Source organism: Palaemon carinicauda, chromosome 3 (genome assembly GCF_036898095.1).
Source record: "Palaemon carinicauda isolate YSFRI2023 chromosome 3, ASM3689809v2, whole genome shotgun sequence".
Lineage (NCBI taxonomy): Eukaryota > Metazoa > Arthropoda > Malacostraca > Decapoda > Palaemonidae > Palaemon > Palaemon carinicauda.
Window position 1 is genome coordinate 93,022,392 of NC_090727.1, and position 72,089 is coordinate 93,094,480.

Here is a 72,089-nt window from a genome sequence, read left to right on the forward strand (position 1 = left end):
AGGTTAAGATTCTTCATCAAAATATCTATTGTCTAAACTATAAAAATTTTTCATATAAAATATATATTTTAGAGAATATTACTAGAAAATACCTTTATATCATAGAGAAATATGTATTAGATGAAATTAATGTTTAATTTGGCTGTAAAATTAAAAATCATGAAGGAGTTTTACTCATCTTGTTTGGTAATACAAGTGGTAAAGCATTTTCCAATGGTGATGGTGACGTGTCAAAAATAGAATTTGGTGTTATGGCTTATAAAACATTAATAAGCCTTTATAAAGGCGATGGTAAGTCTTAAAATATAATATGATTAGTCATTTAAGGATATTCCAATCTAGAGACAGCTATATCTACTTGAAAACATTATAGAAATAGAGTTTTATTGTTAGCAGACGAATTTATTTTGGGAAACGAAACTAAATTATTAAGATAAAATATGACTAATTCTCTAATTGCATTTTTTAAACTTAATTTTAAAATTTTTAGATATTGTTCATCTATTCTAATAAATGGTTTATCGATATTTATTATTCATAATAGGCTTGTGATCTCAAAAAAATTCATGGACACAGTGATGGTATGGCCACCTGTTGACTGTAAAAGTAACTAAAATATTGCAAAAAAATTTAATACTAGTTGCAACTTTGTATATCAAAGAGGCTATTTTATGCAAGGCATACACTATTTAATTATTGCAATGTAAGACGATTATATTAAGAAATAATATTACTTTTCTTTGGAGTAATAATGTATGCAATTACTGAGAGGAAAAGCATTTAAAAATTTAATTTAAAAAAACTATTAGTAACTTTTGTTTCTGAGAGTATTCATTAAAATACCTATTGTCTGCTCTATAAATTTCTTCATATAAAATATATTTTATGTATAATAATAATACAAAATATATTTATTTCACGTAATAAATGTCTTTAGATACTAATAATGATCTATTGGATTGTAAAATTAGAAATCTTAAAGGTGTTTTGCTAATCATATTTGGTAAAATAGATAGCAGAGGGAATTCTGAAACAGAGTCAGCAACTTGTGTTACCAGAAGAAATGAGCGAAATACCTTAAAGATTTCTAATTTTACAATCAAATAGGACTTTAATGATATGTAAAAGAATTAGTAACTTTATATAAATATTTTTTATATTATTTCTGTACATAAAATATATTTTATCTATAAGAATTTTAAAACTTGAACAATAGCTATTTTGATGACTAAAATGGGCAAGGTTGAAGTTGCTAGAAGTGGCTAGTAAATTTTTTTATTTTAGTTCTCTTTTCAGTATTTGCCTTCAAAATTGGATATATTATAACTCCAAATAAAAGTAATTTTATTTACTAATGTATTTGTCTTATATTGCAATGATAGGATAGTCCATATCTTGCACAAAATACCTTCTTTTGGATATACAAAGTTGCCATATAGTATCAAATATGTGTCTACATAAATAGTTACTTCTACTGCCAATAGGTGTCCATACCATCGCTGTGTCCATGAATTTCTTGAGATTATGAACCTATAATGAATAATAAATATCGATAAATCATTAAATGGAATACAGGAACCGTAGTATCAAAATTAAAGCCAAAATTTACATGGTAGAATGGGCCAATTTATAAGATATTGTTTTCTTAATTTAGTTTTGTTTCCCTAAATAAATTCGTCTGCTAATGATAAATCTCTATTTTTAAGGTTTTCATCTCTATATACCTATCTCTAGGATGGAATATTCCTTAATCATCATCTCTATTAAATCCTAAGACTTAAAATTGCCTTTAAAATTGTATATTAATGTTTTATAAGCCATAACACCAAATTCTTTTTTGCCACGTTACCAAACTAGATGACTAAAAACCCTTCAAGATTTCTAATTTTACAGTCAAAGAAAACATGAATTGGATCTAATGCACTTTATTTCTTAAATATAATTGTATTTTGTAGCATTATTTTATAAAATATATATTTTATATGGAAGAATTTTAAAGCTCAGACAATAGTTCTTTTTTTAATGAAGGATCCTTGCCAAGAGAAAATTTGGCATCAGTCTCTTCTAATATATTTGTATTATCAATTTATATATATATATATATATATATATATATATATATATATATATATATATATATATATATATATATATATATATGTATATATATATATATATATATATATATATATATATATATATACATATATATTAAGAATTGAATATATTACTCCAAATAAAAATAATTTACTTATTTTAATATATTCGTCCCGTATTATTATTATTATTATTATTATTATTATTAGCTAAGCTACAACCCTAGTTGGAAAAGCAGGATGCTATAAGGCATATATGGGCTCCAACAGGGATAAAAGCCAAGTGAGTAAAGGAAATAAGGAAATAGATAGCATAGTATGCTCGTGTGTACCTTCAAGCAAGGGAACCCCGTCTTGGATTAGAGTTCTCTTGCTTGAGGATACACTCGAACACACTATTCTACATTATTTCTTTTCCTCTTATTTTTTCTTAAGTTTTTAGTTTATACAAGAAATATCTTTTCTATTTTTTTTTTACTGTTCTTGATGTATTTTATTTCAATTGTCCATTACTTCTCTTTTAGTTTATTCATTTCCTTTATTCACTGGGCTATTTTTTCCTGTTGGAGCCCCTGGGCTTATAGCATCCTGCTTTTCCAACTACGGTTGTAGCTTAGCCAATAATAATAATAATAATAATAATAATAATAATAATAATAATAATAATAATAATAATCTGGTTAGTCAAAGTCCCAGTAGCACTCTAGTAGTAGTATCTCGACGGGTGGCAGGTACCTTGGCCAACCTACTACCTGCTGTGAAATAATGCCAGATTTAGATTTTTATCTAGACAGCATTTTGCATTACTGAATATTCGTTGGTTATTAATTATATTAAATTTGAAGGCCATGCCATTCATTTACAATTGAAATCCAGTGTTTTATACGTCAGAATGAAAGGCTAATATTGAAGCTGTAACGACAAATTTGATATTAATTGGATGAAATATGACATATTAAAGATATTTGTAATATATAATTGTGATTTACGAAAGTATATGATAGATAAATGGTTTAAAACAAGGTCTATAGACCTTGGTTTAAAATAGTTCCCTTCGTGGCTCGCAAGTCTGTTGGAACGGTTTAAAATAGCGTTCCCTTCGTGGCTCGCAAGTCTGTTGGAACGTTGACAAAAAATGTAAACAAAGTCACGTGACCTAACATGTGTGTTGTGATAGTGCGCGGCAAGTTTCGTTCAAGAAAACCGTGTCTCTCCTGCTACAATTAGCTTATTGTAAGTATTTTCACGCAATTAATTATGTTTTTAAACACCCAAATGATAAACTAACATCTCGGTGTACTGTCTAAGACGTACTATTTGGTATTTGCTGGCAAAGACAAGACTAATCGAGAATCAGTCTCTTGGTAAGTAGGTACATGATTGTCTACAATTGTGTAACAAAGTTGGCTGTTGTGTTTCTACCGATGACTGGTATAAGCTAAGGCCATCCCAGAAGATTGCCATTGTAAATTAAATTACTGGGCTGATTATAAATAATTACTTTTCTTTATGAATATGACGTAACAAGACTAGCCAACAAGGCCTCTTGTCATCTGTCTGCCAACCCTACCGTAGATTTAAACTGCTCATGCTATGGCCTCGATTGTATTTCTAAAGCAGAAGAAACCATTTTAAAGTAGATTTATTCAACCTACGTTATTTTCATATCTAAAATAACCTTAGTGACTTATTTTTCGTAATTGTAGTAGCAGTATACTGTAGACTTGGTATTAGCATTACTTAAGGTTTCCAAATTGTGATGAATGGGTTATGCACAATTAAGGTTTAAAGGCTGCTCATGAATGGCAGAGGCAAGGGACAGTGACATTGTCCTAGCAAGCTGGACAATGCCCTAGACTAAAGACTGACCATATATACTTATGAACTCCGCCTAAGGTAGGACGAAGGAGGGCCAGGCAATGGTTGCTGATAACTCAGCAGTTAAACCTATAGGCTCCCCCAAACCACCCCATCCTTAGCTCACAAGGATGGCGAGGTTGCAGCGACCAAAGGAACTAACGAGTTTGAGCGGGACGCAAACCCCAGTCTGGCATTCACCAGTCAGCGACGTTACTCCATCGCCCATCACAACCCTAAGCCTGTGCTAATTACTTAAATAGTTTTTTGATGAATTTTACCTTTAGTATTTACCTTTATTGTGGTCAGATGGTACCTGAATATGTTAATTTGACTAATACTAAAGCTTAACTTGGTATAGGTGGGCAAAGCTTACCCAGGAAATAAGTTGGGATTACCCTATACTGGTTAGGTGGTTTGGGTTATAATAGGTTTTGCTTCCCTGTACTTTACTGGTTATTGTGGATTCCACACCATTTCTTTATCACGAAACCAGCCAGAGTTTAAGCTGCAAATTTACCCTCATTCCTTATCTGCTCCTACTTTGAAGTCTTCTGCCGTATCCCTGGTCCTATTTCCTTCATTCTTGCTCTCAATTCTCTTCGGGTTCAGGGACGAGGCATAGCCTCTACAATAGCTCGTACTATAAATCTAACTATTTTGAGTTTACTTTCTTTTATGCTGCTTTGTCATTTTCTCTACATCAGGTATAATATTCATTTTGTATTTTCTAAATTTATTTCACTTAATAAAAATGAACCTATTATTTTTTTTAGGTCTTCCTCTTAGGGTTGCGGAAGCTCGGTTATTTCATTCCTTTTATATATTCCTGGCAAAAAACAAATAATGGTTTAAATGACGTTCAATTCTCATTGCTAGACTATAGAGGCCAAATTTTATGAATACGACGGCAATGGGTAATCCCCTATCCCCAGTACTCAGTAACCTTTACATGGAATTTTTCGAAGTTAAACTGTTACCAGCGATTTTGCCTAAAGGGTTTTTTTGGTTTCGTTGTGTTGACGATAATTTTTGTGTTTGGCCTACATATGAGAATCTAAATATTTTTTTGGAAAAGTTAAATAGTTTAGTATACTCCATAAAATTCACTATTGAAGAAGAGAATAATTGTAAATTGCCATTTTTAGATGTTTTAGTGCATAGAAATAATAGAAGATTTGTTTTTGATATTTACAGGAAAGCAAGTACTAAAATTATGGCACTCCCCAAGTGAAATTAATTCACTGAAATTTCAAGTGGGCTCCACAAGGCACTAGAAGAGTGGGAAGACCCAGGCCTACATGGCTGAGGACTATGAAGCATGAAGTGGGATGGGAGGTGATGAATGGGTAAGTACAGTGATGCCTCAGGATACGAAAGTAATCCGTTCAGGATACGGTTTCGTATCCCGATTTTTTCGTATCCTGAGTCGCGTTTTACATGTAAATAGCCTAATCCGTTCCAAGCCTTACGAAAAGACACCTTTTCTTTCATAAACACGCTAAACTGTAGTAATAAACATGCAATGCAGCCATTTCTATCATTCAACAATTAAGCCAACCGTTAAAAACAGCCTAATCCATTCCAGAAACCACCATGAGATTATTCAATAATGTAATTATAGCCTAGTTATTCCCTCCAAGCCCTAAGAAAAGGGTCCATTTTCTTTACTACTGTATAAAAGTTACGGTACTGTATGTAAAGCATTTGGATCAGTGAAGGTGTATTGTTACCTGTACACCTAAATTAAGGGTTGATACCCTGAAAAAAAAGGTACTGTACTCTCGGTGAATGGTTGGGATCTCGTAAGCTTTTCGTATCCTGAAAATTTTTTCGTATACTGGGGCATAAAAATCTTTGTATTGCTTTTCGTATCCTGAACTTTTCGTGAGCAGAAACTTTTGTATCCCGAGGTATCACTGTATTGATTTAAAAGGTCAAAATAGAGACGACTGGCGAAATCTAACTGAGGCCCTTTGTGTCAATAGGCGAGAAGGAGATGATGATGACTATATTCTGGGGCCATTATGTATATACTTGTACAAATTTGATACATATATTACACGAGTTCTGTGTTAGCAGTCCTATGAGTGGCCATCAATGCTTTTAATGTATAATCTTATTATTGGTGAATAACCTTCCAGTGTAGTCATTGGAAAAGACTGGCTTACTGCACTGACTTTTTTTTTTCTTATCATTGCTTTCTTTTTTTTCAATTCAATAGATTTTACTTGTTTTCAGAAGTGTTTCATGACATGCTTATCCATGAATTATCTTCTTTTCAGATCATGAAAGTTTGCTGAAGTAAGTCGAGCTACTGAACAGCAAGTACACTAATAGAGAACGCACCAAGAAACCGCATGAATTAAATGCAAAAAACCAAGTTCTCCAGGATTACTGTACAATAATCAATTCCAAGGTAAGAGACGAGGATTATTTTTTATATAATTTTAAAAAACGCCCCTTTTAAAAAGTAACGAAGGAGGAAGCTATAGTCCATTTCTTTTAGCGATGCATATTTGCACCGAATCGCAACGGTGCCCTTTTAGCGCGGAAAAGTTCCCTGATCGCTGATTGGTTGGACAAGATAATTCTAACCAATCATCGACCAGGAAACTTTTCCGAGCTAAAAGGGCACCGCCGCGAGTCGGTGCAAATATGCATCGCTAAAAGAGATGGACTATAGCACCTGGGTTAGAGGTCTGATCATGGAAAATTATCCACATCGTTAATGCACAGTAAATCATATTTGAACTAATTAGAAAAAAAAGATTGTATCTCTCTCTCTCTCTCTCTCTCTCTCTCTCTCTCTCTCTCCTCCTCCTCCTCCTCCTCCTCCTCCTCCTCCTCCTCCTCCTCCTCCTCCTCCTCCTCCTCCTCCTCCTCCATCAATCAATCAATCATAAACCCTAAATGAGGTACAAAAAACTAAATCAAATTTAAATTCAACATTATTATGTTATTTTCATTAGTAAAATAAATTTTTGAATATACTTACCCGATAATCATGTAGCTGTCAACTCTCTGTTGCCCGACAGAATTCTATGGAGGGATACGCCAGCTATCACAATACTAGAAGGGGGTGTTCTTACCAGCGCCACCTGTGGCCAGGTACTCAAGTACTTCTTGTTGACACCTCCTCAATTATTCCTCGGTCCCACTGGTTCTCTATGGGGAGGAAGGGAGGGTCAATTAAATCATGATTATCGGGTAAGTATATTCAAAAATTTATTTTACTAATGAAAATAACATTTTTCAATATTAAACTTACCCGATAATCATGTAGCTGATTCACACCCAGGGGGGTGGGTGAAAACCAGTGTACAAGATTAAAGGATAGCTAAGTATCCCATATTTCATATAACAGTTATCTCAAATAACAATGAAATAATAAGTACCTGGTAAGGAAGTCGAATTGAACCGTTACTCTGTCTCTTTTTTAAGTTCGACTTCCTTACTGAGCGCAGCGTTCCTCTTGGAGGCTGAATCAACCCAAAGGTGCTAAAGTATACAGGGCTGCAACCCATACTAAAGGACCTCATCACAACCTTTAACCTCGGCGCTTCTCAAGAAAGAATTGACCACCCGCCAAATCAACAAGGATGTGGAAGGCTTCTTAGCCGACCGAACAACCCATAAAAAGTATTCAAGAGAAAGGTTAAAAAGTTATGGAATTATGGGAATGTAGTGGCTGAGCCCTCGCCTACTACTGCATTCGTTGCTACGAATGGACCCAGGGTGTAGCAGTACTCGTAAAGAGACTGGACATCTTTGAGATAGAATGATGCGAACACTGACTTGCTTCTCCAATAGGTTGCATCCATAACACTCTGCAGAGAACGGTTCTGTTTGAAGGCCACTGAAGTAGCCACAGCTCTCACTTCATGTGTCCTTACCTTCAGCAAAGCAAGGTCTTCTTCCTTCAGATGAGAATTTGCTTCTCTAATCAGAAGCCTGATGTAGTAAGAAACTGAGTTCTTAGACATTGGTAGAGAAGGCTTCTTGATAGCACACCATAAGGCTTCTGATTGTCCTCGTAATGGTATTGACCTTCTTAAATAGTACTTAAGAGCTCTAACAGGGCAAAGTACTCTCTCTAGTTCGTTCCCCACCATGTTGGACAGGTTTGGGATCTCGAACGACTTAGGGCAAGGACGGGAAGGAAGCTCGTTTTAGCCAAAAAAAAACGAGCCGCAAGGAACATGTAGCCGTTTCAGATGTGAAACCTATGTTCCTGCTGAAGGCGTGGATCTCACTTACTCTTTTACCTGTTGCTAAGCACACGAGGAAAAGAGTTTCTAATGTGAGGTCCTTAAAAGAGGCTGATTGGAACGGTTCAAATCCTGATGACATTAGGAACCTTAGGACCACGTCTAGATTCCAGCCTGGAGTGGACAACCGACGTTCCTTTGAGGTCTCAAAAGACCTAAGGAGGTCCTGTAGATCTTTGTTGGAGGAAAGATCCAAGCCTCTGTGGCGGAAAACCGCTGCCAACATACTTCTGTAACCCTTGATCGTAGGAGCTGATAGGGATTTTACGTTCCTTAGATGTAACAGGAAGTCAGCAATCTGGGTTACAGTGGTACTGGTTGAGGAAAACTGCATTGGCCTTGCACCAGCTTCGGAAGACTTCCCATTAAGACTGATAGACTCTGAGAGTGGATGTCGTCCTTGCTCTGGCAATCGTTCTGGCTGCCTCCTTCGAAAAGCCTCTAGTTCTTGAGAGACTTTCGATAGTCTGAAGGCAGTCAGACGAAGAGCGTGGAGGTTTGGGTGTACCTTCTTTACGTGAGGTTGACGCAGAAGGTCCACTCTAGGAGGAAGAGTCCTGGGAAACGTCGACCAGCCATTGCAGTACCTCGGTGAACCCTTCTCTCGCGGGTCAGAGGGGAGCAACCAACGTCAACCGTGTCCCTTTGTGAGAGGCGAACTTCTGAAGTACCCTGTTGACAATCTTGAACGGCGGGAATGCATACAGGTTGAGATGGGACCAATCCAGCAGAAAGGCATCCACGCGAACTGCTGTTGGGTCTGGAATCGGAGAACAATACAAGAGGAGCTTCTTGGTCATCGAGGTAGCGAATAGAACTATGGTTGGCAGACCCCACAGGGCCCAAAGTCTGCTGCAAACATTCTTGTGAAGGGTCCACTCTGTGGGGAAGACCTGACCCTTACGGCTGAGGCGATCTGCCATGACATTCATATCGCCCTGAATGAGCCTCGTTACCAGCGTGAGCTTTCGATCTTTGACCAAATGAGGAGGTCCCTTGCGATCTTGAACAACTTCCTCGAATGAGTCCCTCTCTGCTTGGAGATGTAAGCCAAGGCTGTGGTGTAGTCGGAGTTCACCTCCACCACCTTGTAAGCTGGAGGGACTTGAAGTTTATCAAGGCCAGATGAACTGCCAACAACTCCTTGCAATAGATGTGAAGTGTCCTTTGCTCCTGATTCCATGTTCCCGAGCATTCCTGTCCGTCTAGTGTCGCACCCCAGCCCGTGTCCGATGCGTCCGAGAAGAGACGGTGGTCGGGGGTCTGAACAGCCAAAGGTAGACCTTCCTTGAGAAGAATGCTGTTCTTCCACCACGTTAGAGTAGACCTCATCTCTTCGGAAACAGGAACTGAGCCCGTCTCTAGCGTCATGTCCTTTATCCAGTGAGCAGCTAGATGATACTGAAGGGGGCGTAGGTGGAGTCTCCCTAACTCGATGAACAGGGCCAGCGATGAAAGTGTCCCTGTTAGACTCATCCCCTGCCTGACTAAGCATCGGTTCCTTCTCAGCATGCTCTGGATGCATTCTAGGGCTTGGAAGATCCTTGGGGCCGACGGACAAGTCCAAAAAGCTCGACTCTGAAGATCCATACCCAAGGAAACAATGGTCTGGGATGGAACGAGCTGAGACTCCTCAAAATTGACCAGGAGGCCCAGTTCCTTGGTCAGATCCATAGTCCATTTGAAAATCTCCAGACAGCGACGACTTGTGGGAGCTCTTAAAAGCCAGTCGTCTGACGGAGCCGGACACAAGATCATGATACTGCTGCACAGTCTGTAAACTGACAATCATGGGCAAGCGAGGAAGTACAGTGACAACCCGAATCTGTCTAGACTATCTGGGTCGTACAGACAACTCCTTAACGGGTTGCTGAGGTTGCCGCACTGCGTCACAACAAGTCCCTTCTGTTGGTTGTTGAACGTCTTCCCCGTGACACATTGACTTCGTAAACAAAAATCCTCTAACAAGGACTAAGCTTGGACTGCATGTCATGCAACACAGCTCAAGGTCTATGGGAGCAGGTGTGGTAACAGACGGGATTAGCGGCTGAAGTGAAACCATTACCTTCCCTGTAAGCATGTTATGCTTAAATAAAAGTCCATAAGAGGTTATGCAGCTAAAGGCTCCCTCCAAATGACAAAGTCCTCAAGGGAATATCAGAAGGAGGGAGAAAAGAACTTTCTCATCTACAGGGACCTTATCCTAGAAAAGCTAAGTTCTCTGAGTGAGGGTTCACTGGTGCAAAAGCAGCAGACTAGAAGGCAATGTTATGAAACTGCTTGACAGTCTAGTGAGTTGGCAACAACCCAAGATATGTTGAGAAGCATGCGGTAAGGTATGCAGAGCATGATGAATGCAGAGTATGCTGTATGCAGAGCATGCTGTATGTAGAGCATGTTGTATGCATAGCATGCTGAAAGCAGAGCATGCTGTATGCAGAGCATGTTGTATGCAGAGCATGTTGTATGCAGAGCATGCTGAATGCAGAGCATGCTGAATGCTGAGCATGTAGTAAGCAGAGCCTGCTGTAAGCAGAGCCTGCTGTAAGGAAAGCAGAGCGTGTGCATGGCGTTTAACATTTCTCAGAAATTCCATGACCAGTGCTAGAGTGCTTTATGCATGCTTGCATGGGATTTAAAAATCAACATAATGTTTACCTTACATTCATAACTCATGATTCATATTGTTGCCATGGTTAGAAAATGGAGGTAAGGAATGCTGAACAGCAGAGTCAGAACGAGCTGGAACAACAACAGTGGAAGGTGCAGAATCAGGGTGCACGGGTTGAGCTCGGTGCAGCAGCTGAGGAGACTGACTCACAGGTGGAAGAGGTTGTACCTCCACCGAGAGTTGCACCACCGGTGGAGCAGCCAGGGGAGGAGGAGGAAGAGTGGGGTAATCCTCCTGATCCCAAACCGAAGGTTGCCTTAAAGAAGGCTGAGGCTGAACAACACTGGGAACAGCGAACACAGAAAGAGGTTCAACATCGTACGCCTGGCAGATGGTGCTGCGACTGGGTGCAGCGAGTGCAGGCGGGTTGAGCACAGGCTGAAAGGGTGCAGGGGAGGTGCAACACTCTCAGCCCGACACTCACACAACAGGTCCGAAAGCTGTGCTTGCATGGACTGTAGTAGAGTCTACAACATCGTACGCCTGGCAGATGGTGCTGCGACTGGGTGCAGCGAGTGCAGGCGGGTTGAGCACAGGCTGAACGGGTGCAGGGGAGGTGCAACACTCTCAGCCCGACACTCACACAACAGGTCCGAAAGCTGTGCTTGCATGGACTGTAGTAGAGACTACAACATCGTACGCCTGGCAGATGGTGCTGCGACTGGGTGCAGCGAGTGCAGGCGGGTGCAGCACAGGCTGAACGGGTGCAGCCGGTTGGTGCACCACCGGTGCAGGCGGGTGCAGCACAGGCTGAACGGGTGCAGGCGGTTGGTGCACCACCGGTGCAGGAGGAGGAGGAGGTGCAACACTCTCAGCACGACACTCACGCATCAGGTCCGAAAGCTGTGCTTGCATGGACTGTAGTAGAGTCCACAACATCGTACGCCTGGCAGGTGGTACTGCGATCAGGCGGAGCGAGCATAGGGGGGGGGAGTGTAGGCGCACTCTCAGCCCGACAAACTGATGACTGAGGAGAGACAGAGCTAACCCAATGACTGCATCCGGGTTGTTGAACTTTACTTCGTACGTCTGGCATAGGTCTGGACTTTACGTTTAAGAGGTCTTGAGACCTGAGACCAGCGTAACTCTGCCTTTATTTTCTCCTCTAAATCTCTTCTGCAGACGAGCAAAATAAGGGCTCAATCGTCTGCGGGTGGGAGTGACGGTCTCGGTAAGACACGCCCACAACCACCGAGGATACTTCTGTGCGCCGATCAAGGCCTGCCGAACCCTTATGCCCTTCGACATTGCTTCTCCCCTGGGCTTGGGAGCTTGCAAGAGGTCCCGGACTGGGAGGACGACTGGCGCGCACAAAAGTACCCTCACGCATAACACTGACATACTTTGCACTAATCACTTATCACTTTGATTTCTGTTTGCACTTATTTCACTGAACTCGAAACTTTAAGTGGTTTGTACCTGAAACACGCAATTCTATCCTTCTCAAAAGTTAGTAATTGCGAAAACAGAATTACAATGTAACAGAAAAATCTAATGAAAGAAAATTCAGTGGCTGGAAAGAGACTAAACACTAGATCACTCTAGAAACGTTTAGTTTCTTCCCCTAAAGAGACTAGGGATAAGAGCAAAACGATAACGACGTTACTCGTACGCCTGGCAGGCTTGAGGGAAACGTTTATCCTCTTTCTCCCTCCGTCTCTATCTCTCTCTCTCTCTCTCTCTCTCTCTCTCTCTCTCTCTCTCTCTCTTGACTTAGAACCTGAGAGAAGAGCCCAATCATATATATCGTTAAAACATATTATTGTTAAAGGAAAAAACTGAAATATTTCCCAAAAAGAAAAGTTCCTTATTAGGATCAAAACCATTAAGTTAAGAAAGAATGAACAAAACGCTAGAAACGGTTACTCTTTACTGCAATGTGAAACCGTGAACATTCTTTCTCTATCGTAACGATAGAGTGCAAGTTGAAACGTTCTGAACGTCAACAACTGCCGAGACAAACAAAACGTTAGTTCAACTTTGAAAAAATACGAGACTATCAAAGAAATTCTTTCAAAGACATTAAAATAGCATAATATGTTAACAGGTAAAACCGAAATGACGGGCTCACGATAATTAACTTCGGTACCAAGAAAAGACCGCCTACTATTAGGAAGGTCGAATATAAACAAATATAAAAATTAATTTTAATAAGTTTATAATAAAAGGAAGTTAATCGAAGAGGCCTATAAGAGGCGGAGAGATATAAAATAAATCTATAACTTTTGTTAAGCAAAATTAAGAAAGAGAGTCTATACTCTCTTAGACACCAACACTTCCGTCTAAGGGAAGGGTCGGCCATTTAAAGGTGAACGAGAGTTCATACTCTCTTCGTCACCATAATTAATCAAATTAATTCCAAAAGCTAACTAAGCTAATATAGAAGTTTCCAGTAAAGCGACAGCCGAAATCAAAGAGAAATACTTCACCAAAGTCGTGAAAATACTCCAAGAACATAAGCGTATCCCAGAACGTCTTGTCAGAAGCACGACAGAGGAATAATTGAGGAGGTGTCAACAAGAAGTACTTGAGTACCTGGCCACAGGTGGCGCTGGTAAGAACACCCCCTTCTAGTATTGTGATAGCTGGCGTATCCCTCCATAGAATTCTGTCGGGCAACAGAGAGTTGACAGCTACATGATTATCGGGTAAGTTTAATATTGAAAATAGATTCTTCCAATTTCTTTTAATTTGTCCAAAAGAATCCTATTTTTTTCTGTTGTTTTTTCCATTAACCCTTTTACCCCCAGGCTATTTGGAAATATCCAACCCTTAACCCCCAAGGGTTATTTTTTTTCAAACACATTTTGCAGTATATATTTTTTTAAAATTGCTCTAACAGCCTTAATTTTTGTCATAGAGAGGTCAGGTTGGTCTCATTCTCTTGGAAAATGCCTGAAGTTTCTAAAAAAATTATCAAAAATATGCTAAAAAAAAATTTAAATAGCATTTTTCAATATTAAACTTACCCGATAATCATGTAGCTGTCAACTCCGTTGCCCGACAGAATTCTATGGAGGGATACGCCAGCTATCACAATACTAGAAGGGGGTGTATTTACCAGCGCCACCTGTGGCCAGGTACTCAAGTACTTCTTGTTGACACCTCCTCAATTATTCCTCTGTCGTGCTTCCGGCAAGACGTTCTGGGATACGCTTATGTTCTTGGAGTATTTTCACGACTTTGGTGAAGTATTTCTCTTTGATTTCGGCTGTCGCTTTACTGGAAACTTCTATATTAGCTTAGTTAGCTTTTGGAATTAATTTGATTAATTATGGTGACGAGAGAGTATGAACTCTCGTTCACCTTTCAATGGCCGACCCTTCCCTCAGACGGAAGTGTTGGTGTCTAAGAGAGTATAGACTCTCTTTCTTAATTTTGCATAACAAAAGTTATAGATTTATTTTATATCTCTCCGCCTCTTATAGGCCTCTTCGATTAACTTCCTTTTATTATAAACTCATTAAAATTAATTTTTATATTTGTTTATATTCGACCTTCCTAATAGTAGGCGGTCTTTTACCGAAGTTAATAACTTTGAGCCCGTCATTTCGGTTTTACCTGTTAACATATTATGCTATTTCCGCCACAGAGTTTGAAAGATTTTCTTTGACAGTCTCGTACTGTTTTCAAAGTTGAACTAACGTTTTGTTTTGTCTCTGCAGTTGTTGACGTTCAGAACGTTCAACTTGCACTCTATCGTTACGATAGAGAAAGAATGTTCACGGTTTCACGTTGCAGTAAGAGTTACCGTGTCTAGCGTTTTGTTCATTCTTTCTTAACTTAATGGTTTTGATCCTAATAAAGGAACTTTTCAGTTTTTTCCTTTAACAATAATATGTTTTAACGATATATATGATTGGGCTCTTCTCTCAGGTTCTAAGTCAAGAGAGAGAGAGAGAGAGAGAGTTAGAGACGGAGGGAGAGAGAGGATAAACGTTTCATTCAAGCCTGCCAGGCGTACGAGTAACGTCGTTATCGTTTTTTGCTCTTCTCCCTAGTCTCTTTAGGGGAAGAAACTAAACGTTTCTAGAGTGATCTAGTGTTTAGTCTCTTTCCAACCACTGAATTATCTTTCATTAGATTTTTCTGTTACATTGTAATTCTGTTTTCGCAATTACTAACTTTGAGAAAGGATAGAATTGCGTATTTCAGGTACAAACCACTTAAAGTTTCGAGTTCAGTGAAATAAGTGCAAACAGAAATCAAAGTGATAAGTGATTAGTGCGTGAGGGTACTTTTGTGCGCGCCAGTCGTCCTCCCAGTCCGGGACCTCTTGCAAGCTCCCAAGCCCAGGGGAGAAGCAATGTCGAAGGGCATAAGGGTTCAGCAGGCCTTGATCGGCGCACAGAAGTATTCTCGGTGGTTGTGGGCGTGTCTTACCGAGACCGTCACTCCCACCCGCAGACGATTGAGCCCTTATTTTGCTCGTCTGCAGAAGAGATTAGGGGAGAAAATAAAGGCAGAGTAACGCTGGTCTCAGGTCTCAAGACCTCTTAAACGTTAAGTCCAGACCTATGCCAGACGTACGAAGTTAAAGTTCACAACCCGAATGCAGTCATTGGGTTAGCTCTGACTCTCCTCAGTCATCAGTTGATTACACTCCGCCTAAGAGGAGTAAGGTTCTGCCACAACAGATCTCTGCTGTTAAGGCTTTACCTCAGCAGAACTTAGTGTCTGCCGACCCCAAGTTAACTCTACTGCAGTCCATTCAGTCACAACTTTCGGTCTTGATGCGTGAGTGTCGGGCTGAGAGTGTTGCGCCTCCGCCTCCGCCTACACTCCCCCCCCCCCCCCCCCCCCCCCCCCCCCCCGCCTATGATCGCTCCGCCTGATCACAGTTCCACCTGCCAGGCGTACGATGTTGTGAACTCTACTACAGTCCATGCAAGCACAGCTTTCGGACTTGATGCGTGAGTGTCGGGCTGAGAGTGTTGCTCCTCCGCCTCCGCCTACACTCCCTCCACCTACACTCGCTCCGCCTGATCACAGTACCATCTGCCAGGCGTACGATGTTGTGGACTCTACTACAGTCCATGCAAGCACAGCTTTCGGACTTGATGCGTGAGTGTCGGGCTGAGAGTGTTGCTCCTCCGCCTCCGCCTACACTCCCTCCACCTACACTCGCTCCGCCTGATCGCAGTACCACCTGCCAGCAGTTCCACCTGCCAGGCGTATGATGTTGAGCCACGTGCTGAGTTTGCTGTTCCCTGTGGTGTTCAGCCTCCGCCTTCCTTAAGGCAACCTTTACATTGGGATCAGGAGGATTATACCTCTCTTCCTCCGCCTCCACTTGCTGCTCCACCAGTGATGCAACACTCGGTTGAGGTACAACAACCTCTCCCGTCCATGAGTCAGTCTCCTCAGCTCTCGCTGCAGCGAGCTCAACCCTCTACAAGGCAAGCACCACAACACCTTAGCCTTGCGCCTCAGGAGCCTCAGCTTGCGAGACATTTACCTTGTTCTGCGCAGCCTCTTCCTCATCGCGCTCCGCTCACACCACAGGAACTGGAACTTGCTACTCCGCTTCCGCCAACCGCTCAGCAAGCGCAACCCTTGGGTTCAACCACTCATGCTAGGAGTCAGCCTCCTCCACCCATGCGCCTTCCTTCTGCTTGTCTTTTATTCAGCCTTTGCAGACTGAGCCTCAGGTGTTCCCTCATCGGAGTCTTGAAGAGGAAACCACAACTATTGTTGTTCCAGCTCGTTCTGACTCTGCTGTTCAGCATACCTTACCTCCATTTTCATACCATGGTTTAAACCCCATGCAAGCATGCATAAAGCACTCTAGCACTGGTCATGGAATTTCTGAGAAATGTTAAACGCCATGCACCCGCTCTGCTTTCCTTACAGCAGGCTCTGCTTACTACATGCTCAGCATACAGCATGCTCTGCTTTCAGCATGCTCTGCATACAACATGCTCTGCATACAGCATGCTCTGCATTCAGCATGCTCTGCATACAACATGCTCTACATACAGCATGCTCTGCATACAGCATACTCTGCATACATCATGCTCTGCATACCTTACCGCATGCTTCTCAACACATCTTGGGTTGTTGCCAACTCACTAGACTGTCAAGCAGTTTCATTACGTTGCCTTCTAGTCTGCTGCTTTTGCACCAGTGAACCCTCACTCAGAGAACTTAGCTTTTCTAGGATAAGGTCCCTGTAGATGAGAAAGTTCTTTTCTCCCTCCTTCTGATATTCCCTTGAGGACTCTGTCATTTGGAGGGAGCCTTTAGCTGCATAACCTCTTATGGACTTTTATTTAAGCATAACATGCTTACAGGGAAGGTAATGGTTCCACTTCAGCCGCTAATCCCGTCTGTTACCACACCTGCTCCCATAGACCTTGAGCTGTGTTGCATGACATGCAGTCCAAGCTTAGTCCTTGTTAGAGAATTTTTTGTTTACGGAGTCAATGTGTCACGGGGAAGACGTTCAACAACCAACAGAAGGGACTTGTTGTGACGCAGTGCGGCAACCTCAGCAACCCGTTAAGGAGTTGTCTGTACGACCCAGACAGTCTAGACAGATTCGGGTTGTCACTGTACTTCCTCGCTTGCCCATGATTGACAGTTTACAGACTGTGCAGCAGTATCATGATCTTGTGTCCGGCTCCGTCAGACGACTGGCTTTTAAGAGCTCCCACAAGTCGTCGCTGTCTGGAGATTTTCAAATGGACTATGGATCTGACCAAGGAACTGGGCCTCCTGGTCAATTTTGAGGAGTCTCAGCTCGTTCCATCCCAGACCATTGTCTCCTTGGGTATGGATCTTCAGAGTCGAGCTTTTCGGACTTGTCCGTCGGCCCCAAGGATCTTCCAAGCCCTAGAATGCATCCAGAGCATGCTGAGAAGGAACCGATGCTTAGTCAGGCAGTGGATGAGTCTAACAGGGACACTTTCATCGCTGGCCCTGTTCATCGAGTTAGGGAGACTCCACCTCCGCCCCCTTCAGTATCATCTAGCTGCTCACTGGATAAAGGACATGACGCTAGAGACGGGTTCAGTTCCTGTTTCCGAAGAGATGTGGTCTACTCTAACGTGGTGGAAGAACAGCATTCTTCTCAAGGAAGGTCTACCATTGGCTGTTCAGACCCCCGACCACCGTCTCTTCTCGGACGCATCGGACACGGGCTGGGGTGCGACACTGGACGGACAGGAATGCTCGGGAACATGGAATCAGGAGCAAAGGACACTTCACATCTATTGCAAGGAGTTGTTGGCAGTTCATCTGGCCTTGATAAACTTCAAGTCCCTCCAGCTTAACAAGGTGGTGGAGGTGAACTCCGACTACACCACAGCCTTGGCTTACATCTCCAAGCAGGGAGGGACTCATTCGAGGAAGTTGTTCGAGATCGCAAGGGACCTCCTCATTTGGTCAAAAGATCGAAAGCTCACGCTGGTACGAGGCTCATTCAGGGCGATATGAATGTCATGGCAGATCGCCTCAGCCGGAAGGGTCAGGTCTTCCCCACAGAGTGGACCCTTCACAAGAATGTTTGCAGCAGACTTTGGGCCCTGTGGGGTCAGCCAACCATAGATCTATTCGCTACCTCGATGACCAAGAGGCTCCTCTTGTTTTGTTCTCCGATTCCAGACCCAGCAGCAGTTCGCGTGGATGCCTTTCTGCTGGATTGGTCCCATCTCGACCTGTATGCATTCCCGCCGTTCAAGATTGTCAACAGGGTACTTCAGAAGTTCGCCTCTCACAAAGGGACACGGCTGACGTTGGTTGCTCCCCTCTGGCCCGCGAGAGAATGGTTCACCGAGGTACTGCAATGGCTGGTCGACGTTCCCAGGACTCTTCCTCCTAGAGTGGACCTTCTGCGTCAACCTCACGTAAAGAAGGTACACCCAAACCTCCACGCTCTTCGTCTGACTGCCTTCAGTCTATCGAAAGACTCTCAAGAGCTAGAGGCTTTTCGAAGGAGGCAGCCAGAGCGATTGCCAGAGCAAGGACGACATCCACTCTCAGAGTCTATCAGTCTTAATGGGAAGTCTTACGAAGCTGGTGCAAGGCCAATGCAGTTTCCTCAACCAGTACCACTGTAACCCAGATTGCTGACTTCCTGTTACATCTAAGGAACGTAAGATCCCTATCAGCTCCTACGATCAAGGGTTACAGAAGTATGTTGGCAGCGGTTTTCCGCCACAGAGGCTTGGATCTTTCCTCCAACAAAGATCTACAGGACCTCCTTAGGTCTTTTGAGACCTCAAAGGAACGTCGGTTGTCCACTCCAGGCTGGAATCTAGACGTGGTCCTAAGGTTCCTAATGTCATCAGGATTTGAACCGCTCCAATCAGCCTCTTTTAAGGACCTCACATTAAAAACTCTTTTCCTCGTGTGCTTAGCAACAGGTAAAAGAGTAAGTGAGATCCACGCCTTCAGCAGGAACATAGGTTTCACATCTGAAACGGCTACATGTTCCTTGCAGCTCGGTTTTTTGGCTAAAAACGAGCTTCCTTCCCGTCCTTTGCCTAAGTCGTTCGAGATCCCAAGCCTGTCCAACATGGTGGGGAACGAACTGGAGAGAGTACTTTGCCCAGTTAGAGCTCTTAAGTACTATCTAAGAAGGTCAAAACCATTACGAGGACAATCAGAAGCCTTATGGTGTGCTATCAAGAAGCCTTCTCTACCAATGTCTAAGAACTCAGTTTCTTACTACATCAGGCTTCTGATTAGAGAAGCAAATTCTCATCTGAAGGAAGAAGACCTTGCTTTGCTGAAGGTAAGGACACATGAAGTGAGAGCTGTGGCTACTTCAGTGGCCTTCAAACAGAACCGTTCTCTGCAGAGTGTTATGGATGCAACCTATTGGAGAAGCAAGTCAGTGTTCGCATCATGCTATCTCAAAGATGTCCAGTCTCTTTACGAGTACTGCTACACCCTGGGTCCATTCGTAGCAACGAATGCAGTAGTAGGCGAGGGCTCAGCCACTACATTCCCATAATCCCATAACTTTTTAACCTTTCTCTTGAATACTTTTTATGGGTTGTACGGTCGGCTAAGAAGCCTTCCACATCCTTGTTGATTTGGCGGGTGGTCAATTCTTTCTTGAGAAGCGCCAAGGTTAAAGGTTGTGATGAGGTCCTTTAGTATGGGTTGCAGCCCTGTATACTTTAGCACCTTTGAGTTGATTCAGCCTCCCAAGAGGAACGCTGCGCTCAGTAAGGAAGACGATCTTATTAAAGGCAGAGTAACGGTTCAAGTCGACTTCCTTACCAGGTACTTATTATTTCATTGTTATTGTGGATAACTGATTATATGAAATACGGGATACTTAGCTATCCTTTAGTCTTGTACACTGGTTTTTCACCCACCCCCCTGGGTGTGAATCAGCTACATGATTATCGGGTAAGTTTAATATTGAAAAATGTTATTTTTATTAATAAAATAAATTTTTGAATATACTTACCCGATAATCATGATTTAATCGACCCTCCCTTCCTCCCCATAGAGAACCAGTGGACCGAGGAATAATTGAGGAGGTGTCAACAAGAAGTACTTGAGTACCTGGCCACAGGTGGCGCTGGTAAATACACCCCCTTCTAGTATTGTGATAGCTGGCGTATCCCTCCATAGAATTCTGTCGGGCAACGGAGTTGACAGCTACATGATTATCGGGTAAGTATATTCAAAAATTTATTTTATTAATAAAAATAACATTTTTTTGCAAGGACGTACCGGTACGTCCGTGGGGGTAAAGGGATGAGTTTTGTGAAACGTACCAGTACGTCCTTTGGGGGTAAAAGGGTTGAATGACCTGATTGCCTTACTTTTTGCCTGTGCACTTTATAACTATCAATATTAGAATAGAGTAATTTCAACTAGTTAAACATCATAGTGTTCTTAAATGTGAATAGTTCACCAAATGACCGGCGTCAATGACCTTAGAAGTCAGGATGCCTGAAAACTTGAAATCAGTCAATCAATCACCAAATGAACTCTTTAGATCAGATATTTGAACACTACTGGCATACTTCGGAATTTGATGCTTGTAACAACAGTAAGGCGTTGAAATCACAGATCAGAACTCTATCAAAGTGAGCTCAAATTATGTCGGCTTAAACCGTAGTAAATGTTTCAAAGAAATGTTTTATGTATTAAAGGTTTACTGTGAATAGGAGACTGAAAAATCGAAATATTTTTACATGACACATCCGTGTCCCCAATGTTAAATTTACTAATCGTGTATATATGATAAATGTCAAATTATTTGTCTTCACACGAACATTTATTTTTACCAGACCAGTTGAATACTGTTAGAAATTGTCTTGACAGTCCTGTATTTATCATAGGGTCTTGATTAAAAACAATTAAAGTTCTAAAGGCTACTTATAAGTGGCAGAGGCCATGGTCAGTGACAATGCCATAGAGACGGACCATATATGAATGTGATCAGCATCCAAGCCCCCTCTCCTCCCAAGCTAGGACCAGGCAGGGCCAGGGAATGGCGAGGTTGCAGATACTAAAAGAAACTGTCAAGTTTGAGTGGGACTTGAAACCCAGGCTGGCAATCACTAGGATTTGACGGTTCCAAAAGGCTAAATAAGAGTTAATGTAATCACCCTTTTCCTTTTCAAGCAAGAAGATTATCAATAATAAAAATGGCTACCACATTAAAACAATTGATTGATTATCATTAATGCATGTGGCAGTGTCCCAGGGAACATGCTACTACATCAACACTGATACTATTCGTATTCATAGCTGCTGCTCTTTAATTCTTAGGTTGTTTGGTTAGTGAACAAATCACCAATTTATAATTCTTACAACAGCTCAGTCATTATGTTCCTGCAGTGATGTCACAACAACCTTGCAAGTAATTCAAATTTGCGGCCGGGTAATCGATTCGCTTTTCACTTCATAACGCAGTTAATTCTTTGTGAATTTTAATGCTTTCTTTTTTGACGTTGGTATTTAGACATACATAATTAGATCTGTATATATCATGATGTACTGTAGTGTAGTGTATGTTTGCATGACATTCACTGCTGTAATATTATATCAAATGTGCGAGAGGGAAGTGGTATTAGTTTCAGATTATTATTATTAATTGCTAAGCTACAATCCTAGTTGGAAAAGCAGAATGCTTTAAGCCTGGGGGCCCCAACAGGGAAAATAGCCAAGCGAGGAAAGGAAAGAAGGAAAAGTGAAATATTTTAAGGACCCTAACAGCATTTAAATAATTAATTCCTATTTAAACTACAAATACTTTTAACAAAACAAGAGGAAGAGAAATTAGATAAGAATAGTGTGCCAGAGTGTACCCTCAAGCAAGAGAACTTGCTCACCTGATGTGGTCCATTTCATACTTCGCTTTCTTGGGGTATACTCGTTCTTTGTTGGGCGGTTTATTTCGAGTCGTAGCTGCTGGTTTGCTGCTTTGTCGGGTGTCATGGCAGCTACTCTTGTTCAAGTAGTAGCTGGTTTGCTGCTCTTTCTGGTGTCATGGCAGGTACTCTTGTTCGAGTAGTAGCTGGTTTGCTGCTCTGTCTGGTGTCATGGCAGGTACTCTTGTTCGAGTAGTAGCTGGTTTGCTGCTCTGTCTGGTGTCATGGCAGGTACTCTTGTTCGAGTAGTAGCTGGTTTGCTGCTCTGTCTGGTGTCATGGCAGGTACTCTTGTTCGAGTAGTAGCTGGTTAGCTGCTTTGTCTGGGGTTATGGCAGCTACTCTTGTTGAGTAGTAGCTGGTTTGCTGCTTTGTCTGGGGTTATGGCAGCTACTCTTGTTGAGTAGTAGCTGGTTAGCTGCTTTGTCTGGGGTTATGGCAGCTACTCTTGTTGAGTAGTAGCTGGTTTGCTGCTTTGTCTGGTGTCATGGTAGCTACTCTTGTTGGGTAGTAGCTGGTTGGCTGCTCTGCTGGGTGTCATGGCAGCTACCCTTGTTGAATAGTAGCTGGTTTGCTGCTTTGTCTGGTGTTATGGCAGGTACTCTTGTTCAAGTGTTCTGTTCAATGATCAGTTCTTTTATAGTAATCCAAGCCTTCTTGCTATTATATTCTCTTGCTTGAGGGTACTCTCGGGCACACTACTGTATTTTATCTTATTTTTCTTCCTCTTTTTTTTTTTTTTTTTTTTTTTTTTTTTTTTTTTTATATAGCTTATATATGAAAGATCTATTTTGATGACACTGATCTTAAGATATTTCATTTAAAGTATTCATGACTTCATTTATAGTATATTTATTTCCTTGTTTCCTATCCTCACTTAGCTTTTTTTCCCCTGTTGAACCCCAGGGCTTATAGCATCCTGCTTTTTCCAACTAGGGTTTTAGCTTAGCTAGTAGTAATAATAATATTATAGTTCATTTCTGAGATCTTAGGCAAGGGATGAAGGTATATCCGCAACCTCATGGGATATATTTTCGTAATTGGGAAATTAAAGAGATAAAACTATCATGGCTTTTTGAAAGGTAAATTATTTTTATGAATTGTGTTATAATTTTTGGTTATTTAGAGACCAGAGTCAGTTCATTCATTGATCCCTGGAAAGAGGGATTTATTGATTACCTGTGAGAATTCAAGGAGTACCATAATAAGAACTAGAAAACAGTCCACAATGCTTCCCTTGTCCAGCTTATGAAACTGAAATAGATGGTATACTGGGGTGGATTCTTCCTCGTAGAAATTTTGATGTTTAGGTTCAACTTTGAAACTCTGATTTGTGACAAGTTCATGTGTATAATTAAAGCATTCCAATAAATGTATAAGGCAAAGTGTAGGATTTCTCTTTTATTAATATTACTATTACTAGCTAAGCTAGAACCCTAGTTGGAAAAGTAGGATTTTATAAGCCCAAAGGTTCCAATAGGAAAAATAGCTCAGTGAAGAAAGGAAATGAGGAAACAGATAGAATGGTGTGCCTTAGTGTTCCCTAAAGCAAGAGATCTCTATTCAAAGACAGTGAAAGACCATGATACAGAGGTTATGGCACTACCCAAGACTAGAGAACAATGGTTTGATTTTGGAGTGGCCTAGAAGAGCTCCTTTCTCTTCTACCCTTAGTAAGTGGAAAGTAGCTACTGAACAATTACAATATAGAAATTAACCCTTTGAGCAAAGAAGAAGAATTGTTTGTTTAGCTTAAGTGTTGTCATGTGTATGAGGACAGATGAGACTGTGGAAAGAATATGCCAGACTATTCGGTGTATGTGTCGGCAAAGGAAAACTGAGCCATAACCAGAACGGGATTCAATGTAGTACTGTCTGGCCAGTCAAAGGACCCTGTAACACTCTAGTTAGTATGAACGAGTGGCTGGTGCCTTGGCCAACCTACTACCTGTAATATTAACAGTGAAAATTGGTATTTGTCACAAGTGCGTGTTGCTGAAATGCAAAAGAAATGTCAGTTACTGTATTTGACACTTGGGGCAATTGTCAAAATCTTAAAAGTATGAGATAGAATTTTTGACTAACCCTTCATAGATTTCCCCATTTTGATACTTTGTACCTGTAATAATGCAGTTGATGCATTTGAAATTTGCCTCTTAAGTTTTGCCTTTCATTGTACTTCCTGTGACATTTCCTAACATTGCTTTTATTAGCTATTTATAACAACGACAACAATAATTGCAGCTGTTTCTAGTCCACTGCATGACAAAGGCTTTACGCATGTCAGTGCCTTTTGCCAGTTTTTATCACCACGCTAGCCAATGCAGAGTAGGTGATAGGAAAAGATTGGGAGTTTTTTTGCATAAGCTCTACTTGCATAGTTCAGTAAAATCATATCTTAAACCTTAACTGCAAAACAGAAAGGTTTATAATTTAGTCAAGTGATTTTCTTTTTACTGGCTTCCTTTTGGCCAAGTTGCCCAATCCACCGGCCTCAGCTGTTATGATTGAGTAATAATTGACTCTATTTATAGTTTATAAATTTAGCTATTGGATGTTTACAAAATACACATTGTGTATCCTCCTGTGTAATGTTATTGAAACACTAAATCTATTTTGGAGTTCACTGTTGAATTTACTATATAGAGTTAGTGACTTTTTTTTGTATGTGGGGAGACTTAGAGACTTATCCGTATGACTTTGATATCAATTTTATTAGTTTACTGTTTATAAAGTTCTGTAACTAATTTGGTATTGTTTACAGGTGCCCTGCAAATCAGCGGTCAAAGAGGGAACCGACAGTACAGGAATCGGATCTTTTCAACTACAGATTAAAGGTGAGTGCCACATGTAGTAGTAGGTATGCTTTAGACGCAAAATATCTCGCTGAAGCATTTTTGTTTTTACTCATTTTTAACTCTTTTACCCCCTAAGGACGTACTGGTACGTTTCACAAAAGCCATCCCTTTACCCACAAAGACGTACCGGTACGTCCTTGCAAAAAAATGCTATAAAATTTCTTTTCCATATTTTTGATAATTTTTTGAGAAAATTCAGGCATTTTCCAAGAGAATGAGACCAACTTGACCTCTCTATGACAAAAATTAAGGCTGTTAGAGCAATTTAAAAAAAAATATACTGCAAAATGTTCTGGGAAAAAAATAACCCCTTGGGGGTTAAGGGTTGGAAATTTCCAAAGAGCCTGGGGGTAAAAGGGTTAATGTACACACAACCATCAGGTCGTCATTAATTGCCTCGCCTCGTTCCTTATGCGGCGGCAAAGCTTTATCTGTTGTAGCTTATGATACATCAGCATTATTATCTTCCATTTATATGTAAATGATTTCCATAAAGCTTAAACCCTGTGATATATCCCTAAGGTAATATCGTCTCATTAACTTGATAGCTTCTACTCCGTCATCTCAAGCCTCCGGTTTTATTAGCCCATGGGAGAGACTATCAAAACAGTTTGTTAGGTAGTCATACAGTTTGTTTTGCTCTTGGGAGGAACGTAGAGAGTAGAGGTCCCCTTTTTTGTTTTTGTTTCATTTGTTGATGTCGGCTACCCCCCAAAATTGGGGGAAGTGCCTTGGTATATGAATGTATGTATGTTGTTAAATTAATGTTATTTGGCCGTTTGTCAGCTTATTTATGACATGTTGAATGCAAGTTGAGAATGTGCATTGTGGCCACAGAGTCTTCCTGTATATCATGATTATTGGCATCGCCATCAAATGGTTTTGCCAATAACCTTGGCTCATAACCTGTTGGCATATTCACGGTGATAAATAATTAGCATTAAATACTCTCTCTTCAAGGATGCGTTGGATAAATTAAGATAAAGGAGGTTGTAATGAAACTGGGTCCTTCTCTCAACACTTTATTTGGAACTAAGAAAATTTACAATCTGCTCAAATGTGTTAGGGCGCTTACATGATTAAAATGGATAATGAAGTACAGTATCAGAGAAAATTGACAGAACAGTAAAGCCAGTCTTTGATTATTCTTACCCATTGCAAGCTATTCTGTGGAACAGCAACATTTTCCAAATTTCCAGCAATGCTCTAATGTAGGATTTTCCATTTCAGGAGACCCCGATGATGATATGCACTTCTTCCTCGAGGCAAGATCCGGAGAAATACTGGAAAGTTTTTGAACAATCTAGTTTGCCCGAAATGGCAGAATGTTTGAATTGAAGGAGTAGATGTCGAAATAGTTGAAACGATCACAATTAGAAAGTTTATATATTCATTGCAACCTAACAAATATTGGCTGTATTAATATGATTCACTTTTTTATCAAGAACTATCTCTTAGATGTTATTAAGTGAAATTGTGATTGGCTTTATAGGTTAAAATGATAACCAAATCTTGTGAGTGTAAGGGCATGATAAATTAATTTGCATTGTAGGGCCCGGTGATTGGCTTAAGGCGTAAATTTTATATCCAGTTCATTCTTTTTTTTATCATATTAATCCCACTGTACTGCAGGGTTGTCCGCTCAAGTCAACTTTTTTCTATCTGTCCATTGCATCTTCCCTCAGTCGCACTAAAGCCATATCCCCTCTCGCCACGTCCATCCGTCTGATCTGCTGTCGCCCGACAATCCTCCTCCCCATCACTGGCATGTTCTTAGCTCTCTTGATTGGTTCCAACTCCTTCTTATTACATGACCTTAGTATATCAGATGAGCTTCCCTAGACTTTACTCTTTGTCTAGGTTTTTCAATCCCTTAGTCATTTCTATTGTTACCTCAGACTTTCCTGCAGCTTTATATTTAATTTTCTTTCTTTATAGCATTCTCAACATTACTTGATGCATAGAAGAAGGAACATTTTCCTGTGTTTCTTACTCCTTCTTAGTATTAAATAGTTGTAAGAAATAGTCTTACCATCTTCTCTTGTCTTCTACCTCAAGTGAGGAATTTCCATCTCCATCTTTGGTAATTCCTATCTCCTACATCCAGCCTGCCTTATATTTCCACTTCTGCCATTCTTTAGATTATCTTTCCCCCTTCTGGTGTTCCCATTATCGCATATTACTCTCTCCTGGTTTCTCATTTTGCAATCTCTTCATTTCCCTCTTTGTCCGTCTATATTCTTCTTTCGATTGGTGGTTATCTTTTTCCCACTGTCGTCTGGTTATACTTTTTTTTTACCGGTGTTTGAACCTCTTGTTTCCGCCACCATGTTCTTTTTCATGATGCTGTATACAATTTGGCTTCCCACACACCTCTGCTGATGCTGGTACCACTATCTCGTAACATGCCATATCCTTTCAGGCAATTCTGACCTTCCATTTATGTATCTCTTCTCTGGCTCCTTCCACTTTGCCTCTGAACTCTTGTACCTTATACCCCCCTTTAGTTAAGTTTTGATCCTATTTGTGGCTGGGGTCTTTCCTTTCCTTATTGCTTTCAGCCTGAAATCTGCCACTACCAGTTTATGAGGTTCTATGGATTTATTTGTAATCTTACAATCCGTAATGGTTTTCCTGGCTATCTAACACAAAGTCAATCTTTGAAACATTTTGTCCATTTTATAAGTTACCCAATGACTTCTCCTTTTCTCAAACTTCTGTATTCATGACAATTCATAGCTTCTGCTAATTCCATCAGTCTTTCACCTTCCTGATTGTTTCTTCCAAAACGCTTATCCCCAGATAACACTAGCAGTTCACTCCTTCGAGCTCTTCCTATGTATTCTAGTAGTTTCCCTCTAAATTCATCCTGTTTTTCGCCACGCCTTTAAGGGACGCGTGCCGAGAGGATATGCCATATTATCTTTATCATGAGCTTGATTTCCGACATTTTCCTGCAAATCTAAATCTAGAATAATTCCTCCCACATTTCTCCTTGTATTTTCCCTTGCATAGTAAACTTTATATCCTTCCCCAAGATTTCTTGCACGTTTCCCCTTCCGGTTTCTCTCCTGTATATATTTGAATCCTTCTTTTTCTTCTATGCATGACATCCACTGACTACTTGAGCCTAAGGGACAGTGTAGAGAGATTTAATAACTTTGTTCCATAGGGTGCTAATAGTATAATATGATTATGAATTTGATCCCATAGGTTTATGTAAGTACAATATTCATGCCAAGCAAGGAAGATTGTAGTAATTGTGTTTGGAATAATAAAAAAATGTAGACTTTATTCAAGTTGAGTGTACAGCCCAAAAATTTTCAATATTAAACTTACCCGATAATCATGTAGCTGTCAACTCTGTTGCCCGACAGAATTCTATGGAGGGATACGCCAGCTATCACAATACTAGAAGGGGGTGTTCTTACCAGCGCCACCTGTGGCCAGGTACTCAAGTACTTCTTGTTGACACCTCCTCAATTATTCCTCTGTCGTGCTTCTGACAAGACGTTCTGGGATACGCTTATGTTCTTGGAGTATTTTCACGACTTTGGTGAAGTATTTCTCTTTGATTTCGGCTGTCGCTTTACTGGAAACTTCTATATTAGCTTAGTTAGCTTTTGGAATTAATTTGATTAATTATGGTGACGAAGAGAGTATGAACTCTCGTTCACCTTTAAATGGCCGACCCTTCCCTTAGACGGAAGTGTTGGTGTCTAAGAGAGTATAGACTCTCTTTCTTAATTTTGCTTAACAAAAGTTATAGATTTATTTTATATCTCTCCGCCTCTTATAGGCCTCTTCGATTAACTTCCTTTTATTATAAACTTATTAAAATTAATTTTTATATTTGTTTATATTCGACCTTCCTAATAGTAGGCGGTCTTTTCTTGGTACCGAAGTTAATTATCGTGAGCCCGTCATTTCGGTTTTACCTGTTAACATATTATGCTATTTTAATGTCTTTGAAAGAATTTCTTTGATAGTCTCGTATTTTTTCAAAGTTGAACTAACGTTTTGTTTGTCTCGGCAGTTGTTGACGTTCAGAACGTTTCAACTTGCACTCTATCGTTACGATAGAGAAAGAATGTTCACGGTTTCACATTGCAGTAAAGAGTAACCGTTTCTAGCGTTTTGTTCATTCTTTCTTAACTTAATGGTTTTGATCCTAATAAGGAACTTTTCTTTTTGGGAAATATTTCAGTTTTTTCCTTTAACAATAATATGTTTTAACGATATATATGATTGGGCTCTTCTCTCAGGTTCTAAGTCAAGAGAGAGAGAGAGAGAGAGAGAGAGAGAGAGAGAGAGAGAGATAGAGACGGAGGGAGAAAGAGGATAAACGTTTCCCTCAAGCCTGCCAGGCGTACGAGTAACGTCGTTATCGTTTTGCTCTTATCCCTAGTCTCTTTAGGGGAAGAAACTAAACGTTTCTAGAGTGATCTAGTGTTTAGTCTCTTTCCAGCCACTGAATTTTCTTTCATTAGATTTTTCTGTTACATTGTAATTCTGTTTTCGCAATTACTAACTTTTGAGAAGGATAGAATTGCGTGTTTCAGGTACAAACCACTTAAAGTTTCGAGTTCAGTGAAATAAGTGCAAACAGAAATCAAAGTGATAAGTGATTAGTGCAAAGTATGTCAGTGTTATGCGTGAGGGTACTTTTGTGCGCGCCAGTCGTCCTCCCAGTCCGGGACCTCTTGCAAGCTCCCAAGCCCAGGGGAGAAGCAATGTCGAAGGGCATAAGGGTTCGGCAGGCCTTGATCGGCGCACAGAAGTATCCTCGGTGGTTGTGGGCGTGTCTTACCGAGACCGTCACTCCCACCCGCAGACGATTGAGCCCTTATTTTGCTCGTCTGCAGAAGAGATTTAGAGGAGAAAATAAAGGCAGAGTTACGCTGGTCTCAGGTCTCAAGACCTCTTAAACGTAAAGTCCAGACCTATGCCAGACGTACGAAGTAAAGTTCAACAACCCGGATGCAGTCATTGGGTTAGCTCTGTCTCTCCTCAGTCATCAGTTTGTCGGGCTGAGAGTGCGCCTACACTCCCCCCCCCCTATGCTCGCTCCGCCTGATCGCAGTACCACCTGCCAGGCGTACGATGTTGTGGACTCTACTACAGTCCATGCAAGCACAGCTTTCGGACCTGATGCGTGAGTGTCGTGCTGAGAGTGTTGCACCTCCTCCTCCTCCTGCACCGGTGGTGCACCAACCGCCTGCACCCGTTCAGCCTGTGCTGCACCCGCCTGCACCGGTGGTGCACCAACCGGCTGCACCCGTTCAGCCTGTGCTGCACCCGCCTGCACTCGCTGCACCCAGTCGCAGCACCATCTGCCAGGCGTACGATGTTGTAGTCTCTACTACAGTCCATGCAAGCACAGCTTTCGGACCTGTTGTGTGAGTGTCGGGCTGAGAGTGTTGCACCTCCCCTGCACCCGTTCAGCCTGTGCTCAACCCGCCTGCACTCGCTGCACCCAGTCGCAGCACCATCTGCCAGGCGTACGATGTTGTAGACTCTACTACAGTCCATGCAAGCACAGCTTTCGGACCTGTTGTGTGAGTGTCGGGCTGAGAGTGTTGCACCTCCCCTGCACCCTTTCAGCCTGTGCTCAACCCGCCTGCACTCGCTGCACCCAGTCGCAGCACCATCTGCCAGGCGTACGATGTTGAACCTCTTTCTGTGTTCGCTGTTCCCAGTGTTGTTCAGCCTCAGCCTTCTTTAAGGCAACCTTCGGTTTGGGATCAGGAGGATTACCCCACTCTTCCTCCTCCTCCCCTGGCTGCTCCACCGGTGGTGCAACTCTCGGTGGAGGTACAACCTCTTCCATCTGTGAGTCAGTCTCCTCAGCTGCTGCACCGAGCTCAACCCGTGCACCCTGATTCTGCACCTTCCACTGTTGTTGTTCCAGCTCGTTCTGACTCTGCTGTTCAGCATTCCTTACCTCCATTTTCTAACCATGGCAACAATATGAATCATGAGTTATGAATGTAAGGTAAACATTATGTTGATTTTTAAATCCCATGCAAGCATGCATAAAGCACTCTAGCACTGGTCATGGAATTTCTGAGAAATGTTAAACGCCATGCACACGCTCTGCTTTCCTTACAGCAGGCTCTGCTTACAGCAGGCTCTGCTTACTACATGCTCAGCATTCAGCATGCTCTGCATTCAGCATGCTCTGCATACAACATGCTCTGCATACAACATGCTCTGCATACAGCATGCTCTGCTTTCAGCATGCTATGCATACAACATGCTCTACATACAGCATGCTCTGCATACAGCATACTCTGCATTCATCATGCTCTGCATACCTTACCGCATGCTTCTCAACATATCTTGGGTTGTTGCCAACTCACTAGACTGTCAAGCAGTTTCATAACATTGCCTTCTAGTCTGCTGCTTTTGCACCAGTGAACCCTCACTCAGAGAACTTAGCTTTTCTAGGATAAGGTCCCTGTAGATGAGAAAGTTCTTTTCTCCCTCCTTCTGATATTCCCTTGAGGACTTTGTCATTTGGAGGGAGCCTTTAGCTGCATAACCTCTTATGGACTTTTATTTAAGCATAACATGCTTACAGGGAAGGTAATGGTTTCACTTCAGCCGCTAATCCCGTCTGTTACCACACCTGCTCCCATAGACCTTGAGCTGTGTTGCATGACATGCAGTCCAAGCTTAGTCCTTGTTAGAGGATTTTTGTTTACGAAGTCAATGTGTCACGGGGAAGACGTTCAACAACCAACAGAAGGGACTTGTTGTGACGCAGTGCGGCAACCTCAGCAACCCGTTAAGGAGTTGTCTGTACGACCCAGATAGTCTAGACAGATTCGGGTTGTCACTGTACTTCCTCGCTTGCCCATGATTGTCAGTTTACAGACTGTGCAGCAGTATCATGATCTTGTGTCCGGCTCCGTCAGACGACTGGCTTTTAAGAGCTCCCACAAGTCGTCGCTGTCTGGAGATTTTCAAATGGACTATGGATCTGACCAAGGAACTGGGCCTCCTGGTCAATTTTGAGGAGTCTCAGCTCGTTCCATCCCAGACCATTGTTTCCTTGGGTATGGATCTTCAGAGTCGAGCTTTTTGGACTTGTCCGTCGGCCCCAAGGATCTTCCAAGCCCTAGAATGCATCCAGAGCATGCTGAGAAGGAACCGATGCTTAGTCAGGCAGGGGATGAGTCTAACAGGGACACTTTCATCGCTGGCCCTGTTCATCGAGTTAGGGAGACTCCACCTCCGCCCCCTTCAGTATCATCTAGCTGCTCACTGGATAAAGGACATGACGCTAGAGACGGGCTCAGTTCCTGTTTCCGAAGAGATGAGGTCTACTCTAACGTGGTGGAAGAACAGCATTCTTCTCAAGGAAGGTCTACCTTTGGCTGTTCAGACCCCCGACCACCGTCTCTTCTCGGACGCATCGGACACGGGCTGGGGTGCGACACTGGACGGACAGGAATGCTCGGGAACATGGAATCAGGAGCAAAGGACACTTCACATCTATTGCAAGGAGTTGTTGGCAGTTCATCTGGCCTTGATAAACTTCAAGTCCCTCCAGCTTACAAGGTGGTGGAGGTGAACTCCGACTACACCACAGCCTTGGCTTACATCTCCAAGCAGAGAGGGACTCATTCGAGGAAGTTGTTCAAGATCGCAAGGGACCTCCTCATTTGGTCAAAGATCGAAAGCTCACGCTGGTAACGAGGCTCATTCAGGGCGATATGAATGTCATGGCAGATCGCCTCAGCCGTAAGGGTCAGGTCTTCCCCACAGAGTGGACCCTTCACAAGAATGTTTGCAGCAGACTTTGGGCCCTGTGGGGTCTGCCAACCATAGTTCTATTCGCTACCTCGATGACCAAGAAGCTCCTCTTGTATTGTTCTCCGATTCCAGACCCAACAGCAGTTCGCGTGGATGCCTTTCTGCTGGATTGGTCCCATCTCAACCTGTATGCATTCCCGCCGTTCAAGATTGTCAACAGGGTACTTCAGAAGTTCGCCTCTCACAAAGGGACACGGTTGACGTTGGTTGCTCCCCTCTGACCCGCGAGAGAAGGGTTCACCGAGGTACTGCAATGGCTGGTCGACGTTTCCCAGGACTCTTCCTCCTAGAGTGGACCTTCTGCGTCAACCTCACGTAAAGAAGGTACACCCAAACCTCCACGCTCTTCGTCTGACTGCCTTCAGACTATCGAAAGTCTCTCAAGAACTAGAGGCTTTTCGAAGGAGGCAGCCAGAACGATTGCCAGAGCAAGGACGACATCCACTCTCAGAGTCTATCAGTCTTAATGGGAAGTCTTCCGAAGCTGGTGCAAGGCCAATGCAGTTTTCCTCAACCAGTACCACTGTAACCCAGATTGCTGACTTCCTGTTACATCTAAGGAACGTAAAATCCCTATCAGCTCCTACGATCAAGGGTTACAGAAGTATGTTGGCAGCGGTTTTCCGCCACAGAGGCTTGGATCTTTCCTCCAACAAAGATCTACAGGACCTCCTTAGGTCTTTTGAGACCTCAAAGGAACGTCGGTTGTCCACTCCAGGCTGGAATCTAGACGTGGTCCTAAGGTTCCTAATGTCATCAGGATTTGAACCGTTCCAATCAGCCTCTTTTAAGGACCTCACATTAGAAACTCTTTTCCTCGTGTGCTTAGCAACAGGTAAAAGAGTAAGTGAGATCCACGCCTTCAGCAGGAACATAGGTTTCACATCTGAAACGGCTACATGTTCCTTGCGGCTCGTTTTTTTTTGGCTAAAACGAGCTTCCTTCCCGTCCTTGCCCTAAGTCGTTCGAGATCCCAAACCTGTCCAACATGGTGGGGAACGAACTAGAGAGAGTACTTTGCCCTGTTAGAGCTCTTAAGTACTATTTAAGAAGGTCAATACCATTACGAGGACAATCAGAAGCCTTATGGTGTGCTATCAAGAAGCCTTCTCTACCAATGTCTAAGAACTCAGTTTCTTACTACATCAGGCTTCTGATTAGAGAAGCAAATTCTCATCTGAAGGAAGAAGACCTTGCTTTGCTGAAGGTAAGGACACATGAAGTGAGAGCTGTGGCTACTTCAGTGGCCTTCAAACAGAACCGTTCTCTGCAGAGTGTTATGGATGCAACCTATTGGAGAAGCAAGTCAGTGTTCGCATCATTCTATCTCAAAGATGTCCAGTCTCTTTACGAGTACTGCTACACCCTGGGTCCATTCGTAGCAACGAATGCAGTAGTAGGCGAGGGCTCAGCCACTACATTCCCATAATTCCATAACTTTTTAACCTTTCTCTTGAATACTTTTTATGGGTTGTTCGGTCGGCTAAGAAGCCTTCCACATCCTTGTTGATTTGGCGGGTGGTCAATTCTTTCTTGAGAAGCGCCGAGGTTAAAGGTTGTGATGAGGTCCTTTAGTATGGGTTGCAGCCCTGTATACTTTAGCACCTTTGGGTTGATTCAGCCTCCAAGAGGAACGCTGCGCTCAGTAAGGAAGTCGAACTTAAAAAAGAGACAGAGTAACGGTTCAATTCGACTTCCTTACCAGGTACTTATTATTTCATTGTTATTTGAGATAACTGTTATATGAAATATGGGATACTTAGCTATCCTTTAATCTTGTACACTGGTTTTCACCCACCCCCCTGGGTGTGAATCAGCTACATGATTATCGGGTAAGTTTAATATTGAAAAATGTTATTTTCATTAGTAAAATAAATTTTTGAATATACTTACCCGATAATCATGATTTAATTGACCCTCCCTTCCTCCCCATAGAGAACCAGTGGGACCGAGGAATAATTGAGGAGGTGTCAACAAGAAGTACTTGAGTACCTGGCCACAGGTGGCGCTGGTAAGAACACCCCCTTCTAGTATTGTGATAGCTGGCGTATCCCTCCATAGAATTCTGTCGGGCAACAGAGTTGACAGCTACATGATTATCGGGTAAGTATATTCAAAAATTTATTTTACTAATGAAAATAACATATTTATACAGTGATGAAGACCTGAGAAGTTTTCTTTCATTAATAAACTAACAATTCTTTTGGAATTTAGCAGTTGTTTCAAAAACCTTCCAGACACATAATCCATAATTGTATTTTGTTCCTACGCAAGTTCAAACCCTCATTATATATGTATGAGTTTACTCCTAAGTCATTTAGTTACGACCAGAATTTAAGTTGTTGGATTCTGGTAACATTGTATGCTTACCAACTGCCTCCCCCCTGTGTAGGAGTGGCCGAGTTAGCGAGACGGCGCCGTTTGTCTCCTGGTCTCCCTAGTAGACGTACGTGTTTACTACCGCTTCCTCGCTATGATTTTGTTTGTGCTTTATGTATGAGTAATTACGAGAGCTGTTCAAGGTAGTGTGAGACTTTTGGAGACCAGTTTTAGATGTTTTTCATCTCGGGTTCCTATTTTAAACCAGGTTCTCCATTGAGACCACTTTCACAGTGTTAGCTGCAAGTCAAAGGTGGGGGTAAGTTGTAAATACCTGTGCTCTGTCAGTGGGCTGGATCAGGATTCAATAACTTGATCTTTGTAGAAAATATTTATAATAATCTTGATCGATCTCAAACAAAAACAACTCGACTACTTCCCACCAAAGTACATAATGTCAGCATATGTTAAAGATACTGAGGTACACCAGTTTTATAGAGAAAATAGAACTTGGACATTTTTAACAGACACTAAATACCTCAAGTTTGTTAGAAGACAGAATTTGTCAGTTTAAGTTATGTTTTGAATGCTCTTCACTGAATGTTTTCAGAAGTCACAGCCCCAGTAGCAGAGTGGTTATTATTATTATTATCATTATTATTATTATTATTATTATTATAAGAGTTATTACTTCCTAAGCTACATCCCTAGTTGGAAAAGTAGGATGTTATAAACCCAAGGCCCCCAACAGGGAAAATGGCTATGTGAGGAAAGGAAATAACGAAATGTACTACAAGAGAAGTTTAAGAATAATAACATGAAAATAAATCTTTCATATATAAATTACAGAAACTCAAAATAACAAGAAGAGAAATAAGATAATAGTGTGCCTATGTGTACCCTCAAGCAAGAGGAAATTTTTCTTAGAGACACTGGAGTGCTCATCCACAATTGAGTGGACATTCTTTGACGACCGTTTCGGGGAACTTCTTAACGAGGCTCGGGATTGTCGTCTATCTCAAGGAGTCCTGTTTGAATCAGACTCTGTTAATGTTTTGTCTGGGAAGGACGATAACCTCAAAGATTTCTGCTTGTGGTCAAAATATTGAAGGAATAAATGTAGTTTTGTTCCACAATTGGATGGTCCTGTAAAGAACTATGCCCTCTGGGAATACATAGCTTATGCTCGATTGGGTTGAATCTGAAATCTGCTTGGTTTAGGTTATTCATTTACTTTGTTAAGCTTGTTGTACAAGATTTTTCTTAATTCTGACCATCCTTTGCATTCAGATCTTCCCGGACAGTTCCATCCAGTTCGTAATACTAGATATGCAGTTAATTCTAATAGTCAGGCCTTCTCCATCATGAGGCTCAATACTTCATAGTATTCTATAAGTTTTTATTCCAGCTGTGACTAAGTTGTGGAATGATATACCTAATCGGGTAGTTGAATTAGTAGAACTTCAAAATTTCAGACTTCCAGCAAATGTTTTTATATGGAACGAACAGGGTGACATAAGTATATTTTTATAGTTTATTTATGAAAGATCTATTTTAATGTTATTTCTGTTTTTAAAATATGTTATTTTAATTGATCATTACTTTTTGCAGTTTATTCCCACATTTCCTTTCCTTACTGGGCTATTTTCCCTGTTGGAGCCCTTGGCTGTATAGCATTTAACTTTTCCAAGCTTGGATAGTAATAATGATAACAATAATTTTGAAAATGGTTTCTGTTTCAAATAAGAATTAATGGAAACTTATAGGAGAGGTTTTTTATCTCATTTTTTTATTCTCTAGGTACTGGTTCCCCATCATTATGTCCTGCGATGTGTCTGTTGGAATGAGGTTCTACTTTGGAGATTAATTAGCTCTTAGGAACTTTGTCAATTGTAGTCTCACAAAACGGATTTTGAGCGAAGCGAAAAATCTATTTTTGGGTGAGATAGCCATGTCGTCCTGATGGAAGTTCCTATAGGGTAGCTTCCTTGGGTATATTTGACTACGGTGATATTCCCAGAGAATTTACCTTAAGGTACCCAGAATTCTAACTCCTGGAGCGAATATCCCTAAATAAATGAACCAGGGATATCGCGAAATATCAGAGGACGTATTCTTGACACGCCACATAGCAATCTGCACCCCGAACAGAATTAACACTTCGAAGGGGTCAAGTGGCAAGAAAACAAAAAACGAGAAAGAAAGGAGAGCCGCTCGTAAGGTACCTCTCCTCTCTAGCTTCGTATGCATGCATAGCGCCGCCGACGGCGCCATCTGTATTCCTTTTTGCGTAGCTCAACAACTCGGTGTTTTCCCTGTGTTATCTCGTAATTCTAGCTGTGTTTGAGGCACTAGTTTTGTCACAATCTAGTTAAATAAGGGTGAATGTTGTGCACTCGGATCTCACGGCAGTTTTGCCATATATGAAACAAGGCTCTACAGAATTAAGAAATTTTTTATCGTCATGACAGAAGGAACTTTTAAGTTTCGCAGAAGCAAGGCAAGTCTTCCTTCTTCCTCATTCTGTGTTGGCATATTTTTCTTTTCATTTCACCCTCTTGTAGTTTGGGTGCTGAAACATACTGTACCTCTTCAGCGTATAAGAAGTTGGAACCTATTTTAGGAGGCTGAAAGACCATAGAATTAAATAATAAAATAGATCATAAATAAGTCTTAATGTATTGCTGGGCATGTAGGAGATTTGTATTTTCACATTACTGTTCATACCCACGAAGTATGTGGTCCATTATATGGATAGAATGACCACATGGACACTCGGCGAAGGTGTCGAGACTCCGCTTATGAAGATTGTCTCCAGTTCTTCATCGAGTAACCTAATACCTCCACTTATGAAGATTGTCTCCAGTTCTTCATCGAGTAACCTAATACCTCCACTTATGAAGATTGTCTCCAGTTCTTCATCGAGTAACCTAATACCTCCACTTATGAAGATTGTCTCCAGTTCTTCATCGAGTAACCTAATACCTCCACTTATGAAGATTGTCTCCAGTTCTTCCAACTCTAGCTCGATTCAGAGTAACCTTATACTTTCTACAGAGATTTGTTCTATAGGGATGAGACTCACAGAGGCTCTGGATGGCTTCACCAGGTGGGCTGTGGTCTGTTTTTCTCTCCAGCATTCTAGGCGGTAAGTTGCTGACTCCATGGGCTCGAGGCTATTGGTTGTTAAGAAGCTCATGCAGGATTTCAATCTGTCTAACCACTCGGTGATTGTAGAGCGGGTCCGTTTCATCTTTCTCTTATTTTTGGGTCTTTCAATGGGCTGTTTGGCAGATGTTCGGTGGTACAATGCCTTCCAATCTATAGAGTACTTGGAATTCCAGTGAATCCTCCCTTAACCTTGGAAGTTCTGGTCATTCTCAAACTATGGCCAAACCTAACCCAATCTCCCATTGTCATTCTAACATTAATAGCATTTCATTTTAGGCCCCTTTACGTTCACTTGGTTCTGGGGCAAACATTTAAAAAAACTGTCCATCACTAAGTTCCAGTATGGAATCACCTTTTGTGATCTGGTGTGGAGTAGCAATATCTTGATCCTTGTTGATGAAATCTTGAATACTCAAGTTTTCCAACTGTCGAAGTTTTTTTTCAACTGACTGAGAATACTGAAGAAGGGCCGTGCCTGATGTCAAAACTTCTCTAATGACAACATCTTCTAGCTGAGCCTTAAAACTTGAGTCCATATCTTCATCCCCTGGTTTACCCATTTTGAGCAATGCATCATTTATTTCTATCAAACGAGATAATCCCGTTTTGTGATACATTGAAATCCACGGATGGATGTACAGTACTCGCTTTTCTATGCACTGTTCATACAGTAGGGTAAGGGGAGTTTAAACCAAGCTGATTAACTATATAATCTTTTGCAGGAATAATGCAGTACCCTTCCAATCATTTTTCTTGTGCCACGTCTCGACTAAACTTCTGGTTGCCTCTCCAAAACCCTACAGAGAGTAGGGCGTGCTGCAAAAACAAATGTGGTTAGACAACGGGTAGGACCAAAAAATATAACAATACCCCTTAAAAATATAAATAATGCGTCTATTCATGACTTTCTGTTATACAAAATAAATTAATTTGTTGCTGGCAAAATATGTAAACCTATTTAGGAAAAATTGAAATCTTTACAGTGAATATATTGAAAATCATTATAGTACAGTACTGGGGCAGAATATCAGACATTATGACAAAAGGGAATTGATAATAAGAGTTACTTTAAAGCATATATAACCCAAGCTTGTTATATGTGGAAATGGTTTGTATTTTCCCCAACTATTATTAATTTTTTTCACAGCGACAATAGATCAAGGGTGTGGCTGAGTTCACTTCTTCAGAGCAAGGTGTACTAGGAATTCCTGTTTTCATCTGTACATGGTATTGGGAGCATTTTAACAACAGCTCAATGAAGTACCAAATTGGTGTTCTCAAAACATTACCTTAGAGAGGAAGTGGTTGTTTATGGAAACCTTTAGGCTCTGGGCCCAATAGTAGCGCTACGGCAGGGAACGTGGTCTAAGTAATTTTGAGTTCAGCTAATTTATCACTCGCTTTTCTACGAATAGGTGGTTGTAATAATTTAATTTTAGAATCATTCACAATTATCAACTGGACCAAAAGTAACATTTAGAGGTAACCTACAGTACAGTATTTTTTATTAATTTGTTGAAAACAAGACTTGGTTAGGTATTTCAAAATGTTTTTTTTTTTTTTCAAAGTATTCTAGATAAGTAATGTAGATCAGGTTAGTAACGCTTGGCCTTCTTGTATTAAAAAATCCTCAATGTACAAAATCAATAGGTTCAAAGAAGCTGTTTTTAAGTCAAAATTTATAGATTTTGGCTTAAGGCAGGCTTCACTTAACTCAATGCTTATGATTTTCAGCTGCTAAATTCAACAAATAATCCCATTTCATATTGCAAATTCCCATCTTTCTTACTGCCCTCTTTTATATAATATTTTTCTATTACAATACAGTATTTCATTTTGATTTTTTGATACAATATTTGAGATTTATTATTTCAGATGAGTTTTTGTTTGTATCTGAATGTTCGTAAGTCAAGGACCTGTATTTAAACTTAACCTGCTCCTTTTTATTTCCATACTCACCTGATGTTCACATACTCGCCCCCCCCCCCTATCCCCTCCCCTCCTCTAGCCACTGATTCATAGCAACAAGAGGAGGAATAATGTCCATTTAGAAAATGAAAGATACAATAGTTCAAACAAATTGGTGGTATAGATCCCAAATATAGTCCTCCTATACAAGTCAAAGACCCAAGCTAGTCACTGTACGTAGACAGATGTGACTGGCCTAGCATACAAAGATAAAAGCGGAGTATGGGATTAATGTAGTTTGCTTGAAGAGGTGTAAACTTTTTACTTGTCAAATCTATTTTATTTAGGGGGAAACTATAATTAATTTTAGTCTGAAATACTTATTCTTATGGTAAGTTAGGAATAGAGCAGTCTAAGGGTGGTCACAGAGGGTGTATCTCCCCCCCACACCCCCCACCCCCCTAGGGAAGGATATGGCTCCAAGGTTAGGTTAGGTAAGGAACCTTAGGTAGTGTTCTTGTGTTTGTTTCCTTTTCAAAAGGTTATTATTCTGTCATAACTATAAAAAAATTAACATTAAGATCATTTCTTCTGACACTAGCCTCTCTCTCTCTCTCTCTCTCTCTCTCTCTCTCTCTCTCTCTCTCTCTCTCTCTCTCTCTCTCTCTCTCTCTCATGCTGAGCATGGTCTTCACAGATACTCTGAAGTTGTGAACTATTGCGACTTTATTGCAACAGTGTCAGCAAATATTGTAGGGTAAACCTAGTTTTAAGTGAAGCATTGGGTCAATTTACAATTATTTAGTTATACATTCAATGATCTAGATGAATTAAAGCAATTCAGATAGCTCAATAATGATAAGTTTGATTACAGCAGTTGAAAATTGATATAATTCTCATAGTATTATGCTGGTTGAATATATCACCAAATATTAAGGCTTAGCAATATATTAATTCCTTCACCACCTTGTAGGGTAAGTATGGGTAAAATTTGATATATTTTCAACATCCTCTTAAAGTATGTTTATTGCCATTACTGGACACTTCCACCTTCTCTTGGATGGCATAAAGAAGACAATGCTGTAAGCGTTAATGAGCTTGGGGAATTAATTGGTTATTATTATTATTATTATTATTATTATTAGTTAAGCTACAATCCTAGCTGGAAAAGCAGGATGCTATAAGCCCAAGGGCTCCAATAGGGATAAAATAGCCCAGTGCAAAAATGAAAAAAAAAAATACAAGAGAAGTAATGAAGAATTAAAATAAAATATTTTACGAACAGTAACAACTTGAAATAAACCCTTCATTATAAACTATAAAAACTTGAAAACAAGAGGAAGAGATTTAAGATAGAACAGCGTAGCCAAGTGTACCCTCAAGCAAAAGAACTCTGACCCAAGACAGTGGAAGACCATGGTACAGAGGCTATGGCACTACCCAAGACTAGAAAACAATGGTTTGATTTTGGAGTGTCCTCCCAGAAGAACTGGTTACCATAGCTAAAGAATCTCTTCTACCCTTACTAAGAGGAAAGTAGCCACTGAAAAATTACAGTGCAGTAGTTAGCCCCTTGAGCAAAGAAGAATTGTTTGGTAATCTCAGTGTTGTCAGGTGTATGAGGACAGAGGAGAATATATAAAGAATAGACCAGACTATTTGGTGTATGTGTAGGCAAAGGAAAAATGAGCCATAACCAGAGATAGGGATCCAATACCATTGATTGTATATTAAAAAGTTGTGCCAAATTTGAATGCAGCTGCTTCTAGTCTACTGCAGGACAAAGGCCTCAGATATGTCTTTTCATGTCTTTGGTTTGACCATTTCATCACTATCCTGGCCACTGAGGATTGGTGATGGTGGGAGACTTTAGACTGATTGCTTACAGCAAACCAAACTAGTATGGGTGGTCCTGACTAGTACAGCTTTGCTGATCATGGCATTACATAAACCCATTCACCATGTTAAGGTATCCCCACTCAGAAAGGGATATATATATATATATATATATATATATATATATATATATATATATATATATATATATATATATATATATATATATATATATATATATATATATATATATATATATATATATATATATATAATTATATATATATATATATGTGTGTGTGTGTGTGTGTGTGTGTGTGTGTGTGTGTGTGTGTGTGTGTATTCATATGCTGAATATGGTAGATTAACATTAAGTTAATAATAATAATCTATAAATCAGTTTCATAACACACATACAGCACATGTGAATTATTATTATTATTATTATTATTGTTATTATTATTATTATTCTTTAAAATATCCTATTATTAATTAAAAAAAGACATTGTGTCTCAAGGGAATGTAATATATATTTTTCCAAATTAAACATATGATTAAAAAACAATGAAAATCTATTAATATTTAATTAAATAATTAAAGAAAATGATTCACACAAGGAACGCTTCCTCTGTCAAAATCAGCTGATCGTTTGTAAACACTTTCGCTTTCATTCGACTATTTTGCCCCCGCAACACACTCACGCAAAACACTTTCGCTTTTATTTGACCGTCCTCGCAACACACTAGCAGACGACTATTGTCTGCCTTATTATTATTATTATTATTATTATTATTATTATTATTATTATTATTATTATTATTATTATTATTATTATTATTATTAAACTACGAACGAATAGCAACTACTGTACTTTATATAGTAAATTGAACCTGTAATGTATATTGAAACTGAAACACTATTAATAATTATTGATTTTACGACAAGAAATGGTTTATTGCTAAATAAAGTAGGCATAAATCGTATATATTTGGTGGGAGTTTATCACACATAAGGTTTATCCATGTTTCATCAGTATGCCTAAAGCCTGAATGAGGCATATACTAATTTATTTCATATAAGGAGTCATCTCCTGTTAAAGTACACACACACACACACATATATATATATATATATATATATATATATATATATATATATATATATGTATATATATATATATATATATATATATATATATATATATATATATATATATATATACATATATATATATATATATATATAATATATATATATATATATATATATATATATATATATATATATATATATATATATATATATATATATATATATATATATATACCCCTGGGTAGTAGGTTGGCCAGGACACCAGCCACCCATTGTGATACTACCACTAGAGTTATTGGATCCTTTGACTGGCCAGACAGTACTACATTTGATGCCTCTCTCTGGTTACGGCTAATTTTTCTTTTCCCACATATGCACCAAATAGTCTGGCCTATCCTCTACACATTCTCCCCTTTCTTCGTACACTTAACTCTACTTTCCTCTTGGTAAGGGTAGAAGAGACTCTTTAGCTATGGTAAGCAGCTCTTCTAGGAGAAGGACACCCCAAAATCAAACCATTGTTCTCTAGTCTTGGGTAATACCATAGCCTCTGTACCATGGTCTTCCATTGCCTTGGGTTAGAGTTTCTCTTGCTTGAGAGTACACTCAGGCACACAATTCTTTCTATCTCTTCCTCTTTTATATTTTTGTAATTTATATATGAAAGATTATTTCAATGTTACAGTTTCTGAAATACTGTATTTAATTTTAATTGTTTATTACTTTTTAATATAGTTTATTTATTTCCTTTTTCCCTTTCCTCATTGGGCTGTTTTTCATGTTGGAGCCCTTGGGCTTATAGCAAATTAAAATGTAACTTTCTCTGCACTATTTGGCCTAAGGAAATAAGGGTAACATAAGATATATCTACTTCAAAAAAGTTTGCCTATAAAGTGAAATATCTAAATTTGTCCTGTATTTTCCACTATTTATTTATTTAATGGTTTTTCAAGTACTTATAAACATCAATGTACATTTTCATATAGATAAAGTTCAATTTTGATAAATTCATGGTATATATAACTACGAAAATTCGAAATAAAAATAATGCATTAAATCTCAAAAATATTTGAAGAAGATCAGCTCTACATTTTTACATTTTTTATAAAAAAAAGTCACAGAATATATAAAATATATATTCTGTTTTATTCATTATTATTTTTTATGCATTGAAATTAAACTGAATTTGAATTTTACCCAAAAAATATCTCAAAAGTTTTTGAAAATCAGTTTTACATTTTTACATTTTTCATATAAAAAGTCACGGAATATATAAAATATATACTCTGTTTTATTCATTATTATTTTTTATGCATTCAAATTAAACTGAATTTGAATTTTACTAAAATAATACAAAATTATCAGCTGGGCAGGATCAGCTGATTGAACAACCATTGCCAAGTTGGAAAAAATTCCTTCGTAATTCTTGCAATTTGAATCCACCCAAAATCATATTTAAAAAGTTTTCAGTAATTTAAATTACATAAAATATCATTTTAAATTATTGATAAATGAATAATAATTTAAATAACACGATATTTTTTATTTTATTAGGATTTTCTTTATGTATATATGCATTTCTTAACATTGATGTCTGGACACACTGTCTTCTGTTTACCTGTGTCATGTGACTCAAACTTGAGTCCGATGGCTTACCTGAACTACTATTTCCTCTATAAGTAAGTTATTTTAGGTGTTTTTATTATATTTTATTATATATAATTAAAGTTTTATGTACATGCGAACGTTTAAAACTGCTTAAACTACACCAGGTCTTATAAATAACGGAATTTACGACAATATTGAAATTTCAAAATCTCATGGCCAGACCTTATGACCGGCCGTGTTTAGGGGCTAAATATCTTTATATATTAATAGATACTTTTTAATATATTAGTTTTTTTTAAGCAGTTACGTTATTTCCTGAGTTATATTATCGTACGAGTTGTAACAGCAATGGGTTTGTCACATACAGTAGCTATTTATATAAGAAAAACTAAGTTTTTTTAAAACTCACAGCAAATTACGTAAGAAAATCATATTTTCTTAGATTTCTCGTTATTTTATTGTTCTATTGATGATATTTTCATGAATATATCCATCTTTTTCTAATCACCACCACCCTACACAAACCCCAGGGGAGAATTGGCCCTTTGGGGTGGGGGAACCCCAGGGAAGAATGTGTCTTTAGGGGTGTGTGGCAATGTAAACTACCTTTATGTCTATGATAATAACAGCTAATCCCAACATAAGAAAACTAGCAAAGAAATTCATATTTATACTAAATGGTTAAATTATAGTTACAGACGGAACAATATTTTGAGCCAAAAAAAAAGTATTTACGCTGGATTAATGGTGAAATTATAGTTATGGACAAAATATTTTGAGCCGACAAAAAGTTCTTGCTGTAGTAAATAATTTGCTTTCACTGAATTTGACCTTCATTTCAACAGCAAATATACCTAAAATCCTTTTGACCGTCTAAGAACGTGGATATTGTTTAGAAAGCCAATGGTTTTTGCTCCGAAAAAGAAAAACAAGTTCCTATATACTGGCAAGCGGTTTATGATGAGTTGCGCACGTTAACCCCATTTATTATTATTACTTGGGTAATTAAGTTTTTATTCATAGTGAAACTGCCATTTTTTAGGATACTTTTTTTCTATAGGAAACGCCAGTCTTTTGGTAGAAAAGCGTTTTCTGTCTATAGCTATCACAAAATTGATTCCTGTTTTTAAAGTGTGCTGTTGGTGATGGTTCCCATACAATAATGCCAGGTGAGAATCAGTCTTTAGGGGGATGGCAATGTAAACTACCTTTATGTCTAAGGTAATAACTGCTGATCCCAACATAACGATAGAAAATAGAGAAATTCTTTATTTCTGCTAAATTAACGTGGTAAAACCACTGGTGTAGGTATGGGGTGACAGGGTTGGATTTTTTCAAACCTCCCCCAGTCCTCCAAAACAGGGGAAGAAAGTGTTATTTTTCCTTACTGGGCTATTTTCCCTATTGGAGCTACTGGGCTTAGGGCATCCTACTTTACCAACTAGTGTTGTAGCTTAGCAGGTAATAATAATAATAATAATAATGATAACTTTACAAATTTAATTCCCCAGTCCCCCAAATCTCTAACTACCCCCTAGGGTGAAAAGAACCCTTTGGAAGGACTGCGGCAGAGGTACCTCGCTCTAATACCGTTTTCTCCCTAGCACCATTTTCTATATCTTTAACATATTCCGATATCAAGCACCGTGATGTGGCATCACTCAAGGGAATTTTGCACGGCCCGGGCTCGCTTCGCCCACAAATAAGCACCATCTCACTAATGGTTTCTTCTGGCAAGCAATATGCGGATGCACAGTGCATGCCAGCTGCGTCTGTCACTATTTTTGGGACCATGATGTGTTCTAGCATTATTAAGCTGACTTAGGATGCTATATAGTTTCAACTTATCATTCTGTGTCTGATGTTTTTGGGTGAAGGGCTACGAACTTTCGTGTGATGAATCAACATATTTAGGACACTTACTATCTTTTAGAAGAACACTTGTTACTTGAAATATAGCAAGTTTGAGAATTATTACAGTGGCGTGTTTAACTTGGTTAGTGTACAACCCTTACAAGTGTCAAACATGAGATTTATGACTGAAATAAAGACTTTTTATTTGAAGTGGACTGCCAAAGCACACTTTCTAATGAATTTAATGAAAACCCAATAAAACCTATTTATTAATATATATCTAGAATCTGATAGGGCAATTTTAGACGAGGCTTGGTCAAATCGTCAGAGATAGAGATGCGTCAAGTGTAACAAATGCGTAAACAGGTCTTTGTCTTTATACTTGTCCCTTGAAAACTCCCACTAGCCAATAGTAATACATTATCATTGGAGCGCTGTGCTTAGTGGGCGGAGTTACAGTACTGCATATGTAGGTGAAAATTGTCACAATGGTCAATGGGTATGAGTCAAGTTAAGTGGAAACAAATGTACAAACTTAACCCTTTTACCCCCAAAGGACGTACTGGTACGTTTCAGAAAACACATCCCTTTACCACCATGGACGTACCGGTACGTCCTTGCAAAAAACTGCTATTTACATTTTTTTTTTCATATTTTTGATAATTTTTTGAGAAACTTCAGGCATTTTCCAAGAGAATGAGACCAACCTGACCTCTCTATGACAAAAATTAAGGCTGTTAGAGCAATTCAAAAAAATATATACTGCGAAATGTGCTTGAAAAAAAAAATAACCCCTGGGGGTTAAGGGTTGGAAATTTCCAAATAGCCTGGGGATATAAGGGTTAATAGGAGCTAGTAATTGTGACACGTGAAACATTAAGAAACAACTTGGAAAACGAGCAGACTTACAGTAACTAATATTTTTTCTCATCTTGTAATTGATTAAGGTCTATTAAATTTCTTATTCCTGATCTAAATATTAACCATTAGCACCGTCGTTCAATTAGTTCATTATGCATGTTGCGTAAATTTTTTTTCTAATTCTGACCATCCTTTACATTCAGATTTCCCCGGACGGTTCCATCCTGTTCGTAATACTGGGCATGCAGTTAATTCTAGTAGCCAGGCCTTCTCCATCATGAGGCTCAATACTACGCAGTACTCTAGAAGTTTTATTCCACCTGTGACCAAGTTGTGGAATGATTTTCCTAATCGGGTAAGTTAAATCTGTTGAACTTCCAAAGTTCAAACTCGCAGCAAATGTTTTTATGTTGAACAGGCTTGCACAAGTCCATTTATAGTTCATAAATTAAATATGTTTTAGTGTTGTTTATGTTTTTAAAGTATTTAATTTTGATTTTTATGACTTATATCGTTTATTTCCTTATTACCTTTCCTCACTGGGCTATTTTTCCCTGTTGGAGACCTTGGGCTTATAGCAGCTTGCTTTTCCAACTAGGGTTGTAGCTTTGCTAGTAATAATGATAATAATAGCAATGTGTTTCGAAGAAATGAGTTATTTACCAAAGAAAAATATAAACGAGAATGTCGTAGGTGTGTGGAGACAAAAGAAATTTACAGTAATGATGAAAATAAGTGTTCCTGGTGTCAGATTTTAAACATTTGCGAACGAAGGAAGCCACTGTAAAGCGAAAACCATTTGAGGGGCGTAATGTAAATTATAGGCATTTATGAGACCATAATAGTGACCCATGTGATAGGTGTGTGCAACACTTCCACATACCACTTGAGAGAAGAGAGGAGCAGTGAATTATGTTTATTTGCGAGCGAAACAACTCGCGGCATAGAAAAATCCGAAGTTTTTGTAGTTGGTTGGGACGAACCGGATCAAATGAATGTGGGTAAATATTTACTATAGCACAACACTCCTAATGAAGGAAATAGGAAGTCTTAATAGTGTATAGGTTCTTTGAAGTGTTCCGATGTAAGTTGGGAGAAACTCCCTTCAAATGGTTTTTGTTTGGACGTGGCTACCCTCGCTCTCCAAGGGGAAAGGTAGCGAGAAATAGTTACCGGTACGTAGAAAAAGGTGCAGAATTATAATCCAGGGAAATGCATGAAATATATTGGTGCTAATGTAGCTTGTATCTTACTAGGATATTCAGACTGTAGCTTGTATTCGACTTATGATTTAGGTGGGAAAAGGTGAAAAATATTAGTGTATACTGTACATTTATTTTATTTAAGGAGTATTTCTTTAGGTTGGAAGTGTACTTACTTTAGGGAAAACTTTTTCTAAGGAAATGTTTTCCCATCCGAAGTTATATAAATTTCAGGTCTCGAATGTGAATCCATCGCTATTATGTTAGTTTGCGAGACTTCCTGGTTCAAGGTACAGTACTTCAATCCCAAAAATGTCTATTTTCAATTTTGGTTTAGACCTTGGTACTGAACGATACGAGCCTGTATATAACGACGGACAGGGACAGGTGGATAGAACATTGTCTAACCTAAGCTTCCCAACCTAACCTAACCTACAAGGAGTGTCCTTACCTACTTACCTAAAGGGGAGCTAAGACCCCCATGGGAATCCCCTTAGACTGCCTCATTCTTAGCGATAGGATTGAAAATAGGCTAATGAAAACTTACTATATCGTAAGAAATGATCTTGATGTGCATTGGTTTATCATTTATTATTATTATTATTATTATTATTATTATTATTATTATTATTATTATTATTATTACTTGCCAAGCTACAACCCTAATTGGAAAAGCAGGATGCAATAAGCCCAAGGGCTCCATAAGTTTTTGTTGTTTATATATGAAAGATTTATTTTAATGTTACTATTTTCAAAATATTTTAATTGTTCATTACTTCCCTTATAGTCTATCTTCCCTGTTGGAGCCCTTGGGCTTATAGCATTCTGCTTTTCCAACTAGGGTTGTAACTTGGCTAATAATAATGATAATAATAAACACAGAATAGTGTGCGTGGGTGTATCCTCAAGCAAGAGATCTCTAATTTGACATTTGAAGACTGATAGAGAGGCTATGGCATTACCCAAGGTAAAGATTGAAGAACAATGGTTTGATTTTGTGAGTGTTCTTCACCTAGAAGAGCTGCTTACCATAGCTAAAGAGTCTCTTGTACCTTTGCCCTTAAGAAGTAAGTAGCCACTGAACAATTATAGTGCAGTAGTTATCCCCTTGAGCAAAGAAGAATTGTTTGGTAATTTCAGTGTTGTCAGGTGTAAGAGGAGAGAGGAGATTGTGGAAAGAATAAGCCAGACTGTTTGATGTTTGTATAGGCAGAGGCAAACTGAGTTGTAAGATTTGCATTTTCGTAGGAACAAATCACAAAATTTTAAAAGTAAACCCGTCGTCTTATGTTACTCTTCGTGCCCCAACAACCCCAAAAGTCTCGGATTTAAGGTCAAATTGGGAGCTCGGTGGCGTGTCAGGTTGAGTTGGCTAACTACTGCCACCTCTCGATTAAAGGGATCACGTTTCTATTGTTAAGAAAATACATTTATCATTTGCTTTTGGAATGTATTCAATGCATGAAGGTACACCATTCTGGTATCCTTGTTCTTTAGGCAGTAAAAGTTTTTGCACAGAGAGAGTAACTGTTAAACTCTGGCACACTATTCTATCTTGGTTCTCTTCCTCATTGTTATTTTGAAGTTTGTATAGTTTATATGTGAAAGATTTATTTTAATGTTTTGTTCTCAAACTTCTGTAGTTATTTCCTTGTTTTCCTTTTCTTCGTATATACAGTACCTATATACTGTATATGTATCTATAATTCTATTTTGTATAAACACACACACACACACACACATATATATATATATATATATATATATATATATATATATATATATATATATATATATTTATTTATTTATTTACCATCGTAATCTCCTATGCCTATTGACGCAGTCATCTCTATAATGAGCTTTTAAAACAATACTTCTCCATTCATCATCATCATCTACTTCATAGTCCTCAGCCATGTAGGCCTGGGTCTTCCGAAACTTTTAGTACCTTGTGGAGCCCAGTGGAAGGTTTGGTGAACTAATCTCTTGGAGTGCAAAGATCATGCCCAAATCATCTCCATCTACCCCTCACCATGTTCTCATCCACATATGGGACTTGAGTAATCTCTCTTATAGTTTCATTTTCTAATCCTGTCCTGCCATTTAACTTCTAATATTCTTCAGAGGGCTTTGATGTAAAATCTACAAAATCTGTTAGATATTGTTTCATTGTTATACCACGACTCATGTCCATACAGTAACACCGATCTCGCTAAACTGATATATAACCTGTAATATGTAATTTCAGGTGATGTGATTTCAAATTTTTACTTAACCCTTTTACCCCCGGGGTATTTGGAAATTTCCAACCCTTAACCCCCAGGGGGTTATTTTTTTTTCAAGCACATTTTGCAGTATATTTTTTTTAAATTGCTCTAACAGCCTTAATTTTTGTCATAGAGAGGTCAGGTTGGCCTCATTCTCTTGGAAAATGCCTGAATTTAAAAAAAAAAATTATCAAAAATATGAAAAAACAATTTTTATAGCATTTTTTTGCAAGGACGTACCGGTATGTCCATGGGGGTAAAGGGATGAGTTTTGTGAAACGTACCAGTACGTCCTTTGGGGGTAAAAGGGTTAACTTAGCCATTGTCTGATTTGCTATTTTCAATCTTTCTGATATAAAGTTATCTTTTTCAGGTGAAGTAAGGAATATATTAGTGTGCACTAAGATGTTTAATGGCAAGTGTAATGGATCAGGGGAAAGGAACTGGAATAAATTTATGAACTCCAAGGTTCTAGCACAGCCTGGCAACCAGTCGATCTGGGGTGACTGGATATTTGGTTCACCCGAAGTCTAAAGAGGGGAAAGACTACCAACCTTATATAACATCAATGAACTTTACCTACTCTTGACATGTAAAAGGTAATACAGTACAGTAGTTATAGATATCGGGTGGAAAGTCCATGTAGTTAAGGTTTGATATGAAGAATGTAGGCAGGCAGTTAATTCTAATAGCCAGGCCTTCTCCATCATGAGGCTCAATACTACACAGTGCTCTAGAAGTTTAATTCCAGCTGTGACCAAGTTGTGGAATGATCTTCCTAATCGGGTGGTTGAATCAGTAGAACTTCAAAAGTTCAAAGTTGGAGCAAATGCTTTTTTGTTGACCAGGCGGACATGAGTCTTTTATAGTTTATATATGACATATCTGTTTTTGACATTGTTAATAGTTTATATATGACATGTCTGTTTTGACGTTGTTACTTTTTTTTTAGATTGATTTATTGTTAATTTATTCTCTTTATTTATTTATTTCCTTATTTCCTTTCCTCACTGGGCTATTTTTCCCTGTTGGAGCCCCTGGGCTTATAGCACTTTGCTTTTCTAACTAGGGTTGTAGCTTGGACAGTAATAATAATAATAATAAGTGTGGTTTGGGAAATGCGTATGTTAGTTTTTTTAATGCTGTAGTTAGTATAATTAATGAACTTTTATCTTTAGTATTTAATAGATTTGATAATTATATCTTTAATTAATCTATCATCATCATCATCTATCCCTATTGACGCAAAGGGCCTCGGTTAGATTTCACCAGTCGTCTCTTATCTTGAGCTTTTAAATCGATATTTCTCCATTCATCGTCATCTACTTCATGCTTCAGTCCTCGGCCATGTAGACCTGGTTCTTTAATGAATTGAATTAACTTTTACACTTTCAAAAACTTTGTAATAAATTCAGTTAACTTTATTATTAAAGTAATGAACCTTGAATTGAATGACTTTTTATCTAAATTTATGAATAAAATTGAACTGTAGTTACATTGTGTTGTTAATAATTAGGGTGTATATATGTTTTTAAGGTATGAACGGTAGAATAAAATAGATGTGATGTTAAACACCCATCTAGAAAGTTTTTAAAAGTTGCAATTTGTAAAAGAAGTGGTCTGTCTAAATAGGTATGCTGAAGGCAATCATCTGTCCCCTATTTTGTAGTTTGGCCCTAGCAGAGACCTAGGAGTTTGTGGTGTTACAATTTCCAATGCTGTACAAAAATCTCTTGATAATGGTCAGGAAGTTTGGATGATTGGCCATCATTTTAGTGTTGTCTTTGATTGCAGTAGTCATGGGGTCTCGCTTTTCAAACATGGTTGATGGGCACCATGGTGACTATGGGGAGTTCAAACTTGCTGCAATTGCTCTACTGTTGAACAGGTTGACAAAGTCCCTCTTCGTAGTTAAATTTTTCTTTTTAAGATCGTTACTAATACTAATATATCGTCGTTATCTCCTCCTGGGCCTATTGACGCAAAGGGCCTCGGTTTGATTTCACGTCTTCTCTTATCTTGAGCTTTTAAATCAATACTTCTCCATTCATCATCTCCTATTTCATGCATCATAGTCCTCAGCCATGTAGGCCTGGGTCTTCCAACTCTTCTAGCGCTTTGTGGAGCCCAGTTGAAAGTTTGGCAAACTATAGTCCATTTCTTTTATCGAGGCAGATTTGCACCGACTTGCAGCGGTGTTCTTTTAGCTCGGAAAAGTTTCCTGATCGCTGATTGGTTAGAATGATCTTGTCCAACCAATCAGCGATCGGGAAACTTTTCCGAGCTAAAAGGGCACCGCTGCGAGTTGGTGCAAATCTGCCTCGGTAAAAGAAATGGGCTATAGTTATTCTTAGCGTTGGACTGCTTTTCCTGTTGGAGCCTTAGGTCTTGTATAATTTTGTTTTTCCATTCAAGACTATAGCTTGAAGAGTAATAATGTTATCGGATGATCCTGTGGGTATTGTTCACAACCCATTACTGTACTTTCATATATACAGAAGGTCCTCAACTTAATTTTCAGAGATATAAACAAAAATCCAAATAAAAATAACAAAGATACAGAAATGCCGTAATAAAACAATACATCTTTTGATACATACATACATACACATATACCAAGGCACTTCCCCCAATTTTGGGGGGTAGCCGACATCAACAAATGAAACAAAAACAAAAAGGGGGCCTCTACTCTCTACGTTCCTCCAGCCTAACAAGGGACTCAACCGAGTTCAGATGGTACTGCTAGGGTGCCACAGCCCACCCTTCCCCCATTATCCACCACAGATGAAGCTTCATAATGCTGAATCCCCTACTGCTGCTACCTCCGCGGTCATCTAAGGCATCGGAGGCAGCAGCAGGGCCTACCGGAACTGCGTCACAATCGCTCGCCATTCATTCCTATTTCTTTTGATACAGTAGTCAAAACAGCATTTGCAAAAACTTTATATTTATTTCATATGGAACCTGACTATTTGTTGACTTTTGTAGCAAGAAATCATAGGCATGAGATTCAGGTTAGGCCTACCTACCCTTGGCCAAGATTTAACAAAATTGGGCTTAAAACAATTCAACTTGCTAACAGCTTCTTTAAACCGGTTAAGTTTGTAAGTTCGTGACCTTCCGTATACAAATGGTTTGGTACTGAAAACAAGTTTGTTGCTTATGCAGATGATACTCTTTAAATCAATATTATTTGCTGGTTGTAAACCCTTAGTTACTGAATTTCTTGATAGACTCTCTAGCTATGGTGAGAAGCTCTTCTAGGAGGAGGACACTCCAAAATCAAACCATTATTCTCTAGTCTTGGGTAGTGCCATAGCCTATGTACCATGGTCTTCACTGTCTTTGGGTAGAGATAGCTTGCTTGAGGGTACACTGGGGCACACTACTCTATCTTATTTCTCTTCCTCTTGATATTTTGAATTCTTTATAGTTATGTATGATTTATTTTAATGATATTGTTGTGCTTAAACTTTTCTTGTAGTTTATTTCCTAATTTCCTTTCCTCACTGGGCTATTTTCCCTGTTCCAGCTAAAGTTGGTTCATAGTGCTAATTATTGGGATAAAGTAGAACCCTGACAAAACTTGAACGTATGATCGTATTATTTTTATTATTACTTGCTAAGCTACAACCCTAGTTGGAAAAGAAAGATATAATCCCAGTGGCTCCAACAGGGAAAATAGCAGAGTGAGGAAAGGAAACAAGGAAACATAGAATATTTTAAGAAGAGTAACATTAGAATGAATATCATCTATATAAACTACAGTATAAAAACTTAAACAAAACAAGAGGAAGAGAAATGAAATAGAACAGTGTGCCAGAGTGCACCGACTAACCCAAGACAGTGGAAGATCATGGTACAGATGCTATGGCACTGCGCAAGACTAGAGAACAATGGTTTGATTCTGGTGTGTCCTTCTCCTAGAAGAGCTGCTTACCCAAGTGTCTCTTCTATCCTTACCAAGAGGAAAGTGGCCTCTGAACAATTACAGTGCAGTAACCCCTTTGGTGAAAAAGAATTGTTTGGTAATCTGTGTTGTCAGGTGTATGAGGACAGAGGAGAAAATGTAAAGAATAGGCCAGAGTATTTGGTGCGTGTGTGTGTAGGCAAAAGGAAAATAAACCGTAACCAGAGAAAAGGATCCAATGTCGTACTGTCTGGCCAGTCAAAGGACCCCATAGCTCTCTAGAGGTAGTATCTGAAGAACAGTGCTCCTCAACATCCACATCTTTTTATGGACAAAATGTAGCGGTATAAGTCTACTTTTACAAATTGTCATCTGTCGTCAATTACCCAAAAAAATATTGGCCTTTTAAGAAAGTAATATTTTTGGTGATCAATCTATTGTAAGGAAATGTTTTAATTATTTTGTTCCATCTTGTTTTGAGTGTTGTTCTCCTGTCTGGTCTTTAGCTCCTGACTGATTTTAATTTGTTTGACAAAAACTTGGCAATCTTAATTTCCTTCTTCCTTATTTGGATAACAATCCGTTGTTGGTACGACCATGAAACAATATCCAATATCCATGTCGGCATGGATTCGCAAGGTCATCGACCTTTAATCCTGACCCTTCTCCACCACGTTGACCCAGAGCTCAGACATAAAGGGCATTGCAACGTCCTCTGTGTTAAAAAGGAACTACTCTGTGGTGCTGGTATTGCAAGCGCGTTGTTGGTACGACCATGAAACAATATCCAATATCCATGTCGGCATGGATTCGCAAGGTCATCGACCTGGCAGTTAATCCTGACCCTTCTCCACCACGATGACCCAGAGCTCAGACATAAAGGGCATTGCAACGTCCTCGGTGTTAAAAAAGAACTACTCTGTGGCGCAGGTATTGCAAGCGGGCATGTGGAAGTGTTTTAGACCTTCACCACCCACTACCTGCAAGACATAACCCACAGGAGCATTGAAGCATTTGCCATTGGTCCTGTGGTGGTGGCGCAAGTGGTCTAGACACCTCAAAATCCTTGATGGAAAAGTAGCAGAGGGTTGAGGGCCGAGGTTACTCAGGTTAGTGTGGGGTGAATAAGTTAGAATGCTTGGTTTCTTTCTATCCTTCACCTTCCTCTCCCTTGGGGAATCATCATCATGGTACTCGGCACAGCTGACCTCGCCTCTCTGCAGGTTAGATCCATTTCCCTGTGTAATTTAGTATAGAAATTATACTTGTTGCGTCCCCAATACCCCTAGCAAGAAGAAATTGGATGAGGTTTAGTACTCCGATTCCTATGACTGAGAACCCGTACCTAGACTAGCCACATTGCTGGGGTCACAAACACACAGCTTGCGCAGGTCGCTGGTGTACAACATTTTTTAGTGAAGCGCAGGGTTCCTTCTGCTAACAGTGTATATCATAATGAGAGAACCTCGGTCAAATGCCAAGTCAGTTGGCACAGACCTCCTCCCTCCTACGAGGTAAGTCATCCCCTTTAAATTGCAAGAATTTGTAGTGAGTGATAGAACAAATGACAAATTTAGAAGTTATTTGTATTTTTCCTAATGATACAAAGTTAGAGCTATTCATACAAATTGGCCTGCCAGCCCTCTCCCCCAAGAAAGTCCTGCCTGCAAGCAAATTGGGTGATCAGCCCGTGTGTGTGTGAGTAAGCTGGGTAGCCGGCTACCCCTATCCCTCCTGCCATCTAGCGGTTGGGTTAGTTATCCCTCGATAAAATTTTATGGCTCGTCTTTCATCCACGCCCAAAGTAATATCCCCTATAAATAACTCCAGGTTTGTTTCATTAGGAAAAATGCAAATTACTTTCAAATGTCATATCACAAAACATTGCATACCCATACATCTATATATGCTCTCTCTCTCTCTCTCTCTCTCTCTCTCTCTCTCTCTCTCTCTCTCTCTCTCTCTCTCTCTCTCTCTCGTTTAAACCATTCTCTTGCAATAGCAGAGATAATTCGCCGTCATCAGATAGCTCATAGTTTTATAACTTGCAAATTGTTGAACAATTTATTTGAAGTACACGTGCAATATTTACCTTCTCGTCGCTATCTGGTTTCTTGATAATGGCTACTTTCATTTCCACTGAAATGGCACGCCATTTTTTCACATTAGTAGCATTATCGCCACTAATCTTTGTGCTTCATTGCACTACCACTAGCAATCTGCTTATCAGCCATAGATAATGTTATTGTAATTTATGGTATTAAGGCGGAGGTAATACGCACAAACAGCCACGAATATCACAGTAGCAAGCACAATAAATTTTGAACACAGTGGATTGGTGCTGCCTACCATTGGCCGCGGCTGGATCAGGACCCAGTCGGGAGTGGCGCAAATTACAAAATTATAACTCCACGGAGTTTGAACATATTTCTTACTTGCGGTAGTTGTTTGTGAATCTGAAAGTTTGCAACACGGATGTGTGTACTGCATACTGTAGGTAATAGAAAAATTGATAAAAATGTTCTTTATTGTACAGTACTGTTAGTGTTATAGTAGTTCATTACATTCGTACATTTAAGTATTTTCATTTAACCCTTTTACCCCCAAAGGACGTACTGGTACGTTTCACAAAAGCCATACCTTTATCCCCATGGACGTACCGGTACGTCCTTGCAAAAAAATGCTATAAAAATTAATTTTTTCATATTTTTTATAATTTTTTAAGAAAATTCAGGCATTTTCCAAGAGAATGAGACCAACCTGACCTCTCTATGACAAAAATTAAGGCTGTTAGAGCAATTTAAAAAATATATACAGTACTGCAAAATGTGCTGGGAGAAAAATAACCCCCTGGGGGTTAAGGGTTGGAAATTTCCAAATAGCCTGGGGGTAAAAGGGTTAAGATATTGCCTGTCAAGTGCAAGTGGGTTTTTCGCACTATGATGTTCTGGTCTTGAGACTGGAGGTTACAGGTGGTTTGACAGCAAAAATTTGATTTATATTCTCTGATTTTCCATTAATATGTCTTAAGAATGAGTACAATCATCATATGCTTTCATTACAGGAGTAAAGCATTTATTGAACCACTTCATGAAAAGAATAGTAGTGGTCCAGGAAGTGTGTCTTTTTATTCTTCAAGATGTGTAGGTTTTTTTTAGTGACACAACATTTGACCTTATCATATGACCTGCAGCATTGCCACAAAGAACCAAGGTCAGCAGACCATTCCGTGTCTTGAACATGGTTGCTTTTTTGTTGCATTTTTTTTTCATAGTATTCGGTTTTTGTTCCCACGCTGATACTATACAGTACAATCCCTCTTCTAAAAATTGTACGTTTTTGCCTTGGCTGAAACTTGGATGTCAAAATTTGTCATGGGATGTTGATTGTTGATGGTGGGCTGGGAGGAGGTACTTTGTGTTGGTTACCACTTCGTTGTGTTTGAAGGAAATTAAGGTTGTAAGAGAAAAGGTTTTGTAGTTTTCTCAAAAACTAACTGAATGACGGGTTTTGTGGAACCTGTTATTGTACAATTTTTGTTCCTATATTAGAGGATTCCTATTGCTGTTTATTCCCTTGCAAGTGTGGATTAGTGATATCATGGTAACTGAAAAGTAGGGTATTGTTGCAGACCGTTGATGGAAGGAGAACTTACCTCTACTGCATCTTTCCTTCCGACTGGCAGTGTGAAGAGACGAAGACGAGTTTTCTCTTTCCAATCATGGACAAAGTTTTCCTATAAAACCTATTAACCCTTTTACCCCCAGGCTCTTTGGAAATTTCCAACCCTTAACCCCCAGGGGGTTATTTTTTCCCCAGCACATTTTGCAGTATATTTTTTTAAATTGCTCTAACAGCCTTAGTTTTTGTCATAGAGAGGTCAGGTTGGTCTCATTCTCTTGGAAAATGCCTGAATTTTCTCAAAAAAATATAAAAAAATATGAAATTTTTTTTTTATAGCATTTTTTTGCAAGGACGTACCGGTACGTCCATGGGGGTAAAGGGATGAGTTTTGTGAAACGTACCAGTACGTCCTTTGGGAGTAAAAGGGTTAACAGGAGTGACATATGTCTCCCCAAGGGAGAGACAGTGTTGCCAAGGAATTCCAGCGACTCCTTCATCGAAGTGATAGATAAGACAACCCCTGAGAGGTTACTAGATTGCAGCACTCAAAGGTGCGTCACATAAACCGTTTTAGCAAGGTCCTACTGGAACGCCACCTCACTCGCCTGTTAGTGCGTGCTCTTACTGATACTCGATGATCAGAAAGTGGAATATAGTCGACAGTCTATCTCCTCCTACGGAGCGAGTTGCTGCTCACCATAGCTGAAGTGTCTCTTTTACCCTTACCAAGAGGTCAGTCTATGATATTGTTCTATCCCTTGCCTCTGCCATTCATGAGCAACCGTTAAAACCTTCACACCTTTAGAAATTAATGATTTCAGGCGTTCGTATGTATCAAAGTACTATTTCCACAGATGGGTAAAATTCACAGATGGAATACATACCATGTTAATTCATAGATCGGTTTTACTTTTTTTACTCTTATACCAGTAACTTTTTATGATACATTTTCTTTAACACACTGCAAGACATCCTAGGATCATAACCAGCCGTTTTACATACATACATACATATACCAAGGCACTTCCCCCAATTTTGGGGGGTAGCCGACATCAACAAATGAAACAAAACAAAAAAGGGTACCTTGACTCTCTACGTTCCTCCAGCCTAACCAGGGACTCAACCGAGTTCAGCTGGTACTGCTAGGGTGTCACAGCCCACCCTCCCACATTATCCACCACAGATGAAGCTTCATAATGCTGAATCCCCTACTGCTGCTACCTCCGCGGTCATCTAAGGCACCGGAGGAAGCAGCAGGGCCTACCAGAACTGCGTCACAATCGCTCGCCATTCATTCCTATTTCTAGCACGCTCTCTTGCCTCTCTCACATCTATCCTCCTATCACCCAGAGCTTTCTTCACACCAGCCGTTTTAGTTATAAGAATATCTTCCTTCTTAAGAATAAGTCTTATATTGAAGGACAAATGTTTGTGTTCTTGCCTCGTCCACCCAGAAAGTTGTTGATGGAGGTTCAAGCGACTTCTCAGCGAGGTGGCAGGGGTCTGGGACTCCCCCCCCCTCCACCAGCACCTGTCTACCAGTAACTACTTATTACCTCATTATAATTTTTTACGCGGAGATTCCAGCTTCGCTGTAATCACAACTAATACAGTACTGTACTCAGGTTTGTAAACTGTTGTAAGGAAAAATACCTATTACATTTAAGACGTGATTGTTAAGGAATTTATAAAATAGAATAAAATCAATTTGTAATATGTGTAATATGAATGTGTGAATGAATAATTTGTGTTATTTTGACATACATAGTTTTCATGCTTTTTATTTGTTTGAAAAAGAATTGTTAGATTTGAAAAAATTTTCATGATGGCACTGAATAACTTTCCCTGCTTGAGTAAAGCCCATAACATTAATGTATTCAGTTCCACTTTAAGACAGAAAAGGCCAAACTTGCAATTACTGGCAGTATAATCTATGAAGATATAAAGGTCTTATGAATAATCTTATTTATTTTGTATTTCAATTCTTGTGTAAATTTGTTAATTTTTTTTTTTAGGGGGCAAAGGATTGGCCAGAAGAAGGGAGCCGAGGTTGAATAGCAGAAATTATGATGATGATGATCTGACTCTTCAATTCTTCATTCTTATTAAAAAAGTGAGTTTAAACTTTGTTTATTGAATTTGTCATAAAATTAGTTCGATGAACTAAGTGAATTTTGGTGACTTAAAACATGTGTTTGTTGATAAAGATGCCTTGAAGATAACCCTTTTACCCCCAGGCTATTTGGAAATTTCCAAATAATCCCCAGGGGGTTATTTTTTTCCCAGCACATTTTGCAATATACTTTTTTTAAATTGCTCTAACAGCCTTAATTTTTGTCATAGAGAGGTCAGGTTGGTCTCATTCTCTTGGAAAATGCCTGAATTTTCTCAAAAAATTATCAAAAATATGAAAAAAAAAAAAAAAAAGTTTTATAGCATTTTTTTGCAAGGACGTACCGGTACGTCCATGGGGGTAAAGGGATGGGTTTTGTGAAACGTACCAGTACGTCCTTTGGGGGATAAAAGGGTTAAGACTGGAAAGGCCAAACTTGGAATCATTGGTAAACCTAGTCCTGGCAGTATAATCTATGAAGATATAAAGGTCTTATGAAAAATCTTATTGCTTTTGTATTTCAATTTTGTTGTCAATTTGTTAATATTCTAAAAATTTTTTTTAGGGTGCAAAGAATTGGCCTAAAGATGGGAGCCGAGGTTGAGTAGCCAAGATTATGATGATCTGACTCTTCAATTCTTCATTCTTATTAAAAAAGTGAGTTAAACTTTGTTTATTGAATTTGTCGTAAAATTAGTTCGATGAACTAAGTGAATTGTGGTGACTTAAAACATGTGTTTGTTGATAAAAGATGGTTGACTGTACAATTAGTTCATTTCTCAAAGCCTTCAATTCATCTTCCATACCACACTTCCAAACTGTAAAGTCTAACCTCACTCACACTTCTTTCTGGACCCAGTTGAGTGGGAGCCCAATGAGTAATGCCCACATTAGGTCTGATATATTATTATATTTATAATTATTATTTCTTGCCAAGCTACAACCCTAGTTGGAAAATCAGGATGCTATAAGCCCAGGTGCTCCAACATGGAAAATAGCAGGATTGGAATTTATAGGGATCAGAAGTAATCATACATTTACTTATTTTTTTTCTTTAATTTATTTTCCTGGGTACGCTCTTATATAGTCCCTTTCATACACACTTTTACCGTCAATAATAATTTTGAAATTAACTCTCATACAGTACTATCTTTTTAACCCTTTTACCCCCAAAGGACGTACTGGTACGTTTCACAAAACTCACCCCTTTACCCCCATGGACGTACCGGTACTTCCTTGCAAAAAACTGCTATTTAAATTTTTTTTACATATTTTTGATAATTTTTTGAGAAACTTCAGGCATTTTCCAAGAGAATGAGACCAACCTGACTTTTCTATGACAAAAATTAAGGCTGTTAGAGTAATTTTGAAAAAATATATTGCAAAATGTGCTTGGGAAAAAAAAAAACCCTGGGGGTTAAGGGTTGGAAAGTTCCAAATTGCCTGGGTGTAAAAGGGTTAGAACATATTAACCTCCACTTTTCATAGTAAAAGTACTGTCTTGTTAAAAAAACTTTGCTACATTTTTAACTTAATGAATCTACTTAATGTATACTGTACAATATTTAATCTAATGAACTTATAATAAATAATTTATTCCTCAACTTTTAAATAAATTTGACATGCTTTTCGCTTTTAGATTTAGCTATACTGTACATTTGTCTCCACTCTTACTCACTTAGTCTACACTCATTGGTAAATCTCTTACGGTAATATAGCATTTGAAACTTTCCAAATATGTATTGCACTTACCACGTCAGCATGAAGACATATTTGCTCTAGAGGCCACTTTAAGGCCACTTTACTCGAGACCGCATCATCCTTCTCAAGAGTCACTTCTATAAATATTATCGGTCATGCTAACCTTTTCAAACCATGCAACAACTTCTATTCTACACTCCTCATTCAACTAATAGAATACTTGTATGTATTGACCCAGAATAAATTGTGAAACAGCATAAATACAGGACATAATCTTCATTATTTATTCAGTAACAGTTGTTCGTAAATCTCTACACCAAACTGTATTCCTTGGCAATTTCCAAAGATTTTTTTTAGTTTCTTAAATATTTTTTAAACAATTTCCTGTTTTGTAATAGCCATATATTTCTTCTCTTTATTCTTGATTGCCTTACTCGTCTAATGAGCCTACAGCTAGTCTTCTGTAGTGAACGACACCTTTTAGTAACGGGTGATTTTGAGGAGGGAGAAGTCTAATTGGAAAGGGACCTCTGGTAGTGGTATCACTAGCCCCAGTTTTAATACCGACACCCTTTAGGGGTGAGCGAGCTGGATATATTCCTGGTATTCCATGCAACTTTTTTCTCTGGTATATTTAGCAGTGTTTAGCACTTTGAAGTAGTGCTTTAAGGAGCATTTTACGGAGCGACACAGGTTGTGCCCAGAAATAGATTTTTCCTTCGTCAAAATCCCTTTTTTATTCACTGTAGCTTTTATATTTTGTAGTTTTCATGTTCATCCCACTTCATATTTTCTAAATCTCTTCTTACCCTCATATACCAACAAACAGTTCCTACTGTACCCAGAAATTCATGGTGAAGTTAGACAAAATATCCGCTTATTTCACCACATGTTTCCTGAACTCTAAAACTACAATTAATCCATTTTCACCCTTATTTTACACAAGTACCCATTAACAAACAGGCACTTTAGTACACTTAGTTTTACCTTAAATAATGATCTTGAAACCTTACTTTGTACAAATTTTATACTAAGTATTACCCCTGTTTTGCAGATAATAATAGTGTTGTTTTATAAACGCTACGTAATACCTACCCAAGTCGTGAGGCTATCAATCAACGCTGGGTTCCAACTTATACTACAGTAAAAGAAGGATGTTGTTCAGATGGCGCTCGCGTCGAGGCGTGGCTCTGGTAGGTTGGCTAGGGCCTTTGTATCGGCCCATCCCTTTGACGAAGGAATTAACTAAATGGAAGACAACCTGTGAATAGTGGATTTCACGCGCCTTTGCTTTATACACGACACCCACAAGGTGCTCGCGCGAGGGTAGTAACCTCTGCATTCCATGCTTTTATCTTTCTCTGGTATAATTGGAAGATTTTATCAGAAAAGTGTATTAGAAGGACCCCTTTTCACCGGGCGCCACAGGTCTCTCCCCAGAAATAGATTTTTCTTTCGTCAAAATCCCTTTATCTTTTATATTGTCATCTCAATCACTACATTACATGTGAAACCTTTTTCCATCTTTTGAATACAGTATGCATTCTTTTCAAGTATAGGATGCATCTCTTCAAACACTTTTCATACCCAGGTCTACCAAACTTTATTTTTAATCAGTTCCTGACATTCTCTTTTTCACATCTTAACCCTTTACCCCCAGGCTCTTTGGAAATTTCCAACCCTTAACCCCCAAGGGGTTATTTTTTCCCCAGCACATTTTGCAGTATATATATATTTTTTTAATTGCTCTAACAGCCTTAATTTTTGTCATAGAGAGGTCAGGTTGGTCTCATTCTCTTGGAAAATGCCTGAATTTTCTAAAAAAAATTATCAAAAAAGATGGAAAAAAAAAAAATTTTATAGCATTTTTTTCAAAGGACGTACCGGTAGGTCCATGGGGGTAAGGGGATGGCTTTTGTGAAACGTACCAGTACGTCCTTTGGGGGTAAAAGGGTTAACTATATACACACACACTCCACGTTGACCTTCCATTCCATAACATGTACATTGGCTTCTTAAAGCCTAACCTATTTTAGAAAAATGATTCTTTGGGCCATGATTACAGCACTCCACATACTTGTGTGACCTAATCCAGTATTCATGAAACATTTACCGTAATCTGAATTCTGTAACAATCTTTCACACGCTGATCTACTTTGCCAGAGCAAAACAGATACCCATTGACCACTTACTCGTTCTTCTCACCCATTCTGTTGTACTTGAAATACCCTTCAATCTGCCTTTTCTTATTATATCCCTCTTGGACTTTGCAATCACATCTCTTCACTCTGGTGTTGCCAGCATGTACTCATGTGCAATATATTTTTATTCTCTTACGCTTTCATTCTCATACTGCTCTTCAAATGTCTTATCCACAACATTAGGCTGCTGGGTTTCAAGTCTGTTTCCATATGAATTAATGAGATTTTGTTTTAAAATCTTTATTCGAAAGGAACAATTTCTATTTGGACAGATAAATAGGTGTTAGAAGAGGTAGAGCATTTCTGTTACACTGAATTGTGAAGCAGGAGTCAAGTCGAGGGGCATTAACATGGAGAAATAGTGTCCCCCAAAGTCCTCTTTTATAATGTTGTATTAACCCTTTTACCCCCAAAGGACGTACTGGTACGTTTCACAAAACTCATCCCTTTACCCCCATGGACGTACCGGTACGTCCTTGCAAAAAAATGCTATTTAAATTTTTTTTTGCATATTTTTAATAATTCTACGAGAAACTTCAGGCATTTTCCAAGAGAAAGAGACCAACCTGACCTCTCTATGACGAAAATTAAGGCTGTTAGAGCAATTTAAAAAAAATATACTGCAAAATGTTCGTGAAAAAAAATAACCCTTGGGGGTTAAGGGTTGGAAATTTCCAAATAGCCTGGGGGTAAAAGGGTTAAAATCTTTATTCAAAAGGAACAATTTCTGTTAGGACAGATAAATAGGTGTTAGAAGAGGTAGAGCATTTCTGTTTCGCTGAAGTCAGGTTAAGTCGAGAGGCATTAACGAGGAGAAATAGTCTCCCCCAAAGTCCTTTTATATAATGTTTTATTAATAAAAAATGGGAAAGACTTAATATGGCCTAGGAACATTAGTTGCACAATCAAGACAAATGGATCACACTTTGATAACGGTGGTGGTACAGTTTGGTTTGGGTTGCTAATGTGGCAATGTAACTGTTAGGTTCTTACAGAGGAGAGAGATGCATGTGATAGTTTATTCAACAAGACAGTGAGCTAATAGACAGATAGTTGTGAACAAAAATGACAAAACTCAAACCAAACAAGACGTTTGATAGCAAACTTAAACAGGTTTATATTATCAGAGCAGGGGAGACAGAGAGAGAAAAAAAACTAACCTTAGTGTACGATCATGTATGAAACACATGCTATACACACCATGTTCTTGTTTGCCTTTTTTTATAAGAATTGGATATGCAGACTTTAATAATCTATTGTATGATGTACTTTTATCAAAGTTGGTGTACAATTATACATACAGTACTTATATCTTTTACTAGATGTTGGCTTAGGCTGTCACATTAATTCGTCACCACAGATCAGACATTTTCATATGTTCATATCTATCATGGGATAATTATAAACATACAATTGTGCCTTTCACATATAATACCTGTACATCTTAGTGTTAAATATAATAGTTGACCCCTAGCAAACCATAGCGCCACCCCTAACAAAAAGCGTTCTATTTTCCTCAGTACGGCAGCCTGTGTTTCTGCATTACAGAGTAGTATAGGCCATATTGCATATGGTTTTCCTTTCTCATCTATTTGGACATTATATAATAGGATCTTTGGTGCTGAGAGTTTTTCTTTTTATGATGATGCTACTTTTCTGTAAGGCCCTCTTGCTTCCTGCTTTGAATTCCACTGTAACAGAAATGCCTTTCCTAAGACCTGTGCATCTGTCCAAGCAGGTTAATTTACTTGATCATTTGCTTTATATTTGATTTAAAATCACTTAACCCTTTTACCCCCAAAGGACGTACTGGTACGTTTCACAAAACTCATCCCTTTAACCCCATGGACGTACCGGTACATCCTTGAAAAAAACTGCTATTTACATTTTTTTGCATATTTTTTATATTTTTTTTGAAAAACTTTAGGCATTTTCCAAGAGAATGAGACCAACCTGACCTCTCTATGACAAAAATTAAGGCTGTTAGGGCAATTTAAGAAAAATTTACTGCAAAATGTGCTTGAAAAAAATAACCCATGGGGGTTAAGGGTTGGAAAGTTCTAAATAGCCTGGGGGTAAAAGGATTGATGAACATTACTTAATCCAGCACACATCTTGACACCATCTGTCAGCTTTACGATCTTGAACCACATATTTCTATGCAACTTTGTTGGTGGTTTACATATTTTTCATTAATCCTGTTCTGGTCATCATTAGGTTCATTTTGTTATACATGGATTTTCAAATATCTTAATCGGTACTAATCACCACCGCTTTCTCTGATTAATATCAATGCTTCACTTCCATAGATGATTGTCTTTTTTAAAATCTATTCATAATATAGTGGTGATTGGGGCTGTGAGGACAAGATATATTTTCTTTATTCAAAAGTTTTTACAATTGCTTGTGATCACACAATTTACTTTCATATGCTCACAACTCTACCGTTAATGATATTCTTGAAACTGACCTTCGTATTTATTTTATACAATTTTATACCATTGATATTATCACTTGGTAAAAGTTCAGTATTATTGACAAAGCAACATCTTAGTGCTTACCTAAATCAAAGTAATTAATATATGAAATTGCTTTAAACTTGATACAGCACCCTATTTATTAATCTCAATAAATCTAAGCAAGTTTCACATACATATGCATGTTACAATCCACTTTTATATAGCCCTCTGCAACACACCATGTTCTAGAACAGGACGGTTTCTTATACACTCGTACTCTTGTCAGACTCCTATTGCTCAAAATATTGCCTATGTTCCATTTAATCCCTTATTCTAGGTTCAAAATACATTTTTCTGCCCTCGCACTTGTTTCGTATTTAATAACTGAAGTTGCTTGCTCTACCACTCAAGTTTTGTAAAATTTTATATATTTCTTCAAACACTTAGAATTTCTATCCACTCCTGACCTTCCTGTTTCCATTTTTCCCAGATGAACTCAGTTTATACGTTTGCTTATTGGAGCTGTGCTGTTCTTTATCAGATCAAATCATGCTTTACTTTGTACATATACTTCTGAAAGCCTAGCACATCCCAATAAAATGGCCTTGCTGAGTACAATATCCATGCCCCCTCCATTCTGTGAAATTGTGTAGCCTATTTCACTTCCGTACTTTCATTCACACGAGGCCCTTTCTCTCCGCAACTAAAGCATGTGCTGAGTGATCACCTTAAACCAAATTTATTACATCTTAAACCCCTTCCAGTTTGTCTTTTATCCTTTCTTTTATATCTTATGATAATTATTTCTGCATTTTGAAATTCTGGGTATACAGTATAGTGTACTCATTTTGATTAGTGACACTTACAATTCAACAGTATTCATCCTGAAATATTGCCACAACTTTCACGGGGTTGCTTTTCAAGAGCGAGTCTATATGCCCTCTATTATGAAACAAACTTTTCTCCTTACTTTCTCGCATATACACTATATCCATTTCTTGCATTCACATCAATTTTAATCTCTCAATTTTTTACTGTTTCCTGCACACCATCTCATTTAAATTTTTCATTTACCCATCTCATTTTATCCTTTTCTAAATGGTAAACACAGACATTGCTCAATACGGTAGACAAGAAATTCTTTATCAACACCCTACAGTCATTTATATCCTTGTTTCCACATAGTACGTTTTCTTTCCTAAAGTCTCCATTCTAATTGCATATATCCTGTCTAATTTTGTCCAGTTCTGTCTTCTTGCAATTCTTTCTTCTTTGTGGTGTAACTGTAACTTGTCTATCATGAAGCTCTGTTTCATTCCACCGTGATCAGTTATTTTACTGACAATAGCCAACATGAAGTCTCACTCATCATCTTAACCTTCTCCCTTCTCATAGGCACTGGCAAGGAAGTCATCTTTCTACTGCATTCCTCCATTGATTTACCTCCTTTCTGGTGTCTCTATCCATGCACCATTGCAATGTATTTTATTAACCCTTTTACCCCCATGCTATTTGGAAATTTCCAACCCTTAACCCCCAGGGCATTATTTTTTTCCCAGCACATTTTGCAGTATATTTTTTTTAAATTGCTTTAACAGCCTTAATTTTTGTCACAGAGAGGTCAGGTTGGTCTCATTCTCTTGGAAAATGCCTGAATTTTCTCAAAAAATTATCAAAAATATGAAAAAAAAAATTTTTATACCATTTTTTTGCAAGAACGTACCGGTACGTCCATGGGGGTAAAGGGATGGCTTTTGTGAAATGTACCAGTAAGTCCTTTGGGGGTAAAAGGGTTAAAAAGCTTGAGTGCTTTAAAAAGTACAGTACTGTACTTCACATGGAAACTTATTACTGTAGGTATTAGTTTTTTGTAATATGATAGCAGGTTTCAAGTACTTTCTTCTGTTCAATAAGGTATATAGGAAATGCGGAAGTAGCTTTTTAAGGCGGAAATCCATCTTGTGTCGAAAATCGCTTTGCTTCTTGTGTCTTGGAACAAAATCATGATGTAGAGTTGGGTGTTACTGTACTGTGTAGTGGTTGCACTTACATCCATATTTCTCTCTCCTGACTTTTTGCATAACTCCATCCATGAAGATAATGAGTCAGACTTAAGTCTCGCACCCACTTCACCACAACACCAGTCACTCCCCTTACATGCTTCTATAAAACTTTCACTTTTCTAGCTTTCATTTTTAATGTATACAGTACCATACAATCTCATTTTCACCCAGAATATACCTTGACAAATTATCATATTTTTTTGGTGTGCCATAATGCTTTTTATTCATTTTACTTTCCACAAAACTGAATTGTAATCAACACATGATCCACGCACCCTCTTCAAAATCCACAGTTCCTTCCCTTACCAATTCTTCTTTCACTTTCCTTCCCTTGCCAATCAAAATCCTTCTTCTTTCACCTTCCTTCCTTTGGCAATCAAAATCCTACCGTACACCTTCCTTAGTATGTGGCAATCAAAATCCTACCGTACACCTTCCTCAGTATGTGGCAATCAAAATCCTACCGTACCTTCCTTAGTATGTGGCAATCAAAATCCTACCGTACCTTCCTTAGTATGTGGCAATCAAAATCCTACCATACACCTTCCTTAGTATATCAAGTAACATTTGTCCTCTATAATTCCTACAAGTCACTTTTATCTTTATATTCATTCGTTCTTTCACCAGCTTTGCATCCTGTAGGCTAGTTTTTAAAAACCCTGATAGCCATTTGATCACACATCACCACTCAAGTGCAGTATCTGGTTTGTAATATCCTCTGTCTTCCTATTTTTCAACCTCCTATATTACTTTTCTTATATCTTCAGCAGTCATTGACAACATGCAGATTTGGAAGTGTTGTGGCAAGTTGTAATGGGCCTGAACTGCAGGTCTCCCCTATAATTCACCGAGTCTGTACTCTGCACGTTGGTGCACTGCCCCTAGAGCAGGGGAACAATATTTCTTTGGTATTGGGCTGTATTGAATTCCCTGTTCTAGCCTTGAACAGGAAAGTCATTGGAGACCACAGAGCACCTCCCCAAAAATTAGTTTTTCCTTTGTTAAAACTCTGTTTGTAGTTTTGCATCACTAGGTCCTGCCACTCTAGTATGCTTCACATTCAATCAATGAATTTTGTTCTTTCTGACATTACAGTTTTTGTCACTTATTCAGTTACATTTGTTCATGACATATCTCCTTTCTAGCATTCTTGGTATACACTTCAACTATCTGTTTCCTCTTTCATTTGCTTAGTATCCATCCAGAAAATTTGCCCTGACATTCACCGAGATTACTATTCGGCAGATGTATAATACTTATATCCTGAGATAGTAGTTTATCCTTTCTTTCTTTCCCATGCACACACTACTTCCATTCCTCACACTTGATCATATTCAAGCTTATGAGGTTCTTTAACCCTTTTACCCCCAAAGGACGTAGTGGTACGTTTCACAAAACTCATCCCTTTACCCCCATGGACGTACCGGTACGTCCTTGCAAAAAACTGCTATTTACATTTTTTTTTTGCACATTTTTTATGATTTTATGAGAAACTTCAGGCATTTTCCAAAAGAATGAGATCAACCTGACCTCTCTATGACAAAAACTAAGGCTGTTAGAGCAATTTAAAAAAAAATATATTGCAAAATGTGTTTGAAAAAAAAAACCGCCTGGGGGTTAAGGGTTGGAAAGTTCCAAATAGCTTGGGGGTAAAAGGGTTAATTTCCACAGCATCATTACATCTCATTTTCCTTTTCAAATAGATAAAATTACACTATCAATATTTATATATCCTCTTCAAATTTTCACTTCTTCAAACTCATTCTGTTGAGTTTCTGTCCATGATGATGGTAAATATTAATTATAATTGTACAATTACAAATGACCTGTGACCTTTAATTGATGGGATGTACTGCAGTATCCTCCACAGAGAGACAAATTACTTACCTTCTACAAGGATATGTAATATGGCACTATGCTGGAACGTACTACAGCTCCCTTTACTTTGATTCTCAATTTGATAAATATTCACCATTCTCCTACACATTCACTGCCAGACCAACCATGTTCAGTATGTACATTTACTTCTTGGAGCCTTGCGCTGGTTCAATCACGCCCAAGTTTTCTATACCGACACTCAATGAGTGAGCGAGCTAAGTTTATTCCTGGCATTCCATGCATCTTTTTTTTTTTTTTTTTCTTTGGTATATATCTATGCCTTAGAAATGGTGTTAGATGAGCATTTCATGGAGCGACACAGGTCGAACCCAGAGATAGATTTTTCCTTTGTCAAAAGCCCTTTTCTGACCACAATTTGCATTCCCCTTCCACTCTGACAAACCCACTTTTGCTGTGTGGCATAGCCTATTCCACTTTCTCTAGAACATTTATTCACACAATGCATTTTCTTTAGTAACGAGTTATCCTAAATTATTATTCTTCTAATGACCTAAGCTATTACATATAAATTGCCTTTTAATCTGACTTTTCTCTTTTATATCTCTTATGAATCTTTTATTTCTTATATGTGAGATGCCAGGCGTACACAGTTCTATTTTTGCATTCTCTCTCGCTCTCATTCCCGTAGTAGTCATCCAGAAAGATTGCTATGACATTCACTGGGTTACATGATAGACTGTTTCCAGCACACCATCCCATTACAATTTTTCATTTACACCTCATTTTATGCTTTACAAATTGATACTTTCGGACACTGACGTTGACAGTGGAAAAGAAATTCAGTACAAACGCCATACGTTCATTTATATCCTTGACTGCATACGGTACTACTGTACTACTTAAATAAAGTTTCAAGTCTATGCATGCATGTCTTGTCTTATTTTTTCTAATTCTATCTGCTACAAGCTTAGTTTTTGTCTTAAATGGCAGCTCTTTTCCTATTCACCTGATCACTCAGCCTCTCACAGATTCATAACTGTTCACCCACACGCATAATTGTTGTAAAAAAGTAAGCCAATTTCCCTTCTGAAAAACTGCTAGATATTTACATACCTAATTTTTTTTTTCAAAACTACCACTAATTTC